This window comes from Ochotona curzoniae, unplaced genomic scaffold (assembly GCF_017591425.1).
Source record: "Ochotona curzoniae isolate NIBS_2020 unplaced genomic scaffold, NIBS_Ocur_1.0 scaffold_2453, whole genome shotgun sequence".
NCBI classification, from domain to species: Eukaryota; Metazoa; Chordata; class Mammalia; order Lagomorpha; family Ochotonidae; genus Ochotona; species Ochotona curzoniae.
Window position 1 is genome coordinate 8,119,264 of NW_024467094.1, and position 68,078 is coordinate 8,187,341.

Below are 68,078 nucleotides of genomic sequence, written 5' to 3' on the forward strand. Positions count from 1 at the left end.
CATCCCCTGGCCCACCTCCCATCAGCAGCACATATCCTGCCAGGGGAGGGCAGGGCTTTCTGCAGTCTGCACTGCCCTATCTTCACTTAACCCTGTGCCCTCAAGAAATTGCTGCTGCTAATACCAAATTGCCATCGTGCAAGGGACAACCCCTGGGGCAAACAGGGAAGGGTGGCCTGTCACCTCACCCCTCTGTACCATCCTAACAACTTCCTAAGACACCAATTTTGTTTTAAGATATTTTTATTTGAAAGGCAGTTAAGATTTTCCATCCACTGATTCACTTTCCAAATGGTGGCAACAGCCAGAAGCCAGGAGCCTCATCCTGGTCTTCCATGTGGGTAACAGGAACACAAGCACCCTGGTTGTCTTCCACTGCTTCTCATTAGCGGGGAGTTGGACGGGAAGTGGAACAGCTGAGACATGAATTAACACCCAAGTGGGATGCTAGCATCCCCGGCAGCGGGTAACCTGTTGCACCACAACACTGGCCCTGGACTCATAATTTGAGAATAAATATATTAAAGAGAGGATGGACTTAAGTACGTACCTAACACCTATTTACTGAACGAATCAATTCCACAAGTGAAATTAGCGGATTTTTATTGATGATATACTATCATTTACATAAAGAATGATAAGAGTTCCCAACTCAAGGTTGTGAACTACATCAACTTATCACCCATCAGGAGCACAATTCTGATTAGAAAAAGTTGGTCTAGCCCCTTCCCAGAATCAGTATCATCTGACACACATGTTAAACAAATACATATTAGAAAAAAAAAAGTTATTTCCCACACCATCATTTTGTCAGGGACTATCTTTACTACTATTAGCAGTATTATGGCTGCACTGAAGAATGTTCTTAAAATAAATATTGAATAATTTCAAAAGGATGGGGTCTGCAGGCCAAGCCTCTGCCTGCGGCACCAGCATCTCACCAGTACTGATTCAAGTCCCAGCTGCTCCACTTCATGTCCAGCTCCTTACAGCCTGGGAAAGCAGCAGTGACGGCCCAAGTACTTGGGGCCCTGCACTCACAGAGAAATCTAGCAGTTCCTGGCTCCTGGCTTCGGACCTGCTCTCCTCTGGCTGTTGCGGTCCTCTGGGGAATGAGCCAGCAGCTCTCTCACCCCTCTGTGACTCTCCTTTAAAATACATATATATGTAATTTATTTTTATTGTAAAGTCAGATATACAGAAAGGAGAAGAGACAGAAAGATCTTCCGTCCACTGGTTCATTCCCCCCAAGTGGTCACAAGGGCCAGAGCTGAGCTGATCCAAAGCCAGGAGGCAGATTCTTCCAGGTCCCCCACACAGGAACAGGGTCCCAAGGCTCTGGGTCATCCTCAACTGCTTTCCCAGGCAGAGAGCTGGGTGGGAAGTGAAGTAGCCAGGAGATGAAATAGCACCCATATGGGATATGCCAGCACTTGCAGGTAGGTTAGCCTGTTGAGCCACTGCACCAGCCCAAGGGTGTTACTGAACCCAGGCACCTACACATAGGCCCAAAGACAGCCCCTGTAGCACACTAATCTTACAACTGTCCCTCAGGCTTGAAATTTTTCAAAATCAGTTTAATGAGGGAGTTTTTATAAACCCTACTGAAATTTCCAAACAAGGAATGCAATGCTCCTTTCCTTGGGGTGCTTCAGGGTACTATTAGGTGGGAGAAGGGGCGCCCTCTGCTGCATGTCCAAGGCATTTTGCTACATTCATACTCTAGGTCTGGATGGGTAGAGAAGGTTGTGGGCAAAATAATCAAACCCATGAGGCCTAGTGATGTCACACACACCCACACACCTGCAGGTCTGTGGTCACAGGAACACACCAGACATGGTAGGGTGAAAGCCTGATGCAAGCTTGTTAAAAAGCCCTGCCAGAAAAGTTGCTGGGAGCAGGTTGCCACCGGCTTACTCTCCATACCTACCCTGTATGCCATGCTGGGGACACCCTGGCGTCACAGAGGCACATAGCAAGCCACATCACCTGCGCTCACTCAGACTGAGGGCCACTGACTGTTCTAACAACGGTTCCATTCCCAGGATTCTTCTTCCATCAACTCTCCCCTACCCACCCTTGGCTCACACATTAACAGGGCAGTCCCCACCAATCCTATGACCTGAACCTCGGACATCTGGGTATTTCACAAAGCTTGCTTGAAACAGAATTGAAAAGATGAGTTAGGAAGGGGGTACTTGGTCTCACAGGTGCTGGCTGGGATGCCTGTATCTGACACCAGCAGGCCTGCACTCAGCTGCCCAGCTCCAGGTCCCGAGGCCAGCGTCCTGCTCACATGGCCCCTGGAATGCAGGGCCAATGACTGGATTTTACTCACAGTTCCTGACTTAAGTCCCCACACCCACTTCTCCCCTTAATGAGCACTCAGGGGAGTGAACCAGCAGACAGAAACTCATGTCCTCTCTGCTTTTCAAACAATTTTTTAAGACACTTTCAGTACAAAAGTCCATACAGTTTTTTCCTAGCACACATTTTTCATGAATTTTTGGAAGTCTCACCTCACACAGCATGAGAAAGAGCAGCGGGTATGAGTCCTAAAACCCTGCCCTGGGCTGGTACAGGACACCCTGGGAAGCCAGTGGGCCTCCCCTGGCCGCAGGGACACTTGGGCTTCAGCGCAGCAACAGGCAGCAGCAGCTACCAAAGGACGCAACTTTATTGGAAACGAGTCGGGTGGCAGGACACAGGGCTAGGAGTCGGGCTCTGAGGCAGGTGGTGGCGGAGGTAGCTTCTCCTCATCAGGGGGACAATCAATGAAGTCGGCCAGCATGGCAGCTGTGTCATCCTGCTCCTTGTGGGGACAAAGACAGGAGAGGTGAAGGGTGGGCGGGCCTGGATCACCCCTCATTGCTAACCCTGCCCAAGCCAGGCCTCACCTTTTCGGGGAGCGAGGCAGCCTCGGCCTCCATTGGCTCTTCGGCGGGCGTCTCTGGGGGCTGGAGCCCCTTGTCCTCCCTGCCCTCAGTCTCCTCTTCCTGCAGGGTTGGGGGTTCAGGGGGTTCTTCCTCCATGAGCTCCTGGGGTGGTGGCTCTGCCGAGGGGCTCCCCGCTTCCTGTCCCACCTCCCCCTGGGTGAGCAGCCCCTCGGGGGCTGGGGTAGGGGCTGCTTCTGCCCCTGGCTCTGCCTCAGCCCCCGGCTCCTCCACTTCCAGCAGCAGCCCAGGATCAGGCTCAGGCTCTGGCTCTGGCTCAGGTTCCGGCTCCGGCTCCGGCTGCGCCTTGGGCGACTCTGGTGGTGGGGGCAGAGCCGGAGGCAGGGTTGGGGGTGCAGGGCAACCTTCTTCCACCTCCCCTGCTGCTGAGCCAAACTCCAACTCTTCTACCTCTTCCAACTCTTCCTCCTCCTCCTCCTCCTCCTCCTCCTCTTCTTCTTCCTCTAATTCCCCTTCTTCTTCCTCAAATTCCTCTTCAAATTCTTCTTCCTCTTCTTCTTCCTCTTCAAAATACTCTTCTTCATCCTCTTCCTCCTCCTCAAAGTCTTCCTCTTCCTCTTCTTCCTCTTCTTCCTCCTCTTCCTCTTCCTCTTCCTCCTCCTCCTCATCACTGCTATTGATATTAATAACTGTCAAGTCCTCTTCCAGAGCTGGGGGTCCCCCTCCTGCAGGAGTCCCTTCTGGGACCAGCTGGGGTGGCGGAAGCGCCACAGGTCCAGGCACCGGCGGGGGTGGTGGGGGTGGGAGAGGGCCGGGGGCAGCAGGCAGTTCCTCAGGCTCCTCCTTGGTTGGCTCTGGAGGGGAGGCAGCTGGAGGGCCCCCAGTGGTGGCAGTGGTGGCAACAGCTGCAGCAGCTGCTACAGGGGGTACAGGGGCTACAGGGGCTACAGGGGAAGGCGCAGCAACATCTGCAGGGGGCGGGGGTGGCAGGGGCGGCAGCCCTTCAGGCACAATCACCACACTGTCATCGGAGTCGCTTTCCAAGGAAATCTCCACGTCAGACGCCTCCTCCTTATCGTAGTGCACGAAGGCAGGTCTGGGCACTCTCCCCCCAAAAGTCTCATCCGGGGGGACTGTTGGTGGGGGACTCCCACTAGGGGCAAGGACAGCTTCCTCATTTGAGCCTGCCCGGTGATTTTCGGGGCCAGGGAGCAGCCGGGGAGGGACAGACACAAGGCCCGGGACAGAAAGGCCTAAGTGGTTAGCCGTAGCTGGGGGTCCAGGGCGTGCTGAAGGCACGGGGCCTGCCGAGGGCACAGGGCCTGCTGGGGGCACGGGGCCTACAGAGGGCATGGGGCCTGCGGAGGGCATGGGGCCTGTGGAGGGCATGGGGCCTGCAGGGTGGAAGGGTGGGGCCCGGAATGGAGTTGCAGCCTCCGGTGGGGGAGCTGGTGCAGGGGTGAGGCAGGTGGGGCCCATGACCTGCAGGGGGGGGACCCGGGGATGAGTGAGAGCAGCACAGGTCACCAGTGCTTCAGAGCAGAAAGAGGAGACCTGAAGGGTGGGGGAAGACAGAGCGAGTGTGAGTATCAGGGGGTTGGAGAAGAACGCACCTCAGCAGGAGAGCCAGGACAACTCAGTCCCCATCAGCCTGTTACCTCAAGACTGTCCTCTTGCTGGCCGAGGGAGAAGGCCTGCAGGGCACAGGCCAGAGGTGGCGGGCAACGAGGAGATGGTGCCAGCAGCAGGGCCAGCAGCAGGCGGTAGAGCTCTCGGCGGCAGCGGGCACTTGTGTATGGGGAGCTGCCCAGCACCTCACTCTGCTGGACGCTCATGACGAGTGGCAGGACCAGGTCGTGCAGCCTCTGAGGAGAGCACAGAGCACACCTGTCAACATGGCCGGGGCTGCCCATGCTTTACCAAGGATGCTCCCTCCCCTGGGGCATAGCACCTGCCCCCTCCAAAAATCCCAGGCCCCACCTACCCTGTGAGTATCCTCCTTGATGAGTGGCCCACACATGAGGATGGTGCGACTGAGGCCTGGGCAAGAGAGCCGTGTGTGGGCGGGAGCTTTGAAAGCCAGGCGGGCTTTGAAAGCATGGAGCCCAAGTCGTGCCTGGCTCTGCCCCACCCACCTCTGGACAGTTTCACTTTGTCAGTTAACATTCAGCCCTGTGATGCAGGCACCAGTTCAATTCCCAGCTCCAGCTCCTGACTCCAGCTCCCTGCTGCTGCAGAGCCAGGGAGGCAGCACTGACAGTTCAGGCACCTGTCCCTGCTGCCCACCCGGGAGGCCTGCATGGAGTTCTCAGCTCTTGTCCTGGCCCAGTTCATGCAGGCATTCAGGGAGTGTGAACCAGCAGATAGATGGAGGAGTGTTTGTTCTCTCCAAAAACATTTTTTTGAATAGGAAATAATATGAATAAAATGTCATGAACATACACATTTATATAGACACAGATATATATAGATACGGGATAAGGGGGCAGGTAGTGTAATACATGGGATCTAGGAGACCCCAACCTCCATTTGCAGCCCAGGACCAGCACAGCAGCTTCTGGTCCTCCCCCTGGCCCTCAGCGCCACACTGTCCATGTTGCCCGTGGTCGCTGAGCTCTCCTTCCAAGGCCTCCCAGAGCCCACAGGACCAAGACGCAGGCCTCACCCACCTCTCAGCGCTGCGGCACACACGTCACTGTTGGCGTTGTTATCTCCCTTCCGGTGGCTGGGTGGAGCCACAGCCTCCCCTACATCCAGCTTAAGCTTCTTGGGGGCACTGGGCTTCCCAGTTTGCAAATTCCCATCAGGGCTGGCCCGGGGGCTGCGCAGCTGGAGGTGGAAGCAGACACAGATCTCACACACATACACAGGGCACCTGGGCCAGGGATGGCACCAGGAGGCAGGGAGGGATGCGTTTGGAGAGAGGGCCTGGCCCCACTCACCTTGAGGGTATCCGCTGGCGGGGAGATGTCACTGAGAAGGTGGGTGAGCAAGGCCTCTCCGGAGGCTCCTCCCTGCAGCACCCCTGCTGAGGCCCCACAAACCTGCACCCACAACTCTAACACGGCGTACACCTTGGTCCGGATGGTACTGCGAGCAGAGACGGCAGGTCATGAGCGCAGCACCTATGCACCAGAACCCTGCCTGCTTGCACGCTTGCCTAGCCCACCCTCTCTCTACTTGACCCCCTCCCAGACGGTCACCTGTAAGGCCTCTCCTGGCCAGGAGACAGGGAGTCCCGGCCAACACTCCAGGCGTTAAGGACCTGGGGGAACAGGCGGCTGATCAGTGCCCCAAAGCGCAAGAGTCGGCCTCCACACCTACAGAGGGAGACAGAACGGTGACCCTTGTTTCTGGCACATTTCAGGGATCCTCATGTCACGTGACCCAACCCCACTCACGCAAGGATGAGTGCAGAGAGCAGGTCCAGGGCTTCCAGGTGGACAGAGGGCAGCAGCAACAGCCGCAGTGGGCCATCTCCAAGCAAGCTCTGGGGGCAGATGGGCACAAATCATGAACAAGAGGAGAGAAACAGGGACAAGTCATACTCGCAACTTCGTAGGCACTCAGGTTTACACATGTCAGGAACCCCCCCACCCCACCACAGCTCTCCCCACAGCATCACGCTGTGATAGAGGGTCTCTTTCCAGGGGGCCAGCTGACTCTCAAATTCCCCGCCCCCTCAGGGAAGCATCCAGGGCAGAATGTCCATGGGGTGCAGGGGAGGCGGCAAATACTCTATCTGCTGACTGGGACAGCAGTCTCAGGCCAATAGCGCTTAGGGGAGAAGGGATTCCAAGTGCCATGGCATTTCCGTGGTGGCCCAGAGGCCTGAGCGGGGCAGCGAGGGGAGGACAAGGCCACTCACAATGTTCTTGCTACTGATGCTCAGGGTCCGGCAGATGATGTCCAGGATTTCTTGCACAGGCACAGACACAGGAGCCCCAAACTCAGAGCTGAAGGCAACAAGAGCAGGCAGACCCTCTGAATGGGTTCCTCAGCATTACGCTCCTCTACCTGGTTCTTCCTTGGTTGGGGAGAGAATGCTCCACCTGCTCTCTCCAGCCCTCTCACTCACCTGAGCATGAGCCCCAGGCAGCGGGCCAACCCCGAAAACCTCTGCCGCATACGGAGGAGGACATGGGTGTCACCTTCATCAGCCTGGGAAAGCAGTGTCTCCACTCCGGGGTCTTCACTGGGCACAGAAACTGCATAGAAACACAAGCACCTTGAACTTGCTGAGGCCACCTGTCTGCTTTCCACACATACAGGTGGCCCCCACCTGTACTCTCACCTGTTTTAGTTTTAGTTTAGCTTTAGTTAGACTCCAACTGCCCCACCTTAGGACCACCACCCTGTTCCCCGCTGCCAAGCTCCCCTGACCCCTGGTCCCAGTCCCTACCGGTTTCCGTGCCCTCAAACAGCGCCCCCAGCAGGCTGTGCAGCGAGGCCAACAGGCTGTGCAGCTCCTGCTCCCAACTCTCGGTGTGCTTCAGTCCCTGGGAGAAGCCAGCCCCCAGGGAAGGCAGCCTGGAGTAGCACTCGCAGGCCAGCTGCAGGAGGAAGGAGGGGGGTCAGCCACGGGGATGGGGGGTTCCATCCCGGTCACCAACCCCCACCTCTTCTACCCAAATGGAGAGGGAGGCAGAAGGGTACAGATAAGCAAAGAAGGGCACAAGTCAGAATGGTGGATGTGAACAGGAGAAAGCGGAAGCAGGATCCAAAGGCAGCAGAGGAGAAAACAGACACAGGAGCAGTAAGAGATGTTCCCGACTCCAGTCCCTGGGCACCTTTACCTGCTGGAGCTGAGGGCTCAAGGCATCCACGCGAGAAAGGAAGAAGGAGGCCAGCTTGCCCTGCAGGAGAGGAAGAGCAAGGAGGGTGAGCCAGTCCCCAGGAGCAGAGCATGCACCCTGTCCGTCCACTCCAGGCAGCAGGCTCTGGGCCCAGGCGCTTTTTTTCCCCATGGCAACATAGGAAGTGAAGCACTCCTGGGGGAATCGGCAGGTGGCGCCAGACTCGTTTTCCAGGCAGGAAAACATCAAGAACACCAGCCCTAGGACCAGATTGCGCTCTGGGAGAAGACTCTGCTCCTGCCCCTTCCCCACACACACTCACCACCCATCGCCACACCGGCACATGTAGTCTCCCGCTGTCAGCTTGCACAAATTAATTATCACCCCCTTTGCCAAAAGTCATAGAGCACTGGAAAATCACTGCCAACTCAGACACAAGAAGAAGGGTGCAAGGGCTGTGTGGTGATGCACTGGCTTAAGCCAGGGCCTGCAAGGCTGCATCCCCTCATGGGGTGTTGTTTCAAGTCTCAGCTGCTGGGCTTCCTTCCTTTCCAGCTCCTTGTGGATGGCCCTGCCTCCCTGGTAAGAGGCCCAGGCTGGGTTCCTGGCTTCAGCCTGGTCCACTCTGGCTGAAGTCATTTGGAGAGAGAATTAGTGGATGAAAAATCAGTCTGTGTCACTCTGCCTTTCGAATAAAACAAATAATAAAAAAGAAATTAAATCAGTATTTTCACTAACCTATGAGTGAAATGTGACATTTCCTTTGATTATAAATGTAGAAAAATTGGGCCGACGTTGTGGTGTAACATGCTAACCCTGTCTGTAGCATGAGCATCCTACACGGGTGCCAGCTCAAGCCCAGATGTTCCACTTTCACACCTGCTCCCTGTTAATCTGCTTGGGAAAGCAGTAGATGCCTTAAGAGCACCCACGTGGGAAACCCAGAAAGCTCCTGGCTTTGGCTTCAGCCCAATCTTGGCTATTGCAGACGTTTAGGGAGTGAACCAGTAGATGAAAAGTTTCCTGCCACTCCACTCTATATAATTCTGCCTTTCCAATAAATAAAAAATAAACCTAAAAAAATTCCAGCTTGGGCCCGGCATGGTAGCGTAGTGGCTAAAGTCCTTGCCTTGCACACACCGGGATCCCATACGAATGCCAGTTCATGCCCTGGCTGCTCTATTTCCCATTCAGCTCCCTGCTTGTGACCTGGGAAAGCAGCTGGGAACTGCTTGGGACCCTGCAGTCCTGCTTCCCATCCAGCTCCCTACTTGTGGCCTGGGGCAGCAGTCGAGGACAGCCCAAAGCTTTGGGACCCTGCACCTGCGTAGGAGACCCAGAAGAGCTCCTGGCTCCTGGCTTCTGGCTTTAGATTGGCACAGCACCAGCTGTTGTGGTCACTTGGCAAGTGAATCATTGGGTCAAAGATATTTCTCTCCGTCTCTACTCCTCTCTCTATAATATCTGACTTTGCAATGAAAAATAAATAAATCTTTAACCAAAAAAAAAGCTTCAGAACCAGAAGATGCCAGCAGGGAAACTGACCAAGGCCTCCTGAGGTTCCCCAGTTACATCGCATCACTCCAGAGACGCGCACTGTCATGGCTGTCCAAGGCAGGAGAGAGCCGGAACCACTTCCTGTGGGACGCACTGGTCTGACAGCACTGCGGCACACTCAGCCATCAACAGTGGTCACCTAAGGACTTCAACACACCACACGACAGAAGGTTCAGCTCAGCTTCCCGCTCACACACACCCTGGGAGGGAGCAGTGATGTCACAAGGACCAGGTTCCTGCCACCCACAGGGGTTACCTGCCCTGCATTCTTAGAGCCTGGCTTCAGCCTCGGCTGCTAGGGGTGTGTGCAAAATGAACTAACGTATGAGAATGCTTTGTCTGTCTCTCAAGTAAATAAACTGGAAAAACAAAATTCCCAGGCTGAAATCAAGACATCTCCCACACAGCAGGACACAGGGCAATGACATGGCTCCCATCGGAGGGCTTGCCCTGGCAGAGACGCAAGGCAAACTGAAGCCCACAGCTCACTGGAACACTTCCCTTGCAACCTGCATGCCCACATCCACCCACACAACATGTCCTGAGTTCCTAAGTACCGCTCATTCTTAGGAATGGCTAATCCACTTAGCATGGAGGTAGAGCGTGTTATGGTCTCCACAGGGGCTGATTTCATAGATCCACAAAGCTCAGGCCTCACCCTGAGAGGAGCAGCCCTGAGCTACTCTGGCGGACAGGACACAGAACAGATCAACACTTCAGAGTGGTCACTGGCAGTTTCCTTAAAGTGCCGCCGTGCTACGTCTCACAAGCACAAAGGGCGTCCGAGGTTTCTGCACACAGCAGTTCTTGTCTGTGGAACTAACAAGAGACAAAGCCCAAGTATTCAATGAAGGAAAGTTCTCTGAGTGACATCCAGAAATGCTGACAATCTCTTGGAACAGTATGCAGACATTTGGTTGTCTGTTTTGGAAAGACTGCCCAAAAATGCAGGTCCTAATGTCTCTCTTTTTCAAATAAAATGAAACAGATAAGTAAAATGTTTTTTTTTAAAATTCTGAAATGTTGGGTCCTGCATGGTAGCCTAGCAGCTAAAGTTCTCGTCTTGAATGTGCCAGGATTCCATATGGGCGCCAGTTCTAATCCCAGATGATCCACTTCCCATCCAACTCCCTGCTTGCGGCCTGGGAAAGCAGTGGAGGATGGCCCAAAGCCTTGGAACCCTGCACCTGCATAGGAGACCTGGGAGAGGCTCCTGGCTTTGGCTCGGCTCAGGCCATTGCAGCATTTGGGGAGTGGGGAGTGAATCATCAAACGGAAGATCTTGCTCCCTGTCTCTCCTCCTCACTGTATATCTGACTTTGCAATAAAAATAAATAAATCTTTTTAAAAAATTATGATATTCTCTATGTCAATGCAGCCTTTCTCTCAAAATATCCTAGTATTATCAAATCTGATGCCTCCTTTCACTTAGCCCTTGGGTTATTTAATGGCAATCCCCTAATGCAAGAGTGGCAATGCTGGCAACTTGGACACATTAAAGCAAACCCAGGAAGTGCTTCCTGTAAGCGAAAGAATAAGAAGTCCCCTCCCCTGCCACCCCCTCACTTACTTAGAAAAAAAAAAAAGAAAGAAAATTGGGCACTGAGATCGCTGACCTTCTGTGATCACACAATTTGCTCAGACACTGAATGGGAACACTGGTAGCCAACATAATTAACCACATCAGAGATTTTTTTTTAAAAGCATTAATTTGCCACATATCTTGGTTCTCTTAGATTTACAAGCACTTGTGTGAGGGTAAGCCAGTGGTCTGTGAAGCCAGCCGTGAGGTCAGAAAGAACATTTCATTCACAGGGAACACACAGCTGCCCTTTGTTTTGGACCAGCTCGCACCACTTACACTGCAAACACACACGTGCTGGTTATAAATGATCCTCTGACGGCTACTGCCTCGGCAGACTTCAGAAACTATTCACACCTGTCCTTCCACCTCCTTGAAAACAAAACCGATTGAGCCCCTCCCTCACCTGGCATGCGTGTGTGTACACACACACACACACACACACACACACACACACACACACACACACACACACACACACACACACACACACACACACCCACACCCACACCCACACACACACCCCTCCCCACCCCCCCTTGCCTGTCTGACCTAGCAGGGCTCTGTTGATTGGTCCCTCGCATGGGTCATGACAGCTCTGGGTAAGGGGTGGAAATGGACAGGGAGTTTACTAAGGAATAGAAGGAGAAAGGAGCATTGGGGAAGCTGAGGAGCAAATCAGCGCTCCAAGGCGGCCTAAGTGTCAACTGTGGAACCTGGTGATTGTAAACAACACTCAGCAGCAGACAAGCGCTTGGATGCCTCGGCAATGGCACCTGGGTGAGAGACCTGGCCAGGCTCACAGCGGCGGCGAGAGGAGTTCCTGTGCACACTTACTTTGAGAGAACCACAGGCCCGAGGGAAGTAAGTCATACAGGCCTTCATTCCTTCCAGCGCCGACTGTTCACACTGTAGGAAACATGTGAGGTCAACAACAAAGAGGCAGAGGGCTCCACCTGACTCCCACCTTCCCCCACCAAGCTACAGCCCCTCTCCCACACCACGCCTTTCCCTCAGGTCAGCTTCCATCTCCCGGTCATTTCCTATCATGCTCTTTAATCCAAACAGCATAAATGAAAGGGGCTGGGCAGCGCAAGCAGGGAGCAGGTCTCACCTCTGGTCTGAGGCCCAGCAGGGAGGTGAGCAGGCCAGGCAGGTGGTTGATGGAGATGTCCCGGAACAGCATGGGGAGCTGGGCTGCGTACCGCAGCAGGTCCCTCAGCACAGCTACAGCCAGCTCCATGGTGGCGGGCGGGTCCTGGGACTAAGAGCAACAACAGCACGTGCTGCCAACGTCGCCCTCGCCTGGCGGAGGGGGACACAGGCCCAGCGGCACTGGGCGGGAAGAAATCGCACGGTCAGGATCAGTCCCTCACCCTCCTGTGAGGAGGGCGTGAGACATACGGAAACAGACTTGTCTGCAAGAAAGGACCCGTGCTTACCTGTTAGCAGCAAGAGCATCCGGGGTGCCGGAAATTTGGGGAAATACAAGTAACAAAGCAACATCTTCTAAGATCTAACTGGAAGATCAAGAGTCTCTGTCTTGTTTTTGTTTTTATATGAAAGACAGAAAAAACTAGCTAGACACAGAATTCTTCCATCTGCTGGCTCATTTCTCAAATGTCTGCAGTAGCAGGCCCTGGACCAGGCCAATGCCAGAAGGCAAAAATTCAACCCAGGAATCCTACATGGAAATAAACCAGGGGGTGGGAATTTTCTATCTCTCTGTAACGCTGTCTGCCTTGCAAATAATTAATTACCTTTTTCTTTTTCAATAAAAGTTAATTAAGAAGAGATACTATCAGAAACCAGAATATAAAAAGCCAGATGAATTAAACTCATAGACATCTGTGAGTTTATTTTATCTGAAGCATATCCTTTCCACTCGCTTCTAGCTACTCTGTCCCCAGAGTAACTTGCAAGCTGCAGGGAACACCCCAGACCCGGGATGGAAAATGGAGGGTGGGGAGGGATGGAGGTCAGGTGGCCGCCGAATCCTTACCTGCAGCACCTGCTGGATGCTCCGAAGCCAAGACACACAGTGCTGCTGGAACATCTCTGTGGAACTCTCCCCAACCAGCAGGGACAGCAGGCACAGGCCCTCAAACCTCACATGAAAAGAGAAGCAGGCAACGACAAGTGAGTACGGGGTCCATGTCAATGGCAGCTCCTGACCACTCTAATTTCATCGAGTAACAGTGTCCCTTCACCCCCAGACCCACTGCCATTTCCAACTCCTGAAACACTTGGAGGAGTTGGAGTGAGGTGGGGTGGGCAGCAATGAAAGATGAGAGCAGAGGTAATGTCAAATGGGGTATGGGGGTGGGGAGGCGGGCTCCTGAGAAAGATGGGGTTCAGCTCAAGGGAGCTCATGAAAAGAATGACCCTCTCCACCACTCTAGGAAGGGGAAATGTTTGTGAATCTGTGGGGTGGCAACAATGGGCACAGAGGGGGCAGCCCGCTTCCTCCGGAGGGAGACCAATTGAATAGAGACTTACCGTGTTTTGATGGAGCCGAGCCGTGCATTGCTAAGGCTCACCAAGGCCCCGACTGCTGATAGGTTCTGCAGGAGAAGACAGGGAAGCGGTGTGAGCAGCAGCAGCCCACAGCACATGAGAACACCTCCAAGCCCTCCCCAGCCCAGCACCCAGGACCCCTTCCCAGGTCACACCTCCCCTGGGGCCAGAGGACCACCCAGCTGGAGGCCTGTGGGCCACCCTCCCAGCAGCTATCCCTCACTTCCAGTCTTGCCTGACCCATCCCCCTACAGCCTATCCAACAAATCAGAGCTGACCAGAGGGCAGCCCAACTCCCCCCACCACTGGACTTTGAACTTGGGTCCATGCCCCCTCTGGAACCCCAGACAGCACCTACACCAGGGAGAGGTATAGCCTTATTGTCACCCCTCTTCCTGTACCCCCAAACACATCCTTCTCCTCTTCCCAGCTTTCTTCAAACTGCAGAACGCCATGGCGACCTAGCCAGCCAAGCCCTCTGTCAATCCTCACCTTCTCTCCCAGGACAAGATGTTTCTTCCTCTGCTCTCCCATGCCCTAAGTAGACAGCCTCCACTCACAGTATCCCTAGCTCCCAATCAGTAGACACATCACACGTTTTCTCTACAGACACATTATATATACACTGGGGAGCCCAAAGCCAAACAAAATAGACAAGTCCCTGCTCTCAAGGGTGGAAACATCAATACATGGTCACCTAACAGCTACAAGAAAAGTTCACAGACACGGGCCTAACAGATAACAAGCTGGCCTGGAGGTCCACACCCTGTATTGCAGTACCGGGGTTTACATCCCAGCTCTGCTCCCAACTCCAGCATCCTATGAAGACAGGCCATTTGGGAAGTGAATCAGCAGATGGGAAATAGTCTCTCATTCATTCTCTCCCTTCACTCTCTATAATTCTGCCTTTCAAATAAATCAGTAAATCTTAAAAAGAAAAAAAGAAAGTCATGGGGCCAGTACAATGATTCAACTAGCTATTCCTTTCCCTGCAAGCATCGGCATCCAAGATGGGTACAGGTTCCAGCTCTAACTGTTCCACTTCCCATCCAGTTCCCTGTCCATGGCCTGAGAAAGCAGCAGAGGACAGCCCTAAGCCTGGGGACCCCGCACCCACGTGGGAGACCCGAAGAGGCTTCAGATCAGCTCAGTTCTGGCTGTTGCAGCTGCTTGGGGAGTGAATCTGCTTATGGAAGATCTTCTCTGTCTCCTCTCGTATATTTGCCTTTCCAATACAAATAGATTAAAAAAAAATTTTTTTTAGATGCTAAACATTTCTGGGCCCAAGTATTCCAGGTCCGGGAGGCTCAAGCTGAGATGATGCTGGGTGGCATTAAGTGCTCCAGGGAATAAAGCAAAGGAAGGGAGGGGTACCCAGAGCAGGGAGGGAAAGAGTACGTTACATAGCAGAATAAGTGCAAAACAGACCCAGAACAAATCAGGAGCAAATGCACCGAGTCCCTCACACACTGCCAGTGGGAAAGTGAACACACACAGCCAGTTTGGAGAACATTCTAGAAGTTCCTCCAAAGGGCACACATAGTCCATCCCTGTATCCATGCCCAGGAGCAGTGGAAGTAACTCCTCGCAAGAACTTGTACTCCAACATGCATGTCGGCATTGTTCATGATAACCAGAAAGTGCCAAGGGCATAAATGCCCATCAGCTGATAAGCACACTAACAAAATACAGTCCACTCACTCACTGGACTGTCGCCGGGCCATTCAAAGCTCAGTCAAACCATCTGACCTGAAAGCTGAGCCAAGGAAGCCAGACCCAAAAAGCCCCGCAGCTCCTCATTTGTTTACATAAGATGGCCGGGCTTGCCTGTCTGTAGAGACAAGCAGGAGGCTGGTGGCTGGAAGTAACGGGGAGTCACTGCCAAGTACAGGGTTCCTTCTGTGGGGTGATGAAAACATTCTAAAGCTGGCCACAGCACACAACTCCAACCACGGAAACACACTAACCAGATGCCTACTGAAGGGCACGAGAATCAAACCCAATTAAGCTTTTGGTTTTTGGTTTAAGAGGCAGAGACAAGATGCATTTTGTCATAACAGCCAAGACTGGGCCTGGTCAGAACAGGGCGCTGGCACCTCAGGCCCCGGTGCTACGGCTGCTGCCTCCCACGGCCTGCAGTGGCAGGGGCTGTGGTCAGGGCCAGAGCTGAGGGTCATACTCAGGTACTCCTCTGTGACACCACTAAGCCAAAAGCTCTCCCTTTAGTAAAGCTGGCTTTCTCTTCTTTGAAAGGCATGCTGATTGTTGAAGTGTTTCACACAAAGGAAAGAGCAAAGGGTGTGAGATGAAAGCATACTTGGCTCATCTGACGAGCAACAGGAGGCAGAACGCCCCGGAGAGCAGCCACGAGGGCAAGAGAACAGAGTCGCAGGCTGAGGCAGTACCAGCACCCTCCTACAGCTGCATCCCACCGACTGCTGACTCCACTCAGTGAGACAAAAGCCCTGTACACAGAAGGCAACTGGGCAGAGAAAAGATGGTATCTGACTTGACATTTAATTTTTCAAAAAACGCCAACAGCAGATAGGCATTGTGGCATGGCAGGCAAGGTACAGGCCGGGAGGCACACACCCAGCGTCGCAGTGTCTGGCACAAGTCCTGGCTACTCCGCATTTCTGAGCTAGCCTCCTGCTAGCGAATCTGGGAGGCAGTAGATGATGGCCTTGGTCCCTGCCACCCACGTGGAAGGCCCAGATAAAATGCCTGGCTCCTGGCTTAGGCCTAGCCACAGCTGTTGGGAGCCTCTGGGGAGGGAACCCCCATCCACCCCCACAACACACACACCCTTGAGATACCTGAATTGTGTCCAGTAGATGGATGGGAGTTCTGTCTATCAAAAAGTAAAGCAGCAGGGCCTGGCGGCGTGGCCTAGCAGCTAAAGTCCTCGCCTTGAAAGCGCCCAGGATCCCATATGGGCACCGGTTCTAATCCCGGCAGCTCCACTTCCCATCCAGCTCCCTGCTTGTGGCCTGGGAAGGCAGTCAAGGACAGCCCAAAGCATTGGGACCCTGCACCCAGATGGGAGACCCTAAGAAGCTCCGGCTCCTGGCTTTGGATCAGCGCAGCACTGGTCATTGTGGTCACTTGGGAAGTGAATCATTGGACGGAAGATCTTCCTCTCTGTCTCTCCTCCTCTCTGTATATCTGACTTTGCAATAAAAATAAATAAATTTTTTTAAAAAGTAAAGAAGCAGGGCCCGGCGCGGTGGCGCAAGTGGTTAAAAGTCCTCGCCTTGCACGCCTGGGATCCCATATGGGCGCCGGTTCTAATCCCGGCAGCCCCGCTTCCCTTCCAGCTCCCTGCCTGTGGCCTGGGAAAGCAGTTGAGGACGGCCCAGAGCTTTGGGAACCTGCACCCGCGTGGGGGACCCGGAAGAGGCTCCTGGCTTTGGATCGGCATAGTATCGGCCCGTTGCGCTCACTTGGGGAGTGACTCATCGGATGGAAGATCTTCCTCTCTGTCTCTCCTCTCTGTATATCCGCCTTTCCAATGAAAAAATAATAAAAATAAATCTTTAAAAAAAAAAAAAAAAAAGTAAAGAAGCAAACAGTCTCCACTGGAAAAGACTGGGGAGTGAACAGTGTGGAAGAAGAGGATCAAGAAAGCATGGCATCCCAAAAGCCACATGAAGGCAGCTGCTCAAGAAGATAGAAAGTGTATCAAAGGAGACGACTCCAGTAAAAGCATCCTCTGACCGTGGAATCTGGTACTGGAAGGTAACATAATGGGCCCGGCAAAGCCTTGTGGCTAAAGTCCTCACCTTGCATGTGCCAGGATTTCATATGGGCACCAGTTCATGTCCCAGCAGTCCCATTTCCCATCCAGCTCCCTGCTTGTATCCTGGGAAAGCAATCAAGGACGGCCCAAAACCTTGGAACCCTACCCTGCGCCTGCATGGAAGACCCCAAAGTACCAGTCTCCTGGCTTCGGATCAGTTCGGCTCTGGCCATTGTAACTACTTGAGTGAATCAGCAGACAAAAGATCTTTCTCTCTGTCTCTCCTCTCTGTATATCTGACTTTACAATAAAAAAATAGATAAATCTTTAAAAATAACAAACAAGGCTTGACATGGTAGCCGAACAGCTAAAGTTCTCGCCTTGCACGTACGTGCCGAGATCCCATATGGACACCAATTCTAATCCTGGCAGCCCTGCTTCCTGCTTGTGGCCTGGGAAAGCAGCAGAGGACGGCCCAAAGCCATGGGACACTGCACCCGCATGGGAGACCTGAAGAGGCTCCTGGTTTCGGATCAGCTCAGCCCCAGCCATTGAGGCCGCATGGGAAGTGAATCAGCAGATGGAAGATCTTCCTCTCTGTGTCTCCTCCTCTCTCTATATAAAAATAGATAAATCTTTAAAAATAGACAAATCCAATAGAAATAGATAAATCTTTAATAAATAAAAAAATAAATATTTTTTAAAATAAAAATAATAAACAAAGTGATAGCTGACAGCTATCACTTTAACCTCATGACCAAAGCTGACATCACTGGGGCCTGTGTTATAATGTAGTGTAGTAGGCTAAGCCACTACCTGTGATGCTAGCATCTCACATTGAATGCTGGTTCAAATCCCAGCTATTTCACTTCCAATCCAGCTCCCGGCTAGTGTGCCCAAGAGGCAACTGATGATGATTCAAGGTTCATGTACTGGAGTCCTGCTACTCACGTGGGAGACCTAGATGGAGAATGGAGTCCTGGCTCCTGTCTTTGCCTTGGCCCAGACCCAAGGGGTGTGAACTAGTATATGGAAGATGTCTGGTCACTTGACCTTGCAAATATATATATGTTTTTTTGAATAAAGTTAATTTCTTTCAAATAGCAAATGTTAGCCAAGAAATAAAATAGGCTCTGTGCCAGAGAATGAGATGGGAAGGGGTCACTTTCTTTGCAGGACAGAGTGGGCAGGAGTGTCCTTGGAAATGGTGCTGTTCATACTGAGGTCTTAAAAAAATTTTTACATTTATTTTTATTGGAAAGGCAGATTTACAGAGAACAGGAGAGACAGAAAGATCTTTCATCTGCTAGTTCACTCCACAAGCGGGCTTAATGGTCAGAGCTGAGCCGATGTGAAGTCAGGAGGCAGAAGCCTCTTTCAGGTCTCCCACATAAACACTGAGACCTAACCAAAAGGCGCCTCCCTCTCCCAGAGCTTCCCAGCCAGAAGCAAAGGAGCCAGGGCCTCGGATCACCTCAGCAATGAAGTAAGCCTGGGTGGCTGGAACACAGGCCACCCCAGGAGATGGGCACACATCGTGCATAGCCAGCCACATGGGCTGACTGTACAGCTGCCAACAGGAGAGGGCAGAAATCTTGAGACTTCAAAAAAAAAAAAAAATCTGCTGCTGCCAAGGGGACAGCACAGTACTAAGCCCAGAGGATAGATCCGAGGCAGACACTCCCTGTCCTTCAAAAAACACATAGTTACCGTGGAGATGACATCTGAGATTTGCTTTCAAAATGCTTGAGGGAGGGGATAAAAAGTAGGGGAGGGGGAGCCTAGTTGAGGAGGAATGAAACAAGATTGCTAAAATGTTTCCTGGTGGACAGTACAGGGTGGGGTTGGGTGTTGCAAAATATTGATGTGTTTGTGCAAAATCTTCCCCCATCTTCTTTTTATAACTACAGACAAAAAACACACAGTCAAAGCTAGCTGGGTGCCTGCGGGAGAGGGAGGCTGCCTGTACTGTACCAGTGCAATAAACAAGGATGTAACAGAAAGTAGCCAGTCACAGAAGGTCAGAGCCTGTCTGGAGAAGGCAGAGACTGGAGAAATAGAGACTGAGGATGGGGGTGCCACTGGGAGGAACATGGTGAACATGAACCCTGAGGCAAGAACACCCAGGCACCCAAGAATTTATGAAGGTGGCAAACAGGAAGAGGAGTTTACTTTAGCAAGCTCAGCTCAGCTACTGTGTGGGGGAACAGATCCAGGAGGCAGAGCAGCTAGAAGACTGTTGTCTGGAGCAGCACAGCAGCTCAAGTTGGAACCATGCAAAGATAAGCGTGGTCCCCCCAGGGAAGACACACAATTTCCCAAAACCTTTCATATTAAAAAATAAATAAATAGGGTCTGGTGCAGTAGCCCAAAGGCCTAAGTCCTCGCCTTTCACTTTGCGTGCACAAGAATCCCATCGAAGCACTGGTTCTAATCCCGGCAGCTCCACTTCCCATCCAGCTCCCTGCTTGTGGCCTGGGAAAGCAGTTGAGGACGGCCCAAAGCCTTGGGAGCCTGCACCCAGATGGGAGACCCAGAGGAAGATCTAGGCTCCTGGCTTTGGATCTGCACAACACCAGCCATTGTGGTCACTTGGGGAATCAGTGGACGGAAGATCTTCCTCTCTATCTCTCCTCCTCTCTGTATATCTGACTTTGCAATAAAAATAAATAAGTCTTTAATAAATAAACATTTTAAAAATAAATGACAACGCAAGGTGGAAATTGTACAGTTTGTGGAAAATCCAATTCAGTGACGAAGGTACATGAATCTTTGCCTCTCTCAAGCTGTGAGCCTATTTCCTTACCTTCTTTTCAACTTCACCATGAATTCTGTAAAGGGAAAGATTATGCCTTCAGTAGCTACCTGAGAATACCTAAAACATACTCAGTAAGTGTTGAATGAAATTTATTTTGGGAGTGAGCAGGGTTCCACAGGAGCACAGGTTCTAGTCTGGCTCTGGTCCGACCCAGCTCCCTGTTAATGCACTGTGGGAAAGCAGCAGAAAACGGCCCAAGTGTTGGGTCCCTGCCACCCACGTGAGGGGGGACCAAGCTGGAGCTCCTGGCTCCTGGCTTCATATCTGGCCCAGATCTGGCTGTTGTGGCTGGAAGAGGCAGAGCCAGACAGACAAAATATGAATGTCACATCTGCCTCTAATTTAACAACAACAACAACAAAAAACCCTATGGGATGATGGGGTGGGCATTGTGGGACAGTGGGTTTAGCTGCCACCTGCAATGCCCACACCCCAAGCTCCTCCACTTTTGATCCAGCTTCCCAGCAGATCCTGGGACACAGCAAATGATGGCTTCTGTGTCTGGGCCCATGCCTTGCCCTTGGGAGATGTGAATGAAGCTGTGGTCTCTGCTACAGCCTGGCGGCCCTGGCTCTGACATAACAGCACATGGAAGCTCTCTGCTTCTGAGCTGCATGAAAACCAAGGAACTCTGTAATCTATGAAATGAAGCCACCACCTACTACACAAGTGACTCGGCTTCCACTCTAGCTGCTTAGGCATAAATGTTCCTGTCAACGCCTGGCTCCTGGCTCCTAGCTTCAGCCTAGCCTAGCCAGGACTGCTGCAGGTGTCCATGCAGTGGACCAGCAGATAATCAAAATCTCCCTCTCTCTCCCTTACCTCATCACCCTTTCAAATAAATAAACTTAGAAAAAAAAAATACATAAAAGCAGAAGAAATCCTCCATGTATAGAAAATCCAATATAAGAGAGAAATAAATAGAAAAAATTTCCAAGACAAGATGTAGCCAAGAATGTGCAGAGGATAAGGCTAAAGGAATGCCCCAGTTCCCCGCATCACCCTTAGCTTCTTGACTCACAATTCTACTAGACTTGGCACAGTCAAGGAAAAGAAACGAAACATTAAGTTCACAGTTGGCAGCGAGGGAAGAAGAGAAGCCTTGAAAAGAGATGAAACAAATAATACATTTACAAGCAGGGCAGATAATACTTCACAAAGACTTAGGGTAGAAAAGATATGCCCGGGCCTGTCTGAGGACACAGAACACAGAAGAAAAAGCCACTGCTGTAATACAACTGAGGGAAGGGTAAAAATTAGAAGGAGTCAGAGAGAACAACCAATAACCAGCTCCTGCTTCTGAGCCCGTTCTCAGTCTACAGAGACAAACTGGTGACCCTCATCCACTGCGGAGCAGAGGAAAGCGAGTAAGAGAGAATAGAGAAAGGAGAAGCTATTAAAGAATGGTCCGTGAAGGAAGACACTCCTTAGGTCGTCTTAGAATCATGCTTCACGTGGGCCCAGCTAGGATGGGGATCACTGAAAGGCAAGGGACGGACAAATCTGGAATCGACTCAGGATAAAAGGTGTTTGGGGTGGCGCTGTGGGGTGCAGGACCCAGCATCCTTCTAAGTTCCCCAGCCACCTCAATAACTCCCTCTCAAGGTACATCCTCCTTCACAGTACCTTGGGGGAGGGTGGAGGAGCTTTTCCTCACCCAGCACCTGCTCATCCGTAGGATCTCAGCTGAACCTCCAACCCGTTTGTGGAAGACCTCAAGTCATTTGCCAGACTAGACACTCTCCCACCCCCTATGTCCGCCACTCAGTCCTCGCTGGGATTCATCACGCTTCCTTCATTACCATCGCAGCCGAAAATGGAGTCCCTAGGACAAGGCGTGGCTCTCAGCCAAGGGGCTGGTGAAATCCTTGGGCCATACATCCCTTTCCATCAATTCCCCACCACCACCACCCTCAAAAAAATTAAATAAGTAAAAGAGGTCTCGTCAAAGGGAAACGAGGCTGAAGTGCCTACTGCTGAGGGGCCAGGCTCGGAATCGAATCCATGCCTGTGCCTACCAACAGACACGCACGGCCCACTGACCCGCCCCCCGACTCGAGCGCCGGGAGCGGAGGACGGAGAAACGCCCCACGTCGCCCGCGCCGACAGGGGCAGCCGCCTCCTGCCCCCGCCCCGGTCCCCACGGCAGCGGCGGTCAGGGTACCATCATCCCGGAGCACAGGTGCCTGGCCAGCCTTCCCTCGGGGCCGCGGGCACGCGGGCCGGCGACTCACCTGGGCCCCGCCCACCGTTCCATGCAGCCGCAGCAGGCACACGAGCCCGGGCAAATGCGGGGCGGAGCGGACCGGAGGCTGCACCGGAGTGACTGTGGATCCCGTGCGCGGTTGCAGCAGCCCGGAGACGCTCTCCAGCAGCAGCAGGCGAAGCCGCGGGCCGGAGCCCATGGCCGACAGACCCCCGGCACCGCCGGGGACCCCAGCCGGGGAGGCCGCCGACGGCCCACTGAGAACGGCAGCCGCCATCTTTCCGGGCTCTAGGTTGGTGGCGTGGCGCGATGACGTCAACACCTCGCGACGAACGCCTGCTGAGGAAGAGGGGCGGTGTGAGGAAGGGGCTGCCGCGCTCCTGCGCACTGCGGCCCGGCGGCGGGCTCCCCGTGCAGGCCGCGTCGGAGCATGCGCCTGGCGGAGGGTCCGGGCGGGCCGGGCGCCGGTGTTGTGGTCCCCCGGGTGTGTGGGGCAGCTCTGGGGGGCGTGGTGCCGACAAAAGGCGCCAAAGTCCGAATAGACTCGACTCTGGCTCTCTAGGGACTCCGTCATCTGCTTCTGAGGAGCTAACCTCCTTTCCTGAGACCTCGGAATTTTAGCTTTTTTTTTAAAGGGTAGATTTACAGAGAAGAAATACAGAGAAAGAGCTTTCTGTCTGCTGGTTCACTCCTTAAATGACCGCAGTTGCTGGAGCTCTGCTCTTCCGTAATGGATGCTCAACTTCCCATGCAGCTCCCTGCTTGAGGCCTGGGAAAGCAGTCAAGGACGGCCCAAAGCCTTGGGAATCCTGCACCCGCATGGGAGATCTGGAAGAAGCTCCAGGCTCCTGTGTTCAGATCGGCTCAGCTCTGTCATTGCGGCCATTTGGGGAGTGAACCAGCAAATGGAAGATGTATCTATCTGTCCTCTGCATAATATCTGATTTGCCTTTCCAATTAAAACAAAAGGTACATTTATATGATTTTATTTTTTTAAGATTTGTTTTTATTTTTATTACAAAGTCAGGTATGCAGTGAGGAAGATCTTGCTTCAGATGATTCAATTCCCACGTGGCTGCAATGGTCAGTGCTCCGATCTGAAGCTAGGATCCAGGAACGTCCTCCAGGTCCCCACATGGATGCACGCTCCCAAGGCTTTGGGCCGTCCAGGACTGCTTTCCCAGGCCACAAGCAGGGAGCTGGATGGGACGTGGGGCTGCCAGGAGTAGAACCGGTGCCCATATGGGATTCCAGCATGTTCAAGGCAAGGAGTTTAGCTGCTAGACTACTGTGCCAGGCCCTATATGATTCATTTTTTTTTAAGATTTATTCATTTTTGTTGGAAAGGCAGATTTAGAGACATACGGATCTTCCATTCCCTGTTTCACTCCCCAAGTGGTTGCAATGGTCAGAACTGAGTTGACACAAAGCCTGGAGCCAGGAGTTTCTTCCGGGTCTCCCATGTGGGTGCAAGGTCCCAAGGCTTTTGAACCATTCTCCACTACTTTCCCAAGCTACAGGCAGGGAGCTGGATGGGAAGTGGAGCACCAGGACACGAACTGGTATCTGTATGGAATCCCAGTGCATGTAAGACAAGGATTTAGCCATGAGACTATTGCACCAGGCTCAAGATTTATTTTTTGTTTATTTGAAAGGCAGAGTTACAGAAAGAGAATCTTCCATCCACCGATTCACTTCCCAAATCGACACAACAGCCAAGACTGAGACAGGCTGAATCCAAGAGCCAGGAATTTCATCTGAGTCTCTCAAGTGAGAGCATGGCTCCAAACACTAAGGTAAGCTTCTGCTACCTTCCCAGGAACATAAGCAAGGAGCTGGATTAGAAGTGGAGCAGCCTGGACTGGTACCAGCCCGTACATGGGATGCCAGAGCTGCAGGTGGAGGTGCATCCCATTACATATACTACTGTTCCTTGTATTTCTTTTCAGTTAGTTTAGCTTTCATGTCTCCCACCCATTCTCTTACTCTGTTGATTGCCCTGATCTTATTAAATTTAGGAACACTTTGTAATATGAGAAATTGTTTTTATCTACTACGTTACAAAATTTTTATTTTTAACCAACTCACCCTTTTACATGAATTTTTGAAAAATCTCAGTCTTTTTGAAGAAAGTTCTGTGATTCAAGGTGCAGTCTTTGGGTTTAAATGACAGTTTCACCTGCTGCTAGGTTCTCCATCTGGGAGATAGCTACAGAATGTTCATGCAGGGGTTAGAGAGGACTAAATGAATTGATATCTCAGGCCAGTGTTGCAGCACAGTGCATTAAGCTTGCATCGTACAGCAGAATGTCAGTTCAAATCTCAGCTGCTCCACTTCCAATCCAGCTCCCTGCTAATATGCCAGAGAAAACAGCAGAAGATGGCCCAAACGCTTGGGGCCCTACCACCCACATGGGAGACCAGGATGGAATTCCTGGTTCTTGGCGTCAGCCTTAACTAGCTCCAGCCATTGCAGCCATTTAGGGCATGAATCAGTGAGTGGAAGATCTCTCTTTCTCTCTGTCTGTGTGTCCGTGTGTCACTCTGCCTCTCAAATAAACAACAAATCTTTTGAATAAAGAGTTGATGATTGTAAAATGCTTGGAACAACATTAGACATATGGAAAATACAGTGAAGTCTAAGCTGTCTAATATCTTGGGAAGTTTCCCAGCCCCCAAAATTACCACCCCCCAAAAAGTCTTCTATATTTTTTCTGCTACTTCTATAGCTTTTTATATGTGTGTGGATCTTTAATCCACCTGGACATGATTTAAGATGTGACATGTCCTCCTCCAGTGGCCAGCCGGCTGTCCCACCCCTTCTCTGTGACTGTGTCCAACATTCCACTCCTTTTCAGGGCTTGACTCATCTCACCCACTGTACCAGGAGCACAGTGTTTATTGCTGAAGCACAATAGATAAGAAAAAATGCAAGCTTGACTTTGTTCAGAATTGTTCTGGCTATACTTGAAAACTGATTCTTTGAATTATGGTTGGAACCAAGTTTTCCTTAAAGCCCTGTTGACATTTTTTTACACAGTATTAAGTTTATGGATAATTTGGGGAGAAATAACATTTTTACTATGAGATTTTTGTTCACATACAAAATATGATGTATCTTATCCTTTCTTATATTTTATATGTATTTGCTCGTTTTTAAAAAGATTTATTTACTTGAAGAATTATAGGGGACAGGGGTGGACAGAAAGAAAGATCTTCCATCTGCTGGTTCATTCCCCAAATGACCACAAAAGCAGGGGACAGCCAGGAGCCAGGGGGCTTCTTGCAGATCTCTCACTTGAGTACACAGGCCCACGTGCTTGGGCCATCCTCTGCTGCTTTCCCAGGTGCAGGGAGCTGAATGGGAAGTGGAGCAGCTGAGACTTGAGCCAGTGCTGACATGGGATGCCAGCACTGCAAGCAGTGGTTTAACTTGCCTTGCCACAGCATCAGGCACATCATTTTCTCATTTATTGAAAAGGCAGAACAAAGAGAAAAGACAGCAAAGATGAAAAAAACCTCTGCTCTCCACTGGTTTACTCCCCCAGTGTCCACCATCTGGAACTGGCCAGGCCAAAAATAGGGGCCAGGAGCCAGGCCCTCCACCCACGAGGGAAAGAGCAGTGGGGCCATGGCCACTACTTCTCAGTCACATTAGCAGGAAGGTAGATCAGAAGCAGAGGCAACAGCAGATCCCCGCACTCAGATGTGGATGTCCCAAGTGGTGCCTGAACCTGCTGCCCTGCAGTGCCAGCCCCTTTGGCCACCTTCAAAATCTTTCTACAATTGTGTTTGTAGCAGTGTTTTAATATAGATGTCATGTCACGCAGGCTACAGTTCCTTTCAGTCCCAAAGCACTTTGCATACAGATCTTGTCAACATTCTGGCCAGAAGGCTTTGGTCAGGGCTCAGTGTGGAATCTACGCAATTCATAAGTATAAGAGAAAGGCAAGGTCGAAAGCTTGAGAATCCCGAGCCGGGAGCTTGGACGGTGGTGAGAGAACTGAGGGAGAACGTCAGTGCTCATGCGATCAAGGCCTATATCTGACCCCTAAAGATGATCTCAAGAAACTGTCTCGCCGCTACAGACACTTCAGAACAAGGCTGTGTCTGCCTTGCTTCTCTCCTCCTTCTGCCCATTCTGCAGGACGACTGTCCTCAAATTTCCCTTCCCCTGGACAGCTTGCACTCGCTCCACCCCCGCGCTGGCCAAGCGCAGTTAGCCGACTTGTCTTCTGAGTCACACCTCTATTATAGCATTCCTGAGTTCCTAATACCTGCTCATGCGTTCCCAGGCTGTACCAGGATGTTAGGGGCTGTGATCACTCATGCGTGTCCCCATGGCATTGGTCTGGTGACTAGCAGCAAATAGGGGCAGGTGGGTGGATGGATGGATGGATGGATGTTAGCTGGACCCGTGGGTGGATATTAAGACAAATTACACACCCTGCAAAAACCCCAAGGTGGACAGCAGGGGGCGTCGAGACAGCACAACAAAGCGGGAGGGAGGCCCAGAGGGCCGCAAACTGTGGGGTGAGCCGGCGAGCAGCGAGCCCCGCCACGGAAGCACCCCCGACCCTCCTGCCCAGACGGCGGGCGCCGAATCCACCGCCCCCGCCATCCCCGACACCACCCGAGAACGCAAACAAAGGGGAGGGGAGCCCTACAGGCTGCTGGACCCCGGGAGCCAATCAAAGCGCTTTATCCCCTGGGGGCGGGCTTCTTGTTTGACGGGCCCAATCAGCTCCTAAGGCTCTGCGGCAGCGCGGGGGAGGTGGGCGGGGACAGCAGGAGTGGGGGACCGCGGCGCGCGCAGGGAGGAGCGTTCCCCGGGGCCGGGGACGCGGAGCGGCGGAAGGTGGAAGCGGAGCCAATCACAGCGCGTGCCTCGGCGGAGAGGGCGGGGGGAGGGCGCGCGTGCGCAGTGGCGCGGGGAGGAGCAGGACCTGGCAGCGGGCGCCGAGGCTGCGAGCGAGCCGCGGACCGGGCGGCCGCGCGCACCATGGGGGAGAAGCCGGGCACCAGGTAAGGGAGGTGGGGCCGAACGGCGGGGTCTGGGTTTGGGCACACGGGTGTGGGGGGCTCCTGCGACTCAGAGGACTGCTGCAGAGAGGATCTCCGCCACAAGGACACCGGGGAGAGAAGCTGGGGGCCGGACGCCTGGGTCCCAAGGGGGCAGCCATCGGGAACCCCACGTCTGGGTCCTCGAGGAAAACGAGGCGGGGTGGGGGATGCATGCATGGGCCCTTGCAGAGAGCAAGGCCTGAGGGGAGCAGCAGACAGGCTTCGGGGTTCTCCCAGGGATGGAGGGGTTCGGATACCCAGGTTCTCCCGTGCAGGCTGCAGTGTAGGAGGCAGCAGGAGCAGGTGGCCGAGTGGTCCCGAGGGTCCTGTTGGGAGAGGCTTGGTGCTGGCAAAAGGGAGCTCTCCTGCTTCCCTTTTAGATTAGCGCACAATCCCTGGGAATCCCGTCCCATACCCTTGCAGGCATAGGCGATCGGGCTGCCTCCACCTGTCCCGAGGAGAACCGAAACTTCTGCCAGCCCCTAGGTTGCCCGGAGCAGCAAATAAGTAGCGACCCTCTACCCACCTGGGCTGCATCTCTCCTGGGGGGGTGCTGAGGGTGTGAGGGAAGTATCTGCCGAGAGCCACGCATCCACTCCCCGGATGTTTTCTGTGCAATCTCCTTCCTTCCACTGATACCCCAAGTTCTTTTTTTTTTTTTGGTCTCTAGCAAAATCCACTTCCTGTTGTGACCCAATACCTCCTAGGGGTGCCACTGGGGGTGGCTGAGCAAGGAGTGAATACCTGGGTCCCAGGGGAGCAGGAGCCACAGAAAAGCTAAGGCTCAGACAGCCCCTCTCCATCAAGAGCTCCCTCCACCTCCCCACCATGCTCGGGTCTCTGAACCCCAAACACTAAGTCAGGGAACCCAGGGAGCCACGGAGCATCCGAGGGAAGGGAGATGGGTGTCCTGGATCAGGGGTCACACACCTCCAGAGAAAGGGGAAGTCATGGGCTTGGAGGAGGCCCCCGATTTCCGCTATGTGGTTGGGAGGGGGGATGGACAGGCCAAAGACGGACTGCTGACTTAGCACAATTCCCTCCACCACCACCACCACCACCACCACCACCACCCACTCCACCACCCCCGCCCCCATCAAATTGTGGCCCTCAGGAAACGGAGAGAATAGGAGGAAGTGCGAAGGGGCATCTGCTTGGGCTGCCCCCATCACCCTGCACGGGGCACCTCCCCGGTCATTCCCACGCTAGCTCCCTGGGCGGCCCCAAGCACAAGCACATGGCTCCTCCCAGCCCCACAGCGGGTCAGGATCCAAAGGGCAGGTACTCTGAGGTGGCTCCGCGTCACTGCCCTGGAGTCACACTCTACTGGGCAGCCCTGGGGGCTGCAGGCCCAGCCCTTTGCCAGGGCTCCAAGTGGGTGGAGGCACTGGAATGAGGAGGAAGACCAGAAGCAAAGATGGATGGGATGGAGAGGTGGGGAGGGCTATATCAGAGCTCCCCCCTCCTGAGGGGCCACCTTATAGCCGGGGGACCTCTGACCTCAGACAGCTTGGATGGGGAAGGAGGGATGAGCCGAGTTGTTCTGGCAGCAACTGGGGTGCTGGATTTGGAGGAGGGAAGGGCCAGGCAGCCGACTCTCAGTCTACTGTCTAGATGGGCCCCTTTCCAGCGGGCAGCTGAGGCCAAGTGGATGGGAATGAGTGAGGTACTGCTTCGAAGAACAGCCCCACACATGGCCAGAACTCTGCCCTCTTCTCCCAGAGAGAGGTGGGGGTTTAGGTTATTTGAGCAACTGTGAAGAAACCGCCCCCCCTTGGTGGGACAGACTGCTAATGGATGCTCCTGACACTTGTGGCAGGTGTGACAGCACGGCCCTGAAGAACTCTTGGGCTCCAGGCCAGACTGCCTCGGCTAGTACCCAAGCTTCCCGTTCCCTCTGCCTATGACCTTGGACATAGTAGCTGACCACTCCCTGCCTCAGTTTCCTCCCCTGAGAGATGGAGTGCTTAGCACCCCCACACCCCGACAAGCTGTTGACTGCTAAATGAGGTGGTGCAACTGAAACAGTGGCTGCTAGGCTTTGGGGGGCCAGAAGGGGGTGCCCCTGAGGTCTCCCAGGGTGAAGAGGAGGGAGGCAGGAGGCACAGCTCACAGCTCTGGGTGCTCTCACAGCACCAGCGCAACATAAATAAGATGTGACAGGAACCCAGAAAGAGGAGGGCCCAGAGCCTGGATGGCAGCTTCCAAGCTGGGCCCCGCAAGACACATACTAGGATTAGAAGCTGTGGCATGGAAAGAGTCCGTAGTTAAGGATCAGACCTGGATAGTGACCCTGGGAGACAAAGGCCACAGCTGGTCGTTGGTTGCATTTGGCACTTGCTAAGTGATCCCTGGAGCTGGAGCCCAGGTGGAAGGGCCCCTGGGAAATCTGGTGGTTCCTAGAAGCAGCCAGGAGCCATCCCTGGGCAGGGACTGGGGAAAGAAAGATGGGACAAGAGGAAGGGCACTGGCTCTGGCAAACAGCTCCAAGGAACCACCATGTGTGCACCATGGAGGTAGCGGGAGCGGGGCTGAGGCCTACAGGGGAAGGGTGCGGATCCCTGCTAAAACTGAAGGAGGCAATGGGATTTCCCTTTCTGTTTTATTAGGGTCTTCAAGAAGTCCAGCCCTAACTGCAAGGTGAGTCTCCCATGGTACTTACCCCTTTGACCTCCCCTGTTATCCCCCCACCTGATGTGGGATCAAGTCTGCCCCTGGACCATCCCCAACCTTAGCACCCCACTTCTTGGGACAGCTTCCAGATAAGCTGAGGACTTCCTGCCGGCCCGAAGCCCTTGCCTGGCCGCAGTTGCCAGAGCCCACTGGCCACCACCATGGGGCTACGAGGGATTGCATGGGGTCTGGATCCCTAAGCTAGCCCCAGGGGAAAAGCCCGGAAGTGACAGGCCTCACAGGAGCCAACCTAGGATGCCTGGGCAAGGTTAACAGCCTGCCCTAGGCACTGGGCTGTTTATCCCAGGGTCCCTGGGGAATCCCAGGGGGCTGGCTGGGCTGAGTCCTCCCTGAGGACAAACACACACACACACACACACACACACACACACACACACACACACACACGATGGTAGGCAGGCATAATGAGAGGTTAGGGAGCTGCTATGTAAAAGCAGTCCCACATACATACCCTGCCTGGCACACCACTGGGAGCCTGGGGCAAGGGGACAGGGCAGCCACTGGGGGAAGGGCAGCTCTGACAGGCTGCCACTGTCCTCCCTGATCTTCCCTGTGACCCCTTGACCCCCCTCAGCTCACCGTGTACTTGGGCAAGCGGGACTTTGTGGATCACCTGGACAAAGTGGACCCTGTAGGTGAGTCTGCCCAGATAGGAAGGGCAGGTGGGTGGGCTCCAGACAGCCTGGGGCAGGGCAGGGCTGGAGTGGGTGAGAGCTGCAGCCCGTGTGTCCCTTCCCAGATGGTGTGGTACTGGTGGACCCTGACTACTTGAAGGACCGCAAAGGTACTGCCCTCCCCCAAAGTCCAGGGTCCCCCAGGGAAGTGAGGTGGTGAAGCAGGCTGCCATTGGAAGTGGGGGAAACTGAGGCAGAAGCTAAGATTCTTGTGATGTTCCTAGGGACTGAGGAAGTTGCCAGGCACTGCTGGGAATGGTGGGGCTAAGGGTGGACTGAGGCCCCTGACCAACCTCACCATGCCCCTCCTTGCCAGTGTTTGTGACTCTCACCTGCGCCTTTCGCTATGGCCGGGAAGACCTGGACGTGCTGGGCCTGTCCTTCCGCAAAGACCTGTTCATCGCCACCTATCAGGCCTTCCCCCCAATGCCCAACCCGCCCCGGCCCCCCACCCGCCTGCAGGACCGGCTGCTGAGGAAGCTGGGCCAGCACGCACACCCCTTTTTCTTCACGGTGAGGATGCCTCCTCCTCCCCCCACCTGGACAGGGCAAAGGATCTGGGAGTGGGGCATTGAGGGGACAGATCCCCAAGACACAGGCAGAGACCCCAGCCCCACTCCTGTTGGGGTCACCCTGTAGCCCAGAAGCCCTGAACTTGGCTTCCTCACCAGGGTCCCTTCCTTCCTTTCTCATCCCTGGGGGACCTCTCTAGAGCTTCTGAAGGTGAAAGTGGGAGGAAGATGGAGCCCTCCCTGGAGAGACTAAAACCGCTTCCTCTCCCCTGTGGCAGATACCCCAGAACCTACCCTGCTCCGTAACACTGCAGCCGGGACCGGAAGACACAGGGAAGGTACAGAATGAGGGGGCCTGGTGGGAGGAGATGGGGGAAGAAGGTGGTAGCAGGCCACAGCTGAGCTGGAGGGGAACTGGGGCTGAGGCTAAGGCTGTGTTCGCTGCGGGAGGGTGGGGACCGTGGGGTTTGGTCTCTGCCCCCTACCCTCTTGGCCTGCATGTGACCAAGCATCTGTCAGGTGCCAGGCCCCTGGGAAGCAGAGCAGAAAGACCTAGACCCTGGCATTCCTCAGATCTGCCTGGGAGGAAGGAGGAAGAGAAGTGTGTGGAGGGGAAGGGTGACAGTAGTCTGGGTCAGAGGCCACCTCTCCCCTCCCAGGCCTGCGGGGTAGACTTCGAGATTCGAGCCTTCTGTGCCAAATCGTTAGAAGAGAAAAGCCACAAAAGGTGAGGGAAGCCAGCCGCCTCCTGCACAGCTGGGCTGCTCCTGCCCTGCACCCTGCAGCCCCCCCCCCCCAGCTCCTGTGGGAGGTGGGGGCTAGCAGCTTCTGCTTGATGAGACTCACCCCTTCCTCCCCCCACCCCCAGGAACTCGGTGCGCCTGGTAATCCGCAAGGTGCAGTTTGCCCCCGAGAAGCCCGGCCCCCAGCCGTCAGCCGAAACCACACGCCACTTCCTCATGTCTGACCGGTCCCTGCACCTTGAGGCTTCCCTGGACAAGGAGGTGAGGTGTGAGAGGGTGACGCAGGTGCCACAGGGCAGGTTGGGGCCTGAGAGGGCTGAGGGGGGTGCTGGATTAGCTCATGGAGAGGATGCTTTCCAAGGAGGTGGCCCCAGCTACTGGGGGCAGGGTGTCCATGTGACCTTAACATTGGAGGAGGGGCTTCACGGTACCCCTCTCTTCCAAAGCTGTACTACCACGGGGAGCCCCTCAATGTCAACGTCCATGTCACCAACAACTCTACCAAGACCGTCAAGAAGATCAAAGTCTCTGGTAGGAGGTGGGGGCTGGAAGGGGTCCTTGGGGGAGGCGGGTGTCGCTGCCTCAAGTGTGCCCGATCCTGCCCAGGCCACATCCCAGGGTGAGGGATCCCTGCCTTGGGGTGCATGGGGTGCAGGCTGCCACAGGTTGGCCTTGGTCTTCCTGCTACCAGGAGGAGGGGTGGTGGCAGAGCTCTGAGCCTGATCTCGCCTGTCCCACAGTGAGACAGTACGCCGACATCTGCCTCTTCAGCACTGCCCAGTACAAGTGTCCCGTGGCCCAGCTCGAACAGGAGTGAGTACCTCCCTGGGTCCTACCCTCAGGGCAGAAGCAGGGACTGGGTGAGTGTGGAGAGATGGGGCTCCTCCCTGCACAACCAGGCAGCTCGGGCCCCTCCCCTTCCTGGGCAAGTGGAGCCTAAACTTCCTCCAGGACCTGTGCCCAGAGGAGGGAGATGCTGCTAGGGTTGGGGGTACAGGAAGCTGGCCTTGACTACCCCATGCTCCAGGCCCCTGTAAGACTGTTCTGTGCCTGCCCTGCTCCCAGCGACCAGGTGTCCCCCAGTTCCACGTTCTGCAAGGTGTACACCATCACCCCACTGCTCAGTGACAACCGGGAGAAGCGTGGCCTTGCCCTGGACGGCAAGCTCAAGCACGAGGATACCAACTTGGCATCCAGTACCATGTGAGTGTGGGACGCACCATTCTGCTGGCAGGGGGGCAGTTCTACCAGCGATACCAGCCAGGTGCCAAGGGTGGGAGAGACCCACAAATTCTCTTGACCTAAGGGAAGGCATGCTATACTACGGAACAGGGTTAGTGACAAGCGTTGAGGAGAAGCAGCAAGAAAGGGGATTGGAGGGAGCTCTCGTCTGGACCCAGAAGGCCTCCTAGTGTGGGCCCAGAGGCAGCAAGTGACACACATGTGCAGGGAAGGGAACCTGTCAGGACTGAAGCCTCACACAGGGCAGAACGGGGCAGGCAAATGGAGAACTGTGAGGGCTGCTGGGCCCATGGGCAGTGGGCAGCCTGAGTCCCCTGCACCACTCAGGGCTGTAGGCAAGCCCCCCTGGCACTGTTGTCTGAACTGCCCAAAGCACACAACCACAGACTCCAGGGCTGGAGGGCAGCAGCGAGTGACAGAGATGCAAGGAGAGGAGCAAGAGGCAAGCTTGGTGCCTGATGGAGAGCAGGACATATAGGGCTGGCTGTCTTTTCACTGCACGTGAGAGACAGAAAGAGAGAAGCCATAGGAGGGGACGAGCGGGGGATCCTGTGTGATCTTCCCCATGGTTAGTACAAGTTTGTTGTCCTGCTCAAATTCCTGGTGGGGGCCTGGAGGGAGGGCCCATGACCTGACTCTCTCCCCTCTCCATCTGCAGTGTGAAGGAAGGAGCCAACAAGGAGGTGTTGGGCATCCTGGTGTCCTACAGGGTCAAAGTGAAGCTGGTGGTGTCTCGAGGCGGGTGAGTGTGACGGGGGAGCCCGGGCAGGGCGGCGTCGCCATTTACCTGTATCATTGTCGTCATCACGGTCATCATGCTGTCCATGCCACCTCTCCCCTGCCCAGGGACGTCTCCGTGGAGCTGCCTTTTGTCCTTATGCACCCCAAACCCCATGACCACATCACCCTGCCCAGACCCCAGTCAGGTGAGCACACCCTCTCTGCCCCTCCCGCACCAGCCCCAGGGCCCCCCTCCCCCCAGTGGAAGGCCTGAAGCTGGACTGGTGGAAAAGAGTGGGTCCTCCCTGAAGCCCCCTCCCACCCACACGCCTACCCCCTCTCCTGCTCCCCTTAGCGGTTCCCGAGACAGATGTCCCTGTGGACACCAACCTCATCGAATTTGACACCAAGTAAGGAACTCGTCTCCCTGCCTTTTCCCATTGTCTGTCTCTGGACGGTCATTCCTAACACCCAAGCCTCCTCCTGGCTTTGGGGTTTGTTCATCATCTTCCCCCCCCCCCCCCGGGGTTGGGCTAGGGTGAGATTTGAAGTGGCAGTTTGAGAAGCCCAAACCCGTCAGGCCCCTGTCTGTCCCTTCCCACAAAGCCCTCTGGTCCCATGAGCACTGTGAGGCCTCTGGGTGCTGAATGGAGAGGGTCCGGGCTCTCACCCCACACCTTCCTGTTTCCCACCAAGCTATGCCACCGACGACGACATTGTGTTCGAGGACTTTGCCCGCCTGCGGCTGAAAGGGATGAAGGATGATGACTACGATGATCAGTTCTGCTAGGAAGAAGGGTGGGAGGGCTGGACCAAGACCCTCCCCACCACTGTAGCTGGGGGCAGGGCTGGCCTGGGCTCTCTTCCCTTCCCCTCCATCTGGCACATTCCTCCACCACCCTGCCCCACAACCCCCTCCCCCGAGATACGTACTGGACCCATCTCCGGTTCAACGTGGGCATTAATTTCTTATGGCTCTGCCTCCCCAGCACCCCCTTCCTTCCAAGGGGCGGGTGGCAAGCCATGTTCATATCTACACCTTTCCAACGGGCGATAACAGGAGGGGACGGGCGATAACAGGAGGGGACGGTGGGGAGGAAGGGCTCCCACACACGGCCTCGCCCACTGCACCCCTCCTGTCACTTTTGACTGCCTCCTGTTCCTCCAAAGTGACAGCCTGGTTGGGGAGAAGGGGAGCTGGGGGAGGACAAGGCTGTGACTTTGTTTCTGAGCATAAGGAAGAAAATAAACCTTTTACTAGGCCGCAGTGTGTGTGTGTGTGCGCGCGCACTGCCATGGGTCAGAGTGTTCGGCACACTCCTTGCTGCTTTCCTGCACCCACAGGGCAGCGGACACACAGGCCGTTAATAAATGTTTATTGAATGGCCGTGCTGGGCCTGTGTTCCAAGATAAACACTGAGCCTTGATTTGGTCAGTTCAGACTCAAGGGCACTGCTTGGTTAAAACCACAAAGTCAACGCACCCGTTTTATAGGGGGAAATAATAAGTAAGTCGGTGGCTGACTGGATGCTGCTGGCCAGCTGGGCAGGGCAGAGCGGGTAACCCCCGTGACCACACTGCAACCTGCTGTGACCCACGGCATGTGCTGCGGCAGCCTGGTCGTGAGCTGGTGGTAGGGGGGTGGCCACATCTGCAGGTCTCACCCAAGCCAGAAGTCACATGACCCCACCGTGGAGAGTCTGGGACTTCCACTCTGACGCAGGAGCCAAGGCTTGGGGCCAGCCCAAGTTCCAGGGACGGCAGCTCCGGTGACAGTCATTGAGGACTTCCCCAGACTTGGCAGAAGCCCCAGGCTGCACACAGCCAGCCTGAGCTGGACGGAGGCAGCCACGTTCCAGGGGACTTTTGCCAGCGCCTTCTTCCACCCCTGCTGCCCAGCCCACTCTGCTTTTCCTTTTAAAGCACTTGAGTCCCTACTGTGTGCATTAGACTTAGCAGTAACAGCAAAACAAGCATGAAGTCACTCCTTGCTGATGACTCCATTACAACTACAATTGTGCACCTGAGGGCCTGCTGCAGTAGCCTAGTGGCTAAAGTTCTCGACTTGCACTCACCATGATCCCATATGGGCACTAGTTCATATCCCAGCTGCTCTACTTCCTATCCAGCTCCCTGCTTGTGGCCTGGGAAAGCAGTTGAGGATGGCCCAACGCCTTGGGACCCTGCACCCATGTGGGAGACCTGGAAGAGGCTCCTGACTCCTGGCTTCAGATTGACTCAGCTCCAGCAATTGCAGCCACTTGGGCAATGAATCTGCAGACGGAAAATATTTCTCTCTGTCTCTCTTCCTCTCTGTATATCTGCCTTTCCACTAAAAATAAAACTATATGCATTTTTTTTAATTAAAAAAAAAAAAAAAAACAGAAGTCCTAGGGCTTCAGGGACACGTGAGAGGCAACCCTGACGGGGGCTGGCAAGCACTTGGAAGATTTCCCTGGAGGACATGACCTTTAGGTGCAGAACTGAAAGAAGCAGGACGTGGGGTGGGGAGAGGAGTCTGCAGGGGACAGTACCTCAGTAAGGGCATGGTCACGTGTAAAGAGGAAGGGCAGGGTCCTGCCATGATAGCCTAATGGTTAAAGTCCTTGCTTTGCATTCACCAGGATCTCATGTTTGTGTGCCACTTTCCATCCAGCTCCCTGCCTGTGGCCTGGGAAAACAGTCGAGGATGGCCCAAAGCCTTGGGACCCTGCACCTATGTGGGAGACCCAGAAGAAGCTTCTGGTTCCTGGCTTCAGATGGGCTCAGCTCTGGTCCTTGTAGCCACTTGGGGAGTGAACCAGTGGACACGAGATCTTTCTGTATCTCCTATGTATCTGCCTTTCCAATTGAGAAAAAAAAAAAAGGAAGGGCAGGACAAGGGGACTGAACGGCTGGAGGGACTGGGGCAGGCACAATAATGAGGCTGTATGACGCATATGGGGCAGTTTACGCAGGCCTGTGCCCTGTGTGACAGCTAATGACATCACTATTTACCCACAGGCATAAAGACACTGACGACCCGGTGTCCCCTGCACATGCTGGACTGTCCTGTGTGGTGGAGCCATGCCCTCCACTCCAGCACCCAGCCCACCTCCCAGGATCCCACTCTTTACCCCTCAGCCCAGGTGGGTGAGGATGCCGGGGCCAGCTCCACCCTTGCGGATTCTGAAGCCTCAACAGCAGACTACACATTGGGGCTTTTCGAATGAGCACACATTTGGACAACAAGGCCTTTGGTTTAGAGATTTTTAAAAAAGTTTTTTAAAGACTTATTTTTATTGGAAAGATAGATCTACAGAGGGAAGGAAAGACAGAGAAAGATCACCTGTCCCCTGGCTCACTCCCCAAGGGATCACAACGGCTGGAGTCAAGCAGAGTGGAAGAAAGGAGCCAGGAGATTCTTTCAGTTCTCCCACTCAGGTGCAGGGTCCCAAGCCTTTGGGCCATCCTCTACTGCTTTCTCAAACCTCAGGCAGGGAGCTGGATGGGAAGTGGATGGGCAGCCTCAGAACTTTTGGAACTATATCATAAAATAACTTTGTTTTTGTTTTTGAAGAGAGAAAGAGACATTGTTCACCAACTGGTTCACTCCAACAGCCAGGGCGGACAACAGCAAGGACAAGCCAGGCATGTGGGTCTCCCTCATGGGTGGAAGGGGCCCAAGACCTTGTACCATCTTCTGCTGCTTTCCCAGGCCATTCGAGAGGATCTGGATCAGAAGTGGAATAACTGGGTCTCAGACTGGCCACATATGGGATGCCAGTGTTGCAGGCTAAAGATGAGACTGCCTGTGCCATAGCACCAACCCCTTCTCCAGGTATCTTCAATAATGCCGCATTTTAAAAAAAATTAATGTAGGACCTGGTGTGATAGTTTAGTGGCTAAAGTCCTCCCCAGGATCCCGTGTGGGTGCTTGTTCTTTTTTTTTTTAAGATTTATTTTTATTATTATTATTATTATTTTTATTGGAAAGGCGGATATACAGAGAGGAGAGACAGAGAGGAAGATCTTCCGTCCGATGATTCACTCCCCAAGTGAGCGCAACGGCCGATGCTATGCCGATCCGAAGCCAGGAGCCTCTTCCGGGTCTCCCACGCGGGTGCAGAGTCCCAAAGCTTTGGGCCGTCCTCGACTGCCTTCCCGGGCCACAGGCAGGGAGCTGGATGGGAAGCGGGGCTGCCGGGATAGAACCGGCGCCCATATGGGATCCCAGGCGTGCAAGGCGAGGACCTTAACCACTGCGCCACCGCGCCGGGCCCAGGGTGCTTGTTCTTGACCCAGCTGCACCACTTCCCATCCAGCTCCCTGCTTGTGGCCTGGGAAAGCAGTTGAGAATGGCCCAAAGCCTTGGGACTCTGCACCCGCATGGGAGACCTGGAAGGAGCTCCTGGTTCCTGGCTTTGGACTGACTTAGCTGCAGCCACTGCAGTCACTTGGGGAGTGAACCAGCAGACAAAAGGTTTCTCTGTCTCTCCTTCTTTCTCTAAATCTGCCTTTCTGATAAACATAAATAAATCTTTTTTAAAAAAAATTGATCTCCTGTACACCCGGGCCCTCAAGTCCTGACAACCGCTCCACGCCCCTGGCCACGGCCCTCCCCGCTCCCACCCTGCTCACTGAGGAGCTGCCTTGCTGTGCTGAATGGCATCTCCTCTCTCGCTCAAAGATGAGGCAATAAGGAGGGAATGATTTCAGTTCCCCATCTTCTCATGCTCAACACTGACATCTACACCAACTCTCCCACACAGCTGGGCTCACAAGGCCTTCTTCCTGTACTGTATAAATGTGACTTCCAGCACCTGAGTTCAGCTGGCTCCCTCCCACCTCACTGAAGACCTTGATTCATCCAACCACCACCCTCTCTTCACTCCCAGTGTCTCTCTCCTGGCTCTGCCTTCACTCTGCCTTCACGGGTACATAAACCATACATGTCTCCCTGCACTGAAAGGCGGGAGAATGGAGAGAGTGGGGAGGAAGCCAGAGAAAAGAGCTCTCCCCTTGGAAGTCTTTCTAAGAGAAGGACGAAGGGCTGTCAGACAGTGGGTGCAGGGGGTTGGGCACCTGTGACAGCAGACCAGATGTCACTTGGGATATCCACATCCCGTAGTGGCACGCCTGCATCTAAGTTGCAGCCTGATCCCCTTTGCCAATTCCTGCTAACATGCACCCTGGGAGGCAGCAGGTGACGCTAGCTCAAGTGGTGGGTAGATAAACACTTGGGAGACCTGGACAGATTCACGTTCCCTGGGTTCTGAAAGTATTTGAGGAAATGGACCAGCAGATGGAGCTCTCACCGCCTCGCAAATAAATAAATAAATAAACAAAGGTGGAAAAACTGGAATGAAAACATTGTTTACTTGGATGCAAACAATTTTGAAATCCAGTTATGTTGATAATACACACTTTCCATGAATTTTAGGAGGCCCCTGGTATGGTTCTATTTCCTCTCTCATGTTTCATTTCTTATTGACCTTTGACTTTCAAAGTTACACATGAACACAGCTGAAGGAGTCAGCACTTCGAGAGATGTGTTAGAACAAGTGGGCTCTTCTTTGTCCAGTATCTTTCTCCCCAGAGGCAATTACCTTTACCTCCCTTAAAAAAAAAAAAAAAAGCACTTTACATGCAGAAAACCAGACAAGAAATCTTCCATCCATTCATTGGTTCACTCCCCAAGCACCCTCAAGACAAAACCAGGAGCCCCAAAGTGAATCCAGGTCTTCCACATAGGGGTCAGATGCCAAGCCCTTGAGCCCTCATATGCTGACTCTCAGGGTGTGTGTTAGCAGGAAGCTGGGTGAGGCAGCAAGCATTGGGACTTGAACCCAGATATGCTGATCTAGGATGTGGGCCTCCCCCATGGCATTTACACTGTGCCACACACCGATGCCTCGATGCTTCTTTGGCTACCTCTTGGTCTTTGTCTGCAGCATCGCTGACCAGCTTACTACCACACACATGAGCACGGGGCTCACTGTTGCCCTCTGTCCCTACACAGAACACTTTCCATGCTGCCCCACATATATACACCCAGGAAAGTGATGTCAACTGGTCTACCATGCTTAGGCAAGTGTTATTTAGAGCTGAGTCATACAGAATGTTGTGATTACCTTTCTCTTCTTGCACAACTTTGTGTGTTCCTTGAATAACCACCATGTAAAACAGTTCTTCATTCCCTCAGTGTATCACTAATTCAGCCCGACACTGTTCTCTAAAAAGTCACATCCTGTGATCCATTCAAAACAAAACATGTTCATCTCTTTCACCTCCATGAGCAAGCCCCTCCTGGACCCCTCTAACTGATGTTCTTGGTACCTGCTGGCCTGACACCTGATGATTGGAACACACAAGGCCTTAGCTGAAGGCCTCCGTTCCTAGCTCCCATATCTTTCTTTGGCCTAATATGATTAGCTTCTCAAGAATGGGTGCATATAGGATAAAAAAAAAAACTGAGAGTTTTTTTTTTTATAGATTTACTTATTTATTTGAAAGGCAGAACAATAGAGAGGGAGAGATGGAAGGAAAGAGCTATCGATCTTTTGTCCACTAGTTCTCTCCCCAGATGGCCACAACAGCCAGGCTGGGCCGGGCCGGGCCAGGCCGGGCAAGAGCCAGAACTCCACTCAGCCCTCACACATGGATGCCAGGGGCCAAAGCGCTCAAGCCATCATCCACCGCTTTCCCAGACACACTGGCAGAAAGCTGGATGGGAAGTAGAGCTACTGGAACTGGAACCTGAGCTTCAGTCTGGGGTGCCCAAACTTAACCTGCTGTACCACAACATCAATCAAAAATGTCAAGACCTTACCCATATCAAAAATGTCTCTCTCCTACTTTAACTGAGGAGTTGCCTGTGGGAAACTCTAAATACCTCCTGAAATCTTTTCTCCAGAGCAGGAACCTTGTGAGAAGAGCCAGGCTTGTGAGAGGTCGGCCTCCTCCACATTCTCTCCCCACCCCCCAACCCTCCTGTCAGGTGCCATCCAGGGATGGGAGCAATGCAAACAACACTACCCTACAGCCAGAACTCTGATTTCATTGTGCATACAAACCGCGTGGACACCATAAAACACACATACTGGTTCTGTGTATCTAGGGCAGGAACAGGGCGCGGCATTTCTAACAAATTAGAGTTTGAAGTTGAGTCACTGGTTTCCAGCTTTCATCTCACCCCGGCTAGAGTACAGATTTCAAGGTTGGATGAACTCTTCCCCCCAAATGTGGCGGGCGTCACTCCACCATCTCACAGTGCCGACTGTTGAGAAATCTACCGTTACTCCTACGGCCGATCGGCAGATGTGGTCGTTTGCCCTCTGGAAGTCTTTGCCAAACATTTTTTTGTTGTTGTTGTTCTGAGTCTAGTGTTCCATTTTGTGGGTCTATTTTCCTCCATGACATTGGGCAAACACAAACCCTGTCTCTCTCTCTCTCTCTCTTTAAAAATATTTACTTGTTTGATATACTCTGGTTTCTCTTTAGGTCATATAAATCTTTTGCCTTTTAAAAATATTTACTTGTTTGAAAGGGAGAGTCACAGAGAGAGAGGGAGAGATGGAGAGAAAGAAAGAAATCTTCCATCGGATGGTTCACTCTCCAAATGGCCACAGTGGCTAACGAAGTCAAAACCAGGAGACTGGACCTCTATCAGGTATCATCTCCCACCCCCGGTACAGGAACCCCAGTACTTAAGGCATCTTGTACAGTTTTCCCAGGTGCATGAGCAGGAAGCTGGGTCAGAAGTGCAGCAGCTGAGACACAAGCCAGCATGAACCAGTGTCACAGGTGACAGTTTAGTCTGCTGTGCCACAATGCTATCACCAACCAAGGCCTTTCTTCATCTTATTTTTCCCTGTGATCTCCCTTAGAATTAAGACTCCTGGACAGATTCTTATTTTCTTTTCTTTGCCATTCCTTTTCGTTTGCTTTATTCCCTACAAGAGTCCCACAATTTCCCTCTAAAACTTAAGAGCCAACCCAAAGCCAGGAGCCAAGAGCTTCATCTGGGTTTTCCAACTAGATGACAGGGAGGACTGTGAAGGATGTGAAGGATGGTGCAGGTGCTTGGGCTCCTGGTCTAGGCTTTTGGCTCAGGCCTGGCCCAGCTCCAGCCATTGCAGCCATTTGGGGTGTCTCTCCTTCTCTAATCCTAAATCAATAAATCTTTTTCTAAAAATCATATAACAAAAGTGTTGGTCTGGATAATAGTTTGGGGGTCCTCTGAAGCATTCCACTGTGTTAAGGACTTGAGTCCCAGGGTCACATTCCCGGATTGTGATGGCACTTAATCCAACTGTGGTCACTCTAAAAGTGGGGCCCTGCTAAGTGATGAGACTGTACCAGTTAGTTGCTGGGATGAGGCCCCAGGCCTAAGTCATGGTGGCTTTATAGAGACCGCATCCAGAGGAAAGACAAACAAGCCTCCTTTCTCTCTCATCCTCCTGGTTTGCCACGTGGTCCTCCCTCGGCACACATTCTACTGTCCATCACCCTCATTGGACAGCACACCAATGCAGCCACCCAATCTTGGACTGTGAACCTCCTAAACTATGAGCCAAAACAAGTCCTCCTCTTCCCAAGAGTCTTGTCTCGAGTACTTAATGGAATGACAAAGCTAATATGGAATGTTTCCTCAAACATCTAGAACTCCTTTCTGGTCTGCACAGGCTTCAGAGCAAGGCGCTGAGAAATCCCAGGCACACGGGGGGACTTAGCAACCACTGAGTTTCACTTTGAGGAGCTCTGACTCATGGCCTTGGAGATCCCCCAGCAATGATATCTTCAATTCTTGCCTTTGACTCATCAAATCCCCCAGAGGAGAGATGTCCAGCATTTGTCACGAAAAGTAAAAACTACCCCATCTAAAAACCACCACTCTAGAACACTCACCCTCACCTGTGCCCGGCTGTCCTCCAAGCTAACACTAGAGATGGGTTTTCCATTTCTAACCAAGGAACCTCTCAGCGTGCAGCTGGGCTGGGGAGGGGACACATGTGAAGGGGAGATCTGGTAGTCCAGCTGCTTTCAATAACCTCCCTGATTTGAGAACAGTTTCATGACAGGTGGATACGACGCCATGGAGCCTCGGGCCAGCCAAGTCATGTGCAAGGGTGGCTGACCTCACTGCTACAGCAGAGACCATTGTCTAGCTTCCACCTAAAGTTTTGTTATTAGCCCTTCTCCCTTTATCTTTGTGACTCCTTTTTTTTTTTAAAAATAAAAGTTTTATTTTTATTTATTTAGGAAGAGAGATCTTCTAATCACTGATTCACTCCTGAGATGGCCACAGCAGCCAGGACTGGGCCACGCTGAAGCCAGAAGCTGGGAGGCTCATCCAGATTTCCCACATGGGTAGCAGGGCCATCATCCGCTGCTCTCCCAGGCACATTTGCAGTGAGTGAGATAGGCAGTGGAGCAGTCAGAACTGGAAATGGAATGCAAATGGGATGCTGGCACAGCAGGCAGATGCCTAACCTGATAAACCACATGCTGGCCCCACTTTGGTCATTTTTAAAAATACCATAGGGTGGGGCTGGCACCATGGCAGAATAAGCTAAGCCTACAGCTTTTAGTGCCAGCATCCCATATGGGTGCTGTTCCACTGCCAATCTAGCTCTCCGCTTATGGCTTGGGAAAGCAGCAAAGGATGTCTCAGGTTCTTGGGCCCCTGTACCCATGTGGGAGGCCTGAAAGAAGCTCCTAGCTCCTGATCAGCTCAGCTCTGGAAGTGTCTTTCAAAAAAAAAAAAAAAAAAACACAAAAAAACAAACAAACAAAAACTAACATATAGGGCCCGGCGCGGTGGCGCAAGTGGTTAAAGGTCCTCGCCTTGCACGCCCGGGATCCCATATGGGCGCCGGTTCTAATCCCGGCAGCCCCGCTTCCCTTCCAGCTCCCTGCCCGTGGCCCGGGAAGGCAGTCGAGGACGACCCAAAGCTTTGGGAACCTGCACCCGCGTGGGAGACCCGGAAGAGGCTCCTGGCTTCGGATCGGCATAGTATCGGCCCGTTGCGCTCACTTGGGGAGTGAATCATCGGACGGAAGATCTTCCTCTCTCTCTCTCTCTCCTCTCTGTATATCCGCCTTTCCAATAGCAAAATAATAAAAAAAATAAATCTAAAAAAAAAAAAAAAACTAACATATAAAGAAGTTCTGGCCTTCTTTTATACATACATACACTGAGACAAACACTCAGGCCACCTAAATCCCATAGGGATTAACTGGTTTAAGTTTTGGCTCTGCTTCTGATTCCAGCTTCCCAGATGCATCTGGGTCTCTGCCTCTGCCTTGGGAGACCCGGGTAGAGTTCCAAGCATCTGACTCCATCCTGTCCAGCCCTGGCTGTCATTGGCACCCAGGGGACAAACCAATTGATCAAAAGTTCTCTCTCTGCCTTTGAAATAATGTGAAAATATAAAAAAATAAAGTAGCCTTAGTGTTATTTAATTCAGATTTTAGTGAAAGGTGAGGTTAAATGCTAGGTTGGTCAAGCTTAGCTGCATCTCCCTTAATTTGCAAACCCCCAAACAAACTGGTTTCATGCAGATGATCTTCAATTAGTTCTTAAGAGTGACCTTTTCATTAGGGTAAATGTGGTCGTTGTGGCACAGCACATAAAGCCATGGCCTGGGAACCCATTACCGCTGGTTCAGGCCCAGGCAGCTCCAGTTTTTCAGCTCCTGACCTGGTTGCTTGAGCAAGTGGTGGAAGACAGCCCAGGTGCTTGATTGTCCGTACAATACCCTAGGAGGCTGACTGGAGTACTAGGTTCACATCTGTATGGCCTGACCCAAGCCCAATGGCTGCAACCATTTGGGGAATGAACCGGCAGGTGGGAGATTTCTCTCTCCTTTGTTTGTCACTCTGCCTTTGAAAAAAAAAAAAAAAATAGGATCCTCCAAGGCCTCCCAAAGTACACAATCTTTTTTCTGACTCAGCTCTTCTGTGCAGTCCGAGCAAGGTCCACACGAGGCCGCCACACTCCACACTGACGCTCTCGCTGGACCCTTCAGGACCGCGCTTGGCCCCGGGCAGCTGCCCCTTTTAGCCAACCTCTCATCACCCCTTCCAGGTGGAACAGACACAGGCCGATCTCAAACACCACGTCCATTCACGACCATCTGAGCAACTACCTGCTTCCCCTTCCTCTCCGCATGGCCCTGCGCATCGTAGGTGGCCAGAAACGAAAAGGCAGAAAGGCTGTTAGGACCTGATAACGCGTTAGTGCTTCGGGTGGGCTCACGGTCAGGTGAATGCGTGGAGGAGAAAAATCACACATTACCACTGTCAAGCTTTCCTCAGAGGACGGTGAAAAGGGCGCGTGGCTCCAGATTAAAGAAACACTCCAAAACTCCCTCCATCACTCTGAACGCCCTTATATATTCTTACAGAATGAAGTAACTATGGGCGAGCGTCATGAAGTCTAAAGTGGACAGCCTAACGAAGTTTCCTGTCCTTTTACCACTGGTGGTTCGGCGGTGGAGGCGCAGGGAAACCTGGGAGTTGTAGTTCAGTGAGTGGACCAAATGGATTAGACGGCGCTGAGCATCCTGGGAATTGTAGTCAGAGCGCGCACGCCTTCAGCGCAGTCGCGGAAACCATACGCACTTCCGCCCTGAAGAGTCGCACAAGGTTTCTAAAGAGAAAACCGGGTCTCGGTTCCTCCAAGGACGATGGCCACCTACAGCCTGGCCAACGAGCGGCTTCGCGCCCTGGAGGACATCGAAAGGGAAATTGGCGCCATCCTTCAGAATGCAGGTGGGGGACGCGACGAGCGCATGGCGGGGGTGAAGGCGAGTCGGGAGGCGAGGACGCACGCGCACTGGCCCGACCGCTCCTGCCCAACCTGGATAGGGAGGGAGGCTCGGCGCATGCGCGGGCCAGGAGCAGGGCATCCCGCCTGGGGCGGGCACGGGGGCCGGGTTCTCCCGCGCCTCCCCTCGCCGTCAGCCCTCTCCCCGCCCCTGCAGGGACGGTCATCCTGGAGCTGTCCAAGGAGAAAACCAACGAGCGGCTCCTCGACCGGCAGGCGGCGGCCTTCACCACGTCGGTGCAGCACGTGGAGGCGGAGCTGTCGGCCCAGATCCGCTACCTCACCCAGGTGGGCCTGGGTGCGGTGCTGGGAGGGAGACCCCACCTCTCCTGGGGCTCAGCCTTGGGAGATGCCGGGCAGGGATGCACTTCTTCCTCTCACAGTGTGGGGGCTGGACCGAGTCAAGAGCCAAGCTGGGGATGGGCCAGAGGCAGCAGCGTGCCCACTGAGGAGAGCTAACTGTCCCCCAGGTGGCCACAGGACAGCCCCACGAGGGCTCCAGCTACTCCTGCAGGAAGGACTGTCAGATGGCCCTGAAGCGAGTGGACTATGCCCGCCTCAAGCTCGGTGATGTGGCCCGCACCTGTGAGCAGATGCTGGAGAGCTAAGACCCACAGGCAGAGGGAGACCTGCCCTGGCACCTTGGTGGGGTGGGGGCTACGGAACCTGGAGACTGGTGGGATGAGGGAGCACCCCTGGCGCCCACATGCTGTGCTGGGCAGGGTGGAGCAGGACTCCGGGGCAGCAGGTGGAGATGGACAGGCCTGTGGCCCTACTACTCAGCAAGCTGCCCCTGCTCTGCACAGCAGTAGGGAGGCGCTCTCCCAGGCACCCTACCCAGGTCCTCACCACAGCAAGCCCAGCTTCCTGCTTGCTGGACTCGACGAGGAGGCGTTCTTCTTTCCTAATGGAGGTGAAACAAGAACTAAGGGTTTACATAATAAAAGTAAAGATGAGTTTTAGAAAAAGAAGAAATCAGACTGTTTCCTGGAAAAGGGATGGGGCCAGGGATTAAGGCAGTGAAATCAGCTGGTTGAGGGAGGGAGGGCAAGGCCAGGCCTTCACTGGGGCATTAGGGGAGAAGCAGGAGTCAGCTAGGGCTGGGGCGGGTCAGCTGGAGGAGTGTGAACACAGACCTGGGACAGGCAGGCACCCTGGGAAGGAGGCAGGGATCTAAGCCAGTGTGTACAGCTATGAAAATAATTGTAGTAGCTAAAAAAACACTTACAAAAGGTATAAGTTACCACTATCCAGTGCAAAGACAGAATTGATGACAGAATATTTTTAAAATTAAAAAAAAAAAATTGGGCCTTGCCTGGTAGCCTATCAGCTAAAGTCCTTCCCTTACATATGCTGGGATCTCATATAGGCGCCAGTTCAAATCCTGGAAGCTCCACTTCCCATCCAGCTTGTGGCCTGGGAAAGCAGTTGAGGACAGCCCAAGGCCTTGGGACCCTGTACCCACGTGGGAGACCTGGAACTGGGTCCTGGCTCCTGGGTTTGGATTGGTACAGCTCCAGGCATTGAGTCCTCTTAGGTTTGAATCAGCAGATGGAAGATCTTCCTCTGTATATCTGACTTGCAATAAAATTTAACAAATCTTTAAAAAAGTGGGGGAGAGGATAGGGTCAAAGAATAAGAATGCAGTAGTTGTTTTATCATGTTTGGGTGGTTTTCTTTTTTTTTTACTTTTGAGGGTGATTACATGGTTGACCTGGGTGGGAAGGATTGAGAGGGATTGAGAGTTAGGGAGAATGGGGTGAAAATCACTGTTTCCAAATTTTCTATTTCTTGTCTCTTGGGGAAGGGAAGAGTTAAAGAGGGAAGCCACAACCAGACTCCCAAATGTGCCAGTGCCCAGGGATGGGGAACCTCCACCCAATATCAACACAGGGTCCCGATGTAGTGTATTTTCTGAGGGTTCTGACAGAGTGGTTTGGATAGTTCTGAAATGTTGTGGATTTCACCAATATCAGAGTGAGACAGCCATCCCTATGTCCAATAGCCTGATGTAGTCGACCTCAAGTCTCCATTCACCCAGTTTTTTGCTGTCCTTGTTTTCTGGCATAGTTTCCAATTTTCTCTGTTCTCCTCCTACCAATGGTGCTGCCAGTCTCCATATGCATCAAGAACTGTGTCCACTGCTCTAACCTTTGTGCTCACAGGCAGGTCCAAGGACCAGGACCAGGTGACCCGAGGCTCGACAGATCCCCCATCCACAAGGCTCATGAACCTGGCACCCATTGAGCAGCTGGGCCCAGGACTTGGGCCTCTCCAACTGAGCCACACCAGATTCCCCACCCACTGTGGCTCACAAATCAGGTTCCCACAGACCCCAGGCTGGCATGGCTCGCCTCATCTCAGCATCCCCAGTGTGAGCTGGCTGGCGTTGCGGCCTGACCTGGCCCCTCCCACACCCTGAGCTGGTTCTCAGATCTGCCAGTGCATGTTGTGAACTGGTCAAGCCTGGTCTGTCTCCAGACCTGACCCACATGTAGGCTGGCAGGTAGTGTAAGCTGGCCTGGTCAGAGCTGCTTCTTGACTTGGATCTGGTGCTCACCTGCATGGACTGCATCCCTAGAAAAGATCCTCTGTTGGGTCTCCTCCCAGAGGCAGATCTTGGGCACATCAGTGGGTCCTTGGACCAGGCTGGTTTTGTCTACTTCTTGTCCTGGCCAGAACAGTGGCCTTACTCAGTCAGCCCACACCCATTTTGGTTCTTACTGTTGGTTGTTGAAGCTTAGTCACACCTAGTCCTTGCCTGGGAACTTTTATGTGGTTCAGCGGGAGTCAAGACCTAGCCCACCCTGTTCTACTCCCACCCTGACACTCACAAGTACCAGTGGGTGGGCCCGGCGCGGTGGCGCAAGTGGTTAAAGGTCCTCGCCTTGCACCCCCGGGATCCCATATGGGCGCCGGTTCTAATCCCGGCAGCCCCGCTTCCCTTCCAGCTCCCTGCTTGTGGCCTGGGAAAGCAGTCGAGGACGGCCCAAAGCTTTGGGAACCTGCACCCGCGTGGGAGACCCAGAAGAGACTCCTGGCTTCGGATCGGCATAGTATCGGCCCGTTGCGCTCACTTGGGGAGTGAATCATCGGACGGAAGATCTTCCTCTCTGTCTGTCCTCTCTGTATATCCGTCTTTCCAATGAAAAAATAATAAAAATAAAAAAAAAAAAAGAAAAAAAAAAAAGTACCAGTGGGTGCTGGAATGTAGCCCAGTCTGTCGCTCCCCAGTCCCAGTCCACACCCGTGCCGAGGGAGGGAGGGTATAGCCATGGCCAGCCCAGCCTGCTGCCCTCAACGCAGCTCTCATGCTCACCAGTGGGATTCCCAACCCAGCTGGGGCATCCCCTTAGCTCCCCAGCCAGGCCTGTTCTCATCCACATTTCTTGGCTGTGTCAGTGGAGATTGCATCTCCACGGGATGAGGCCACTTATTCCGCACAGAGTCTGCCACAAGACCTGATTCTCTCACACACTAGTTATTATCATGGCCCATTCTAACTTCACCATTCTCCTTATCATATTCTAACTGATGGTTACTTGCCGGAGGCCGGTTCCAGCCAAGTTTGGAGCTTGAGAAGGGGGTGTGGAGTTGCCAAAAAGAAAAGACATAGACACCATCCCTTAATGCCCTCTCATAACAGCTCAAGAAGCTCTCCTTTTTATATACTGAGACACATCACAGGCCTCTGCACAAATGTTTGATTTTGCTATCTTTAACTTCAGAACTAAGCCAGCATGCACAGATGTAGGACAAATTAATTTTTTACTTCATGGTCAACCAGGTGCTCTTAAAAATAATTCTATAAGTTACTATAATCAGTTTCTTCAAAGTAAGCTATTATCAATCTTCTGTAGTAGCCATTGGGTGACAGCCAGGACTCCAAGGCCAAGGCACATGCAGTTACCTACTAATCAGTAATACATTCCCACTACATTTCTTTAAAAAAAATTTTTTTATTTTTATTTATTTTTATTACAAAGTCAGATATACAGAGAATAGGAGAGATAGAGAGGAAGATCTTCCATCTGATGATTCACTCCCCAAGTGAGCACAATGGCCAGTGCTGTGTTGATTTGGAGCCAGGAGCCAGGAACTCCCTCCAGGTCTCCCACACAGGTGCAAGGTCCCAAAGATTTGGGCCATCCTCAACTGCTTTCCCAGGCCAGAAACAGGGAATTGGATGGGAAGTGGAGCTTCTAGGATTAGAACCGGTGCCCATATGTGATCCTGGTGCATTCAAGGTGAGAATTTGGGCTGCTAGACCAGTGCTGGGCCCCGTACCACATTTCTATTTCCTCCACTTGCCCTATTCATAAGGGAAAAATCTTAAAAATCCAAGACAGAAGTTTCAAATATTAAATCCCCCTACAACTACAGGCTCTATATCCCCATAAACCCTCAAACAATAATTCAAAGCCTATCTCTGTAATATTAATAAAAGCATCCTTTAATTCCTCTAGCCAAAATTTATATAAGAGGCTAAAACTGATATATTTCCTATGCTCCAAAGAAATTGCAAAGACCAGCTAGCCTTTAAGGTCACAGTAACTGTATTTATCACCATTGCAGCTCCCGCTGATAGTCCCATCACTCTCATTAATTTTTTTTTTAAGATTTATTTTTATTATTTTTTCATTGGAAAGGCGGATATACAGAGAGGAGAGACAGAGAGGAAGATCTTCCGTCCGATGATTCACTCCCCAAGTGAGCGCAACGGGCCGATACTATGCCGATCCAAAGCCAGGAGCCTCTTCCGGGTCTCCCACATGGGTGCAGGTTCCCACAGCTTTGGGCCGTCCTGGACTGCTTTCCCAGGCCACAGGCAGGGAGCTGGAAGGGAAGCGGGGCTGCCGGGATTAGAACCGGTGCCCATATGGGATCCCGGGCGTGCAAGGCGAGGACCTTTAACCACTTGCGCCACCGCGCCGGGCCCCAGCCTTGTCTTTAGTGTGTGCCAGTGATTGGTGCTTGGTGATGGTCGATGCTAACTACCACAGCTCAGGTCTCCCACGTGCGCTGGGGCTTCAGACTGATCTTTAAAGGTTTTCCTGTCCTGCCCCCCAACCATTCTTCTTCAAGCCTGCCTAGCTCCTCCCCTACCGGAGTCCAGCTCCAGCTGAGTTTGAAATCTAGAAGGGTGCTTGGAGTAGGTTTAAGCAGGAAAGAAATGGACCACTACGATTTCATCATCTTAATGGACAATGCAAGATGGCTGTGCCCTCTATATTTTATTATTTTTTAAGATTTATTTAATTTTTATTGAAAAAGCAGATATACACAGAGGAGAGACAGGACATAATGGCTGGAGCTGAGCTATACCTAAGCCAGGAGCCAGGAGCTTTTTCCGGGTCTCCCAAGAGGTTGCAGGGCCCCAAGGCTTTGTGCCGTGCTAGACTGCATTCCCAGGCCACAAGCAGGGAGCTGGATGGGAAGTGGGGCCCTGGGATAGGGCCAAATAGGATCCTGGCATGTTCAAGGCAAGGATTTTAGCTACTAGGTCACCGCATCAGGCTCTGTCCCCTTTATTTTTTTTTTTAAAGATTTATTTTTATTATTTTTTTTTATTGGAAAGACAAATATACAGAGAGGAGAGACAGAGAGGAAGATCTTCCGTCCGATGATTCACTCCCCAGTGAGCACAACAGCCGATGCTATGCCGATCCGAAGCCAGGAGCCTCTTCCGGGTCTCCCACATGGGTGCAGGTTCCCAAAGCCTTGGGCCGTCCTCGACTGCCTTCCTGGGCCACAGGCAGGGAGCTGGAAGGGAAGTGGGGCTGCCGGGAATAGAACCAGTGGCCATATGGGATCCCGGGCTTGCAAGGCGAGGACCTTAACCACTTGTGCCACCGCGCCGGGCCCCTGTCCCCTTTATTTATAAAGAAGCAGTCACAAGCTCTGACACAGACTTTTACATCATGGTCAAGCAGGTGTTTCCAAGATAAATTGTGCAGTTTGTTTTACCTCAATGCAGGAGGTTATTCATCCTGACCTCAATAGATGGCGCTTATCAGTCAGTAACACATTCCTACTACAATTCTCATTCTACAGCTTAGTCTTGTATCAGTTAAGGGAGGAAATGCATCACAAAGGAGAGAGCTAAAGATCAAGGATGGTCGACATTGGCAGCAGAGACAGAGACAGCATGAATTGTAAAAGGCCCTTTTGTAAGAGCTTATTAACATCAACTTCCAAGCTCATGTTGACAGTAAAATTGGCACTTTGGATAGCAGACAGGCATCCTAGGGCTGCTTCACTCACAGCACAGCAACACTAGGCCTCTTTTTATCTTTTTGTGTTTTTAGTTGTTTTTTTTTTTTTAAGTCACATATAGAGACTAAGCTAAGCTCAGCTGTTGTGGCCACAGTCTGAGTGAACCAGCAGTTAGAAAATCTTTCCTTATCTCTCCATCTCTCTGTAAATCTGCCTTTCTAATAACATTTTTTTTTTAAGATTTATTTATTTATTGGAAAGGCAGATATACAGAGAGGAGGAAAGACAGAAAGGAATATCTTCTGTCCGATGATTCACTCCCCAAGTGAGCGCAATGGCCAACGCTATGCCGATCCAAAGCCAGGAGCCAGGAACTTCTTCTGGGTCTCCCACGTGGGTGCAGGGTCCCAAAGCTTAGGGCTGTCCTCAACTGATTTCCTAGGCCAAAAGGAGGGAGTTGGATGGGAAGCAGGGCAGCCAGGGTTAGAACCAGCGCCCATATGGGATAGCTGCGTGTTCAAGATGAAGACTTTAGCTGCTAGGCTATTGTATCAGACCCAATAAGGTAAATCTGAACTCCCCCTCTCCCAAAGATAAAACTCTGTGGCCTGGTACACAGCTGGTATGCAATACAGATTTGTGAATGGAGTGGATGGACCTGTGACTTCTTTCTCCCTGCCCCTGCTTCATCATCCAGCCAGCTGGCTGAGTTACCATCTTTTTGTCACCATTCACTGCCTGGCATTCTAGGTAAGCACTGGTCCCTGGGTCCCTGGTGGTTCCCCTCCCTCTACCTGAATAGATCACTTCTCCTACCAGAAAGAGCCACTAAGGGTACAGGGACAGGATCCCTAGCAGAGAGAGGCTTATGCCCTGAGGGAGGTTTCTGAAAGGGAGTCTACCTGGAGTGCCCCACAGGACCTGATGCCTTCTGTGCCTGCACTTATGTTTGTGAGAACTCCAGTGAGGAGGAGGGTGATGACAAGGAGGCTCAGCACTGCCCTGGTGGCTGTTGTAGCTGCAGAACCTACACCTTCTTCTAGATGTTTCTGGTCCTCCCGAGCCTCAGGCCCAGCTCCCACATGGTGGTTCCCAGGCACAGTGGTGGTTTCATTGCCAGGTGCTCCGGGGATCTGGATGGCCTGCAGGGTGGTCGCCTGGTTGGTCCGGGCTGTGGTGTGCATGCCTGCAGGTGCTTCATCTGGAGACTCCTGGGTCTGAGTGTTGTGAGGAGGGAAATGCTGGTGGTGTGCCAGGTCCTTCCTGTGGGCATGTCCACATTCTGCAGAAGGAGAGAGAGGTGAGGAGGCGGGTTCTTGAAAGGACTGGGTGTGAGAGTGAACCCACAGAGTCAGGGTGAACACCCCTGTACAAACCTGGTTAGCCCAACCAAAGACCCTAAATGCATATTGTCCAAGTTTTCTACAACACAGGAGCCCACAAGAAAAAAAAAAAAAAAAACACTACATTGACACTTAAGTTTGTTGAATAGTGTGTTGTGTGTAAGCATGCTTGGGCAGTGGCAGAACTGAGGGGAGGGGCAACCCAGAAGGTCTGTCTTCCCTGTTCTTCTTGGCCCCTCTAGAAGAAGCATTTGTGACCTGCTATGAGGTATGGTGAGGCCGAGAACTCCTCTATGAGCAAGGAGCTCTCTCTCTCTCATACACAGAAAGGTCGGGGGAGCCCAGAGTCACCTCCAATGCTTTAGTGAATCCTCAGCTGCCAGGTTTCCATATTATCAGGGTAACATGTTCCAAGAATGGATGGGTACCTGGCATAGCAGTGCACCATGTGGTTGGGTCACCTGCGCTCTGTCTCCAAGTGCCTGGAGTTTAGTCCTGCTCTCCTTAGGAGTCTGCTTCCTGCTACTATGGAACTTGGAACATGGCACTTTGGTGACTCAGCCATTGGGATCCTGTCACAAACGTGGCCCTAGCGTGAGTTCCTGACTCTCAGCTTCATCAGACCCATGCCTGGCAATTGTGGGCTTTTGGAAAGAAACCAACACATGGGAGATCTGTCTCACAGTCATTTTTAAAGAACTAAAATAAAACTAAGGGGGTTGTGTTGTGGCATAAGAAGTTAAACCATTGTCGCAAGGTCGGCATCCCATATGGGTGTCAGATCAAGTCCTGGCTGCTCCACTTCCAATCCACCTGTTCACAAGTGTGACAGGAAATCATCGAGGGAGTGCTAGGACTCTTGCCATCCAAGGTGGGAGATCTAGAAGAACTGGCTCCCAGCATCAAATTGACCCAGTTCTGGGTATTGTGATCATTTGGGGAGTGAACCAGCAAATCGAAGATTCTGACTCTCTAACTCTTTCCAATTAATATATCATTTTTTAAAATGTTTTTTAAATGATAAAACCTGTTTTTTGATTTCAAAATGTTTGTTGAGGGCAGGAAGTGAAATCCCTGAGCCCATGGAACTGTTTCATGAAAAATAAAAGAAGTTCACAGTCATGAAGTGTTAAATTGGCAAAAACCAAGAAGAGGATGGTGATCCAGGTTTGGCCATCAGGAATTAAGCCAATACAGTTCTAGAAACCTATAGAGCCCCAGAGGAAAGGGCAGAAGCAGAGAGAATGGCAAGGTGGAAGCCGCTGAGCTTGGGGAGGTTGAGAAAGCTCTCACCCTTCAGCCTGAAGCATTGCAGTAACTCCTGAACCCATCCAGCATGCACGCTGCCACAGACACTCCTCCTGCGCAGTTGGAACCTGTGGGGACAAGGTCCTTCTCTCTTAGCTGGGGTTCCCAGTCCCCATCTCCATCCCAATCCTTCTCCTGGTGGTTTCCTTAATCCAAAGGCCCGAAATTGAGTCCATGTCAGGTGTGACATAGACATTGCAGAGAACTGCAGGCCAGGGCAACCTGGAGAGGGCACTGGGTCTGCCTGAGTGGGCGAGGGCCTGAGAGAAGGGGTCACCTGATGTAGCCTGGACAGCGGTGGTAAGACCAGAGATGCTTCTGGAGATGGTCCATCAGCTCTGGCGGCGGCGGGGAGCCAGAAGGAATTCTCTTATCACAGTGACAGCTGCCAGCGACACTGCCCTCATTGGCATATCCTGAATGGGACAAAGGTGGTCAGTGCAGGTTTCCAGGCTGGGGGATCCCCTCTGTCCATCTGCCCTGGCCCGCCTGTGGAGAGCCCCAAGCACATGCCCATAGCCCCCACCCCTCTGCCCTGTGTGCAAACTGCAGATCCATCCCAACATCGCACCCTCCTAAATCAGGCAATCCCACCTGGACCCACGTGTTCGCCCCACACTTGTGAAACTGCCCTTCCCTGTCACCACCACCTAGCAGCAGAGTCAGTAAAAACGAACAAGACATACTCCTGAGGGTCCAGGAAAAGCTGGCAACCAGACCTCTCACTGCCAAAAGCAGCTGCGTTTAAAACCTTCTCTCTGCTGCGCCTGTACCCATTGGTCTAAGCTTTCCTACCAGCTTCTTCCACCACCTTTCTTCCCACATTTCTTCCCATGCTCTCTGCTTCATTCCCCAGTCTTTCTCCTCATCGCCCCCTAGTCTCCTCATTGCTACCCAGTCTTTCTATCTGTCTGTCCCATGTCTGTCCATCTGTCTGTCTTCGTCCATCTGTCATCCTAGTCCAGTGTTTACCGGCTACTTTTATATAGTTCTCCACCAATCACTTCTCCACGTGGGTCACTTGGCACTACGTGATAGGCCAGTAATCACTGGGGGGGGGGGGCATTAGCCTATTCCTGTGACTTCCTGTTTACCTGCTGGTGAGACCAGCTCCACCTCCTGGCCCTGGGCCAGCCGCCATCTTGCAACAGCCCTTCCAAACCCAGGAGCGGGTTCAGCACCCTGCTCCCCACATATCCCCCCTTTTTATTTTTTGCTGGGTAAGATGAATTTCAGGCGTTGATATTGACCACCTTCATGGCCATGGAGTGTTAAGGTCCTTTCCAGCAAGGTTCCAGGGTTAGTGGGTGACTTCCAAGCTCATGACCCTGAACTAGCTGCCTAATTTCCTTAGAGACTTCCCAACCCCCATTCTAAGGGTTGCCCTGGGGCATAGAATTGTATTTTCTGTAGCTACTTCCTGCTGTTTAAGGGGTGTGGTAGGTCCTGCTTTTGGGGGGTTTGGGAGTCTTCCTATCACATCTAATTCACAGGTCCATCTTATGAACAGTCACTGCCAATGGCTATGCTGCCTCTCAGAAACAAGAAACCACTACCTCTTAGGGCTAAAATCTGCTTCTTAGGGCTATTTCTTAGGGCTATTTCTTCTTAGGCTATTGTTAGGGCTAAATTCCGCCTCTTTGGGCAATTCCGCATCTTTGGGCTAATACCATTTAACCGCCTCAGAGGCGAAAATAAAATCCCGTTCCTTGTTCTCATCTCTGCCACTTTTCTTCCTTCCTGCTCTTGTTTATACACTTATGCCAGCGCAGGCTGGGAAAAATCTCTTCTCTGCCGCTTTTTTATGCCGGCACAGGCCAAAAATCTCCCCATACGAGTGACCACCCAGCAGCGGTGACACTAGAAATGAACAAGACATACTCTTGAGGGTCCAGGAAACCTGGCAACCAGACCTCTCACTGCCAAAAGCAGCTGCGTTTAAAACCTTCTCTCCGCTTCGCCTAAGCTTTCTTACCCACTTCTTCTGCCACCCTTCCTCCCATCTTCCACCTCCCTTCTTCCCACATTTCTTCCCGTACTCTCTGCTTCATTACCCCGTCTTTCTCCTCATCGCCCCCAGGTCTCCTCGTTGCTACCCAGTCTTTCTATCTGTCTATCTGTCCCACGACCGTCCATCTGTCTGTCTTCGTCCATCTGTCATCCTAGTCTAGGGTTTACTGGCTACTTTTACATAGTTCTCCACCAATCATTTCTCCCCGTGGGTCACTTGGTGCTACGTGATAGGCCAGTACCACAGCGGGGGGCATTAGCCTATTCCTGTGACTTCCTGTTTACCTGCTGGTGAGACCAGCTCCACCTCCTGGCCATGGGCCAGCTGCCATCTTGCAAGGGCCATTCCAAACCCAAAGCTTTAGCACCCCACTCCCCACATCCTAAATCAGGTAATCCTACCTGTACCCATGTGTCTGTCCTACACTCAGGAAGCCGCCCTTCCTGGGCCGGACTGCCTTGGAAGGCTGCACAGCTGTACAGGGAACTCCATGGAGCTAGTGCTCTCTCTCTGCAGCCTACTCCATCCTGGGACTTGCGCCCCAGCACTGCCAGACCTGCCCCAACTCTCACCTGGCACAGTTGGCCCACTCAGCAGCAGCAGCAGCAGCAGGAGAGCTTCTTCCTGGGTCATCTCGCAAGGTGGCAGTGATTAGCGGGGAACACAGCTGCCTCGACCAGTGTGACTTCCACGCAGGTCCCGGAGTGTGTCCTGTGGCTGACTTCTCGGCGACGTTAGCTGTATTTCATGTCTCAAGAGGAACTGGCTGCAGTGGGCCAGAATCCTGGCAACCCACGCTGCACTCCACACAGACACTTGGGTCAACCCAGGGATCCCTCCCCGCGGCAGGGACAACCTGGGAGACAGAGATCCTGCACCACACTTCTGTTGTGGAATGGGAGCAGGAATGTGGGAGAGAAAACGAAAGAAGATTCCAAGGGTGAGGCCAGGGCGGCGTCAGGCAGAGAGCACCTTGAGACATTCCAGGCACTAATTGCAACTCCACCCACCATGATGATGTGCCCAGTGATGTCGTGGCAGGCTGCAGCCAAAGTCCACCAAGAGCCTGAGCCCAGAGAAGGTGGACCTTGGGTGTCTGAGGAGAGTGCCATGACATGTGACCCAAGGTCACAACCCTTCCACTTCCCTGAGGTACTTAACACTTGAAGGAGGTGGCAGAGGCTGCAGGTACCAGAGGAGTGGGAACTGCCAGAGAGGCTCTAGGTCCGCTAAGGATTCATGAACAAAAGCCCAGGGGATGCTCCAGCTCCGGTTCCCCCTTCCCGTGTCCCAGTGTGCAGTCCCTTTGGTTCAGGCCTGAATATGTTTACAAATGGGCTGTTTATGCTTCTGTACAAAATGCTTTGCCAGCTTCTTGTTTGGAGGCCAAAGTACAAGATGCAAAACCAGTAATCTTGGTTCCCATGATGCACTCAGCTGAATATTTTCTTTCTCAGGTGGTCGGTATATCTAACACCCTCCCATGGCTGCCCAACTCACCTGCTTCCCACAGCTGCCTCCCTTCTATAAAAACTGCCTCACCCATCTATAAAAACCATTTGAACTCTCATCTGGGTGTCACTCTCTGAAGGAAAGGAAATCTGACCCCAGCTGATTGGTTCCTTTGCCTGCATCCTCAATTAATATTCTTGTGTTGCAGAGTTGTCTGGGCTGCACTTCTTGCAGAGACTCGGGTTGGATGAACCACCTGAGACAGATGGGAACAAACTTCTCAGACAATACCACCCGGGATGAACCCTCTTCTGTCACCTCCATCTTCAATTCAACCCCAGGGTTTGAGTCCTTGAATTTTGAGGCTCTAACTTCACCTCATTGGAGCTCCTCATCTCCAACCCTAATGCCCACGTTCAAGTGCGGGCTCCCATTCTCTCATCCCCCATTCTCCCAATCTCTTCAAGTGCAGGTGGGGGATGCGACCCGCAGATGGCAGGAGTGAAAGTGAACTGGAGGCGAGGCAGCACGCGCACCAGCACGGACGCCCCCCACCCGGTGCGGGGCTGGGAAGGAGACCCCACCTCTCCTGGGGCTCAGCCTTGGGAGATGCCTGGCAGGGATGCACTTCTTCCTCTCACAGTGTGGGGGCTGGACCGAGTCAAGAGCCAAGCTGGGGATGGGCCAGAGGCAGTGTGCCCACTGAGGAGAGCTAACTGTCCCCCAGGTGGCCACAGGACAGCCCTATGAGGGCTCCAGCTACTCCTGCAGGAAGGACTGTCAGATGGCCCTGAAGCGAGTGGACTATGCCCGCCTCAAGCTCGGTGATGTCGCCCACACCTGTGAGCAGATGCTGGACAGCTAAGGCCCACAGGCAGAGGGAGACCTGCCCTGGCACCTTGGTGGGGTGGGGGCTACGGAACCTGGAGACTGGTGGGATGAGGGAGCACCCCTGGCGCCCACACGCTGTGCTGGGCAGGGTGGAGCAGGACTCCGGGGCAGCAGGTGGAGATGGACAGGCCTGTGGCCCTACTACTCAGCAAGCTGCCCCTGCTCTGCACAGCAGTAGGGAGGCGCTCTCCCAGGCGCCCTACCCAGGTCCTCACCACAGCAAGCCCAGCTTCCTGCTTGCTGGACTCGACGAGGAGGCGTTCTTCTTTCCTAATGGAGGTGAAACAAGAACTAAGGGTTTACATAATAAAAGTAAAGATGAGTTTTAGAAAAAGAAGAAATCAGACTGTTTCCTGGAAAAGGGATGGGGCCAGGGATTAAGGCAGTGAAAGCAGCTGGTTGAGGGAGGGAGGGCAAGGCCAGGCCTTCACTTGAGGCATTAGGGGAGAAACAGGAGTCAGCTAGGGCTGGGGCAGGTCAGCTGGAGGAGTGTGAACACAGACCTGGGACAGGCAGGCACCCTGGGAAGGAGGCAGGGATCTAAGCCAGTGTCTACAGCTATAAAAATAATTTTAGTAGCAAAAAAAAAAAAAAAACAAACACTTAAAAAAAGGTGTAAGTTATCACTACCCAGTGCAAAGACAGAATTGATGACAGAATATTTTTAAAATTAAAAAAAAATAATAATTGGGCCCTGCCTGGTAGTCTATCAGCTAAAGTCCTTCCCTTACATATGCTGGGATCTCATATAGGCGCCAGTTCAAATCCTGGAAGCTCCACTTCCCATCCAGCTCCCTGCTTGTGGCCTGGGAAAGCAGTTGAGGACAGCCCAAGGACTTGGGATCCTGTACCCACGTGGGATACCCATAACTGGGTCCTGGCTCCCGGGTTTGGATTGGTACAGCTCCAGGCATTGAGTCCTCTTAGGTTTGAATCAGCAGATGGAAGATCTTCCTCTGTATATCTGACTTGCAATAAAATTTAACAAATCTTTAAAAAAGGGGGGAGGTAGGGTCAAAGAATAAGAATGCAGAAGTTGTTTTATCATGTTTGGGTGGTTTTCTTTTTTTTTTTTTACTTTTGAGGGTGATTACATGGTTGACCTGGGTGGGAAGGATTGAGAGTTAGGGAAAATTGGGTGAAAATCACTGTTTCCAAATTTTCTATTTCTTGTCTCTTGGGGAAGGGAAGAGTTGAAGAGGGAAGCCACAACCAGACTCCCAAATGTGCCAGTGCCCAGGGATGGGGAACCTCCACCCAATATCAACACAGGGTCCCGATGTAGTGTATTTTCTGAGGGTTCTGACAGAGTGGTTTGGATAGTTCTGGAATGCTGTGGATTTCGCCAGTATCAGAGTGAGACAGCCATTCCTATGTCTAATAGCCTGATGTAGTCGACCTCAAGTCTCCATTCACCCAGTTTTTTGCTGTCCTTGTTTGCTCCTGTAGTTTCCAATTTTCTCTGTTCTCCTCCTACCAATGGTGCTGCCAATCTTCATATGCATCAAGAACTGTGTCCACTGCTCTAACTTTTGTGCTCACAGGCAGGTCCAAGGACTAGGACCAGGTAACCTGAGGCTCGACAGATCCCCCATCCCTCGGGCTCATGAACCTGGCACCCATTGAGCAGCTGGGCCCAGGACCTGGGCCACTCCAACTGAGCCACACCAGATTCCCCACCCACTGTGGCTCACAAACCAGGCTCCCACAGACCCCAGGCTGGCATGGCTCACCTCATCTCAGCATCCCCAGTGTGAGCTGGCTGGCGTCGAGGCCTGACCTTGCCCTTCCCACACTCTGAGCTGGTTCTCAGATCTACCAGTGGATGTTGTGAACTGGTCAAGCCTGGTCTGTCCCTAGACCTGACCCACATGTAGGCTGGCAGGTAGTGTAAGCTGGCATGGTCAGAGCTGCTTCTTGACTTGGTTCTGGTGCTCACTTGCACTGATTACATCACTAGAAAAGAGTTTCCCAGGATCCTCTGTTGGGTCTCCTCCCAGAGGCAGATCTTGGGCACATCAGTGGATGGCCCAGGTTGGTTTTGTCTACCTCTTGTCCTGGCCAGAACAGTAGCCTTGCTCAGCCAGCGCACACCCATTTTGGTTCTTACTGTTGGTTGTTGAAGCCTAGTCACACCTAGTCCATGCCCAGGAACTTTTATGTGGTTCACTGAAAGTGAAGACCTAGCCCAGCCCGTTCTACTCCCACCCTGACACTCACAAGTACCAGTGGGTGCTGGAATGTAGCCCAGTCTGTCGCTCCCCAGTCCCAGTCCACACCCGTGCCGAGGGAGGGAGGGTATAGCCATGGCCAGCCCAGCCTGCTGCCCTCAACCCAGCTCTCATGCTCACCAGTGGGATTCCCAACCCAGCTGGGGCATCCCCTTAGCTCCCCAGCCAGGCCTGTTCTCGTCCACATTTCTTGGATGTGTCAGTGGAGATTGCATTTCCACGGGATGAGGCCACTTATTCCGCACAGAGTCTGCCACAAGACCTGATTCTCTCACACACTAGTTATTATCATGGCCCATTCTAACTTCACCTTTCTCCTTATCACATTGTAATTGATGGTTACTTGCCGGAGGCCGGTTCCAGCTGGGTTTGGAGCTTGAGAAGGGGGTGTGGAGTTGCCAAAAGAAAAGACGCAGACACCTTCCCTTGATGCCCTCTCATAACAGCTCAAGAAGCTCTCCTTTTTATTTACTCAGACACATCACAGGCCTCTGCACAAATGCTTGATTTTGCTATCTTTAACTTCAGAACTAAGCCAGCATGCACAGATATAGGACAAATTAATTTTTTACTTCATGGTCAACCAGGTGCTCTTAAAGATAATTCTATAAGTTACTATAATCAGTTTCTTCAAAGTAAGCCATTATCAATCTGTAGTAGCCATTGGGCGACAGCCAGGACTCCAAGGCCAAGGCACATGCAGTTATCTGCTAATCAGTAATACATTCCCACAACATTTCTATTTCCACCACTTGCCCATCATTTATTGGGAGAAATAGGTCACAAGGGAAAAATCATAAAAATCCAAGACAGAAGTTTCAAATATTAAATCCCCCTACAACTACAGGCTCTATAACCCCGTAAACCATCAAACAATAATTCAAAGCCTATCTCTGTAATATTAATAAAAGCATCCTTTAATTCCTCTAGCCAAAAATTACATAAGAGGCCAAAACTGATACATTTCCAATACTCCAAAGAAATTGCAAAAACCAGCTAGCCTTTAACATCACAGTAACTGTATTTATCACCATAGCAGTTTCAGCTCATAGTCCCATCGCTTTCATTAATATTTAGGATACTTAAAAATAAAAAATAAGAATGAAAAATGAACAAAAGAAAAGAAGAAAAAATATATTTAGGATACTTATCAAGCCCTCCCCTAGAAGCTGCAATACATGTCTGGGCCAGATTCTAAGGGAATGGTTAGGCACACAATAAGGTTTCCTAAAATGGCATGGACTTTATTGTAAATTGTTAAAGGACCACTCACCAAGACATGATCAGCAACATTAACTCCCAAACTCACATCGGTTACAAATATCATCTCACATGGAAAACAACAATGCTTCAATAGATTACAGAATTCTTAGTGGTGTGATTTAAATGTCCATGCAAAAATGAAACTGTGTTGAGGTGGTTGGAGAGACATCTGCCAGGCCTTGCCATACAGCTGGAAGCTCCTCATCGCCCTGAAAACAGGGTAGCTCCTCTCTTCACCCCTTCGTGTCATCCACAGTCACTGCATGGACCCCAGCAGTTACTGTGACCCCTACCAGTTACTGTCTGGTAGGCCCCAGCCTTGTCTTTAGTGTGTACCAGTGAGTGGTGTTCGATGATGGTCGATGCTAACTACCACAGCTCAGGTCTCCCACGTGTGCTGGGGCTTCAGACTGATCTTTAAAGGTCTTCCCTTCCCCCCCTGGGCTCCCCTACAACCACTCACCTTGAAGCCTGCTGAGCTCCTTCCCCACCCCTAGGGAGCCATGTGGCCCACCTGAACACACCTGGCTGTAAAACAAAATCCCCAGGATAGGGTATCCCGAAGGCCCACTTAGTCTCCCTTCCCCAAGGGAGCCATCCCACCTGGCTCTTTGTACCTGTGCTGGTTAGAAAGCCTCCAGCCATTATGTGTTTTATTTGACAGAGTTCCAGAAAAAGAGCAAGAGGCAGACCTTCCATCTACTGATTAATTCCCCCAAGCAGGACCCTTCTGCTTTTCCCAGGCCTGAACTGTAGGAGCTGGGAATTAACTTGGCACTTGGATAGCAGGCTGGCATCACAGGGCTGCTTAACTCACAGTACAGCAACACTAGGCCTCTTTTTTTTTTTTTAAGTCACATATACAGAGATGAGGAGAGACAGAGAGGAAGATCTTCTGTCCACAGATTCCCTCTCTAGTGGCCACAATGGCCAGACCTGAGCTGATCTAAAGCCAGGAGCCAGGAGACTCCCCAGGGTGTCCCACATAGGTGCAGGGCCCAAAAGCTAGGCCAAACTTTAGCCTTCTCAGGCCATGAGCAGGGAGCTGGATAGGGGGCAGGACTTCTGGGATTAGAACCCACACCCATATAGGATCCCACCACATGCAAGGCAAGGACTTTTGGCACTAGCTACCATCTTGGGCCCCACTAGACCTCTTTGATATTTTGCTTTAAAGATTTATTTCTTTGGAATAGAAAGTAATTGAAGAATTGAAGAGATAGCTACTCTTGCCTTCTAGTTCAGGCTGCAAAGCTAGAAATTGGCCAGTCTGAAGCCTGGATTTCTCGGTCTCTGACATGGCTGGACTGGTCCCGGTGACTTGGAGCAGCTTCTGGTATCTTCTCAGGTAGATCAGCAGGGAGCTGGATTGGAAGTGAAGCAGTCAGGACTAGAACCGGCCCCCAGTGGGGTGCTGGTGCTGCAGGCTGTGGCTTTACACACGAAGCCATAGCGCTAGACCCTCTTCATATGATAAATAGAAAAGCAAAACTCACCTCATATCCTTCCATTTGCTGCTCAGACATTGAAATTGATTACACAGACACATAATGCACACCTAGAGAATAAAAAATGTATACGATGATCAAGGAACTTGGGGAGATGGGATTGACAGCTTAAAAAGGAAGTCAGAATCTTTTAAACATCTATTTATTTTGGTTCGAAAGGCAGATTTACAGAGAGAAGAAAAGCCAGATCTTCCACCCAGTGATTCACTCCCCAAATGGCTGCAATGATCAGAACTTATCTGATCCCAAGTCGAGAGCTTTCACTATGTCTCCCGCATGGGTGCAGGATCCTAAGGCTTTGGGCCATCTTCTATAGCTTTCCTACAATATAAGCAGGGAGCGAGATGGGAAGTGGAACAGCCAGGATAGGAATCAGCACCCATGTGAGATACAGGCAGAGGATTAGCCTGTTGAGCCATCATGCTAGACCTAAAACTCAGACTCTTAAAGACACAGACTGCGCCTGCATGATGCCTAGTGGCTAAAGTGCTTGCCTTACATCGGCTCCCATATGGGTGTTCTTTTGTATCTCAGCTGTATCTCACTTCCCATTCTGCAACCTGCTTGTGGCCTGGGAAAACAGTGGAGGGATGGCTCAAAGCCTTGGGACCCTGCACCTGTGTAGGAGATCCCCGGAAAAGTTCCTGGCTCCTGCTTCAGGTCAGCAAAGCTCAGTTGTTGTGGCCACCTGGGAGCGAACCAGCAGACAGAAAATATTTCTCTGTCTCTCCATCTCTCCGTAAATCTGCCTTTTAATAAAATTTAAAAAATTTTTTAAATACATAACTAAACAACTGAAAACAAATATGTCTGGAAAAAGAAAAAAGACATGGACCGAGGGCAGCCCCGTGGTACCATGGGCTCAAATCTTGCTGCACTTCTGATCCAGCTCCCTGCTAATGCACAGGGAAAGCAGGGAAAGATGGCACAAGTACCTGGTCCCTGTCACCTGTGTAAGAGACCCAGATGGACTTCCAGGCTCCTGCCTGCGGCTTGGCCCAGTTGAAGCCTTTGTGGTCACTTAGGGTGTGAATCAGCAAATGGAAGTTCTCTCTAGTCTGTGTCTCTACCATTCAAATAAATAAGGTAAATCTTAACTCCTCATCCCCCAAAGATAAAACTCTATGGCCTGGTACACAACTGGTATGCAGTACAGATTTGTGAACGGAGTGGATGGACCTGTGCCTTCAGCCGAGCTTCATCTCCCACTCAGCTGGCTGAGCTTCCATCTTATGTCACCATTCTCTGCCTGGCATTCTAGGTAAGCACTGGTCCCTGAACCTATGGTGACTTTCCTCCCTCCACATGGGTCAGGCACTTCTAGCAGAAAAAGCCACAGGATGGGAGTGGCAGGATCCCTGTCAGAGAGAAGACTGTCCCCTGGGGTAGGTGTTCTGAAGTGGGTCTACCTGGAGTACCTTGCAGGAGCTTCTCCTTTTTGCGCTTGCACAGAACATATGTGAGAACTCCAGCGAGAAGGAGGGTGATGGCGAGGAGGCTCAGCACTGGCACGGTGCCTGTTGTGTGCACTCCTGCAGGTGCTTCATTTGGAGATTTAAGGCTCAGAATGCTGTGAACACGGAAATGCTGGTACTGTGCCAGGTCCTTCCTGTGAGCATGTCCACATTCTGGAGAGAGAGAGTGAGATGGCGCATTCATGCGGGCACACGACATGGGAGAGTGAACATATGGAGTCAGGGCAGCAACCCCCGCACAAAACCTGGTGAACCTAACCTAAGCACCAAAATAGATATTGTTCAAGTTTTGTATAACACAGGAGCATGCAGAAAAAAACTATGTTGACACTTAAGTTTGTTGAATAGTGTGTTGTGTGTAAGCATGCTTGGGCAGTAGCAGAACCCTGAGGGGAGGGGCAACCCACAAGGCCTGGCTGTCCTCATCCTTTTCTACCCACTAAAAGAAAGGGTTTTGTGTCCTGCTATGAGGCAGGTTGAGTCAGAGAACTCCTCTATGAGCAAGCAGCTCTCTTACACACACAGAAAGGGCGTGGGAGCCCAGAGTCACCTCTGTGCTTCTGTGGTTCTCCCTGCTGCCAGGTTACTATATTTTCAGTGTGTTATCTTCCAAGCCCCATCAGGAGGAAGGGTGATTGGGTCCAGACAACAGCAAGGGGACAGCTGAGGAGCAGGAGAGGAAAGCAGCAGCACAGGCAACAGGCTGGGGACAGGGACATGAGCAGACCACTAGATGGCCCCACTGAGATAGGGAAGCCTATGGAACTGCAAAGCCAGGAGAGCCAGCTGGCAACCCTGACTGCACTGCCCATCAGGATCTGATCTCTAACCTGGCTGGAACTCCCTCCATTTAGCTGTGAAGTTGGAACAGTGTTAGTTCCAAGGGTTCGGGGAGCTGAGAGAACTAAGTGAGGTAACATAGGCCTGTGTGGTCAGAAGGGCGATAAGGATGCCACAAATGCTGCACAAGACAGATTCAGGGACAAGGTGGGGGAACATTATCTATGTTAATGGTTGTGTATTTGGGTCCGGTGTTGTGACATGGAAGGTTAAGCTGCCACTTGTGATGCCAGCATCCTGTATTGGAGTGCCCGTTGGAGTCTCAGCTGCTTCACTTGCCATCCAGCTCCCTGCTGATGCACCCAGGGAGGCAGCGGAAGATCACCTCAGTGGTTGTGCCAGGCACCATGTAAGTATTTTTGAAGTGAATCAGCAAATGATAATTCTCTTTCTAACTCTTTCAATTAAATAATCATTCTAAAAATTAGAGGTACACTAGGGGAGAGGGAATGCAGAAGAGACAGATATTCCATCTTCAGTTTCTTCAAATGGCCATAGTGGCCAGCACTGGGTCAGGCTGAAGCCAGGATCTTCTTCCAGGTTTCCGATGGAGATTGCAGGATCCAATCAATTGAGCCATCTTCAACAGCTTTCATAGGCAGTTAACAGTGAGCTGGATCAGAAGTGGAGCATCTGGGACTTGAACCAGCATCCGCATGGGATGACCACATTGCAGACAATGCCTTAATCCAATGCTGTAACACCATCCCCATATTTTTTAAGAGGATCAATAAAAGATTGAACTCTATTTCATAATAAACATGCTGAAATGATTTGTGGTGAGATATAATGATGCCTGCACCTTTAACATGCACTGACAGTAAGAAGGGATGGGTATCTTGGGTGGCAGTGCAGCTGGCGCTTGGGCCACCTGCTGTCTGTGTTTAAGGACTGGGCTACAGTCCTGCTCTCCTTGGGAGTATGGTTCCTGCTTCTGTTGACCCTGAACACAGCACATTGGTGACTCAGCCAGTGGGATCCCTGTCACCCACATGGCCCTGGAGTGAGTTCCTGGCTCTCAGCTTCAGTCAGACCAAGTCTGGCAATTGTGGGCATTTGGGGAACAATCCGGCACAAGGGAGATCTCTCTGTCTCACGGCCACTTTCAAATAAGTAAAATAAAAGTGAGGCGCTTGGTGTTGTGGCATAAGAGGTTACCCATTATCAGCAAGGTTGGCATCCCAAATGGGTGTCAGATCAAGTCCAGGCTGCTCCACTTCCAATCGACCTGCTCAAAATGTGCCTGGGAAGGCAGCAGAGGATGGCCAAATGCTTCAATGTCTGCCATCCAAGGTGGGAGATCTGGAGATAGCTCCTGGCTCCTGGCTTCAGATTGGCCTCATTCTCCCTGTGATGGCCCTTTGAGGAATGAACCAGCAAATCAAAGATTCTGTCTCTGTCTCTCCCTCTCTCTGTAACTCTGCCTTTCCAACATATGAACAAAAATCCTTTTTTTTAAAAAGAAAACTCTATAAAGTGTCAAAAACTTGGTCTCAGGACGGCGCGTCTCATGCCTGGATCCCAGACGACAGCCACCATTTGCACGTGGTGAGCCTGCCTGTGCTCCGGGGGCTTCTCCCTTCGAAATGAGTACACCGAGGGGGGAGGTCTCTGTGACTAGGCAGGTCCAGGACCCACCCGCAGCCTTCATTTGACGGTGAATGGGATTGGGGAGGGGTGCGACCTTGGGCCTGGGAGTTTAAACTCCCGGCTGCTGGTGGGTCTCGTGACGGGATGTCTCATGCCTGGATCCCAGACAACAGCCACCATATGCAAGTGGTGAGCTGTCCCTGGGCGGCCAGTGCGCCATTTGGTGCCAGGCTCCATCTGCTGGCCACACGGCCGGGGAGCTCTGGTGTTTTAGTTCTTTGAGTCGCTGCTTAGTTAGCTCCAGGTTGAACCCACTGTGCTTCTAGGACGTGAAGCATTCGTAAAAATTCCCATTGGCAGTAACCCTTCATTTGTAAAAC

At 52.3% G+C, this 68,078-nt stretch overlaps 4 protein-coding genes and 2 long non-coding RNA genes across 15 annotated transcripts in view; 2 read left to right on the forward strand and 4 right to left on the reverse strand.

Moving 5' to 3' along the window:
• Nucleotides 1-2,428: 2,428 nt before the first annotated feature.
• On the reverse strand, nt 2,429-22,480 carry PELP1 (proline, glutamate and leucine rich protein 1). 3 transcript variants are annotated; one of them, XM_041000734.1, is made up of 17 exons: nt 22,138-22,479; nt 13,329-13,393; nt 12,832-12,937; nt 11,944-12,093; nt 11,667-11,738; nt 7,691-7,750; nt 7,297-7,447; nt 6,973-7,102; nt 6,763-6,850; nt 6,296-6,384; nt 6,098-6,214; nt 5,837-5,984; nt 5,564-5,723; nt 4,879-4,934; nt 4,553-4,759; nt 2,898-4,448; nt 2,429-2,812 (listed from the first exon to the last, which is right to left on the reverse strand). In XM_041000734.1, the coding sequence occupies exons 1-17, from the start codon at nt 22,384-22,386 to the stop codon at nt 2,711-2,713; spliced, it is 3,501 nt and encodes a 1,166-aa protein (XP_040856668.1). In that variant the 5' UTR covers nt 22,387-22,479; the 3' UTR covers nt 2,429-2,710. The 3 variants fall into 3 exon arrangements, with proteins under 3 accessions (XP_040856668.1, XP_040856670.1, XP_040856669.1); XM_041000736.1 differs by lacking the exon at nt 22,138-22,479 and adding an exon at nt 14,127-14,162; XM_041000735.1 differs by lacking the exon at nt 6,098-6,214 and having other exon boundaries at nt 22,138-22,480.
• A 4,550-nt stretch (nt 22,481-27,030) lies between these two features.
• Nucleotides 27,031-35,021, forward strand: ARRB2 (arrestin beta 2). 7 transcript variants are annotated; one of them, XM_041000550.1, is made up of 15 exons: nt 27,031-27,134; nt 29,783-29,813; nt 30,442-30,502; nt 30,607-30,651; nt 30,858-31,054; nt 31,332-31,391; nt 31,713-31,780; nt 31,922-32,057; nt 32,243-32,327; nt 32,537-32,609; nt 32,862-32,999; nt 33,697-33,780; nt 33,885-33,964; nt 34,114-34,168; nt 34,455-35,021. In XM_041000550.1, the coding sequence occupies exons 1-15, from the start codon at nt 27,112-27,114 to the stop codon at nt 34,546-34,548; spliced, it is 1,230 nt and encodes a 409-aa protein (XP_040856484.1). In that variant the 5' UTR covers nt 27,031-27,111; the 3' UTR covers nt 34,549-35,021. The 7 variants fall into 7 exon arrangements, with proteins under 7 accessions (XP_040856484.1, XP_040856487.1, XP_040856488.1 ...); XM_041000549.1 differs by having other exon boundaries at nt 27,046-27,134; nt 34,078-34,168; XM_041000553.1 differs by lacking the exon at nt 30,607-30,651.
• Nucleotides 35,022-45,373: 10,352 nt separating this feature from the next.
• Nucleotides 45,374-46,556, forward strand: MED11 (mediator complex subunit 11). Its single transcript, XM_041000733.1, has 3 exons — nt 45,374-45,515; nt 45,728-45,858; nt 46,041-46,556. The coding sequence occupies exons 1-3, from the start codon at nt 45,431-45,433 to the stop codon at nt 46,176-46,178; spliced, it is 354 nt and encodes a 117-aa protein (XP_040856667.1). The 5' UTR covers nt 45,374-45,430; the 3' UTR covers nt 46,179-46,556.
• Nucleotides 46,557-52,318: 5,762 nt separating this feature from the next.
• LOC121169971 (C-X-C motif chemokine 16-like) lies at nt 52,319-57,081 on the reverse strand. The gene is made up of 4 exons (XM_041000813.1): nt 57,021-57,081; nt 54,715-54,853; nt 54,423-54,505; nt 52,319-53,068 (listed from the first exon to the last, which is right to left on the reverse strand). Exons 1-4 carry the CDS (start codon nt 57,079-57,081, stop codon nt 52,653-52,655), a joined length of 699 nt encoding a protein of 232 aa, XP_040856747.1. The 3' UTR covers nt 52,319-52,652.
• A 6,435-nt stretch (nt 57,082-63,516) lies between these two features.
• On the reverse strand, nt 63,517-65,286 carry LOC121170323. Of its 2 annotated transcripts, none has more exons than XR_005885945.1 (3): nt 65,212-65,286; nt 63,782-63,843; nt 63,517-63,649 (listed from the first exon to the last, which is right to left on the reverse strand). It is a non-coding gene; the product is annotated as an uncharacterized LOC121170323 (long non-coding RNA). The 2 variants fall into 2 exon arrangements; XR_005885944.1 differs by having other exon boundaries at nt 65,203-65,260.
• An 87-nt stretch (nt 65,287-65,373) lies between these two features.
• The window catches only part of LOC121170324, a 6,472-nt gene continuing 3,767 nt past the window's right edge, over nt 65,374-68,078 (reverse strand). The window contains exon 3 of the long non-coding RNA XR_005885946.1: nt 65,374-65,421. This is a non-coding gene — a long non-coding RNA (uncharacterized LOC121170324). The remainder of the gene's footprint in view (nt 65,422-68,078) is intronic.

Excerpts from the sequence above, each read along its gene's own strand:
- PELP1 (XM_041000734.1), bottom strand. The coding sequence starts at position 22,386 with ATGGCGGCTGCCGTTCTCAGTGGGCCGTCGGCGGCCTCCCCGGCTGGG. Across the intron at positions 12,094-12,831 it reads GCATCCAGCAGGTGCTGCAG|TCCCAGGACCCGCCCGCCAC; the intron begins GTAAGGATTCGG and ends TGTTGCTCTTAG. Across the intron at positions 6,215-6,295 it reads CTCTCTGCACTCATCCTTGC|GTGTGGAGGCCGACTCTTGC; the intron begins GTGAGTGGGGTT and ends CTCCCTCTGTAG.
- ARRB2 (XM_041000549.1), top strand. The coding sequence starts at position 27,112 with ATGGGGGAGAAGCCGGGCACCAG. Across the intron at positions 30,503-30,606 it reads GGACAAAGTGGACCCTGTAG|ATGGTGTGGTACTGGTGGAC; the intron begins GTGAGTCTGCCC and ends GTCCCTTCCCAG. Across the intron at positions 33,000-33,696 it reads AACTTGGCATCCAGTACCAT|TGTGAAGGAAGGAGCCAACA; the intron begins GTGAGTGTGGGA and ends CTCCATCTGCAG.
- MED11 (XM_041000733.1), top strand. The coding sequence starts at position 45,431 with ATGGCCACCTACAGCCTGGCCAACGAGCGGCTTCGCGCCCTGGAGGAC. Across the intron at positions 45,516-45,727 it reads CGCCATCCTTCAGAATGCAG|GGACGGTCATCCTGGAGCTG; the intron begins GTGGGGGACGCG and ends CCGCCCCTGCAG. Across the intron at positions 45,859-46,040 it reads AGATCCGCTACCTCACCCAG|GTGGCCACAGGACAGCCCCA; the intron begins GTGGGCCTGGGT and ends ACTGTCCCCCAG.
- LOC121169971 (XM_041000813.1), bottom strand. The coding sequence starts at position 57,081 with ATGACCCAGGAAGAAGCTCTCCTGCTGCTGCTGCTGCTGCTGAGTGGG. Across the intron at positions 54,854-57,020 it reads GAGTGGGCCAACTGTGCCAG|GATATGCCAATGAGGGCAGT; the intron begins GTGAGAGTTGGG and ends TGTCCCATTCAG. Across the intron at positions 54,506-54,714 it reads CGCTGTCCAGGCTACATCAG|GTTCCAACTGCGCAGGAGGA; the intron begins GTGACCCCTTCT and ends TTGTCCCCACAG.